This window comes from Canis lupus, chromosome 32 (genome assembly GCF_011100685.1).
Source record: "Canis lupus familiaris isolate Mischka breed German Shepherd chromosome 32, alternate assembly UU_Cfam_GSD_1.0, whole genome shotgun sequence".
Lineage (NCBI taxonomy): Eukaryota > Metazoa > Chordata > Mammalia > Carnivora > Canidae > Canis > Canis lupus.
In genome coordinates this window covers 1,024,907-1,096,995 of record NC_049253.1, presented here as the reverse complement: position 1 = coordinate 1,096,995, position 72,089 = coordinate 1,024,907, and the positions used below count along the sequence as shown (strand labels likewise).

At 43.1% G+C, this 72,089-nt stretch overlaps 2 long non-coding RNA genes across 2 annotated transcripts; both read left to right on the top strand.

Annotated features, from left to right (window-relative positions):
* Positions 1 to 326: 326 nt before the first annotated feature.
* On the top strand, positions 327 to 2,611 carry LOC111093598. Its single transcript, XR_005382509.1, has 2 exons — positions 327 to 388; positions 2,269 to 2,611. It is a non-coding gene; the product is annotated as an uncharacterized LOC111093598 (long non-coding RNA).
* Positions 2,612 to 23,774: 21,163 nt separating this feature from the next.
* LOC111093663 lies at positions 23,775 to 50,601 on the top strand. Its single transcript, XR_005382508.1, has 4 exons — positions 23,775 to 23,882; positions 48,238 to 48,327; positions 48,803 to 49,119; positions 49,547 to 50,601. It is a non-coding gene; the product is annotated as an uncharacterized LOC111093663 (long non-coding RNA).
* The last annotated feature ends 21,488 nt before the right edge of the window (positions 50,602 to 72,089 follow it).

The following is a 72,089-nucleotide window of genomic DNA, read 5'->3' as shown; positions in this document are numbered from 1 at the left end:
CATTTATTCATTCAATGCTCAACAAACACATATGTGATGTTCTGTTGATTCTTCCTCCTCTTCAGGAGGAAGGAGAAAAAGAGGCACAGTGATGAGGGTCATGAACTCTGTTTTAAGTATCCAGGATATGAATTGAAGCTTGTGGTTCCAAAGCTCATATTCTAATTAGAGAACTAAACTGCAGTGATTAATCAGGCATGGGATCTTTGCTTACTATGCAAAGGAGATTTAGCATTTGAGTCTATGTCAGGAACCACCTGTACCAAGGGAAATCCCAACACTGTCATTATGACATCATCTCAGTGGTTACAAAGCACAGGGGAGCTCTTGAGCTGTAGTAGTACAGATCCTGTCATAGTCACTAATAGGAAAAGGACACAGAAACCTGGTAAGTTCTACATTATAGCACTGGTCAGTCAAAACATGACTATGGTCAGCTTAAAGCTAAGATAGTGGTCAATTCAAATCCATGGTTGTGTCATTTTGAAGATTCTGAGTGCTTGGAGGCACGATTAGATACACAGTTGATGTCTGTCAGTGCTGAGCTGTTCTTCAGCAAGTGACCTTGATCTGCTCAGAATAAAGGAGTTTCTTTCATGGTATTTGATAGTATCGTATGTATGGGGAGCACTAGTAATGCTGAAATCCTGTGACTCTACCCCTGGGACAAGGAAAGATTAGACTCAATGGCCAGTTTGTTAGCTTGTTATCCACCAACCTCATTGATTTCTCTTGTACAGCTGAGATACAGAGCTAATCAATGCCTGTTCAATCAGTGTCATGGCATCATCTGACTTCAGGACATATCACAAAAATACTCAGAATTTTCAGCAGAATGGCAAGTGCCTGGCTGGATCATTGGTGGAGGATGTGACACCTGATCTAGAGTCATGTGTCTAGTTTCTATGTTGGACATGGAGCCTCTATAAGGAAAAAAAATTATGAGACACATGTGGTAGTATGTCTGATAACATCATCACTCTGAGGCCTAAAACATGCTTGAATGTCATGAATTCAGAATAACTGTTCATCATGTTTGGTCAGTTGAAGGAAAGCTAGTTCTTGGAATAGCCCTCATTGGACAGCATTCTTGGAACGTCCTGGGTTCTACGTCAGCTTGGGAGCAGTCCACTTGTAATTGAGGGTTGTCCACTGGTGCCCAGGATGACTCCGTGTGAGAAAGCTGGCAGTGTTTACACTGGGGAAGGTTGACCACAATTGGGTGACTGTCGCCATACCACATCTTTACTTTGGGTCAACTGCTTTGTGTTTTGGGTCAGGGATTGAAACCAGGAGTTAGATGACTGAGTTAGGATATGGACCTTACTCTTGGCTCAGGCAGTCCCCCAGTTTGTGAAATGTCTTCCATAGAGAATCAAGGGCAGGAAGATTTGAGACATAGGCAGAGGCAGCTTTTGGACCAGGAGTGCAGAGCATGATCTCCATGACACTTGGAAGGTCTCAGGTATTCAGGTACTCTCTACACACATATTCAACCCCACTCCTCTCCTGGACCCCTTACTCATCATATTGTAACTCTTGGCAAGTCATCAACACAATGATTTCAGATTTCAATTAATATGTTGTTCTGTATTTCCATATTGTCTCATCTAAAGAAAGATATATGCCCACACAGTGTCTGCTAGCGATTTTCCTTTCCATTTGACAGTAAGTGCATTTGATATCATCTCATCTCTTCATGATTTTCAAGCCTATAATACAGTGTTGTTAATTACAGGCCCTTGATTGCAGATAGAAATCCAGAACATTCTGAATTTGCATCATTGAAGTTTGTACCCTACCTGCATCATTTCCCACTTTTCCTCCTTCTAGCTCCTATACTATTCTCTGATGCTGTGTATTGACTATTCTAGGTTCCCCATATATGTCCCAACATGCAGTATCTGTCTTACACTGCCTGCTTATTTCTCTTACATAATGGCCTCCATAGGCATGCATGTCATTCAATTATTGAGATTTCCTTTCTCATAACATGGATTAATATTTCATTAGAGATGAATAATATTTCATTATTTTATTAGAGATAAATTAATTTTTATCCTTTTGTTCATCAATGAACATGATGTTGTTTCTTTTTTCTCCAACGTTGTAAATGCTATTGCACTACATGTGCAGAAACCTTTGTAAAAATCAGATTTCAACACTTTGAAGTCTATTTGCCAAACCTAAGACTTCTAGATTAATGTGACAGATCTTTTTAAATATTGTGAGGGCACTCAATGTTGTTTTTCATTCTGACTTTATCAGTTTATATTCTTGTTTGGCTACCTTAAGAATACTGCAACTCCGAAGCCTTTGTACAGCCTACTGAGCCAGGTGGCTCTGCAAGACAATGATGTGTAATGGGATCAATAGTTTGAACTCTGATAATGTTACCAATCATTTTGGATTGTCTTCTAACATGAAGATGTCAACAGCTCTTTCTATGCTCATCCATTTCCTAGGATGTACAATTAAAAGCCCAAAACAAAAACTATTTATGAAATCAACTGGATACAATTAGCCTGAAAAGTGGGTGAAAATATTTCAAGTTTGCAGAAAAAGAAAAATACACCCATCCAATGAGTCAATGGAAGGTACAATAAAAAAATCATTCATTAAATTGACTCAAGAAACATTGTTCTAGGGCTACTGCATGTTTCTGCCAGCTAAGTTTCTGCCTCCTGGTTTTCAGCTGTGGTCATGATCTCAAAGTCATCAGATTCACCAATATTCAATATGAAGCCTGCTTAGTATTCTCTCTTCCTTTCCCTCTGACCCTCTGCTCCTTACACTAACTCTTTGCCTCTCTCTGAAAAAAAATCATTATTACATTTTGCTTAGGCTGCCAAGTAAAGAAAAATATACTAAACCATATATACTAAGCCATATTCCTTATGTTTCATGTGTAAACATCTTAATTTAAATTTAAATGGTCTGGCATAGTAAAACATATTGAGAAATCTAATTACATCAGATTAAATGGTAGCTGTTGAGAAGATAGCATTTGGATATATTAGTCCATGTTAAATATTAACACATAAAACTATTATTGTGGTTTAATAAATAGACCTCACTACTGACATTAGAGTTAGTCTGATGTCACAATGCAGCATATAATATAAACATTTTTCCTATCACCAAATCCTTTGGCACATAATTTCCACAATTATTCATACCTACACTATTGGGCAACATTCACCACAAAGTACAAAGTGATTTGGTCATATTATTATCATTGCTGTTGACCACTAATATTAAGGACTGCTCTGTGCTATGCATTAGTGTGCATTTTGATGTATGCATAATATAATGTATCTCAGGAGCTTGAAAACATGACCCAAGACAAAGGGAGGTGCTTTGCAAAGGAACCACTATGGTGCCCACGTTACTACTGCTTTTACTTTTGGGTCAAGATGACCCCCAAGGATACATTTGTTTAAGGTATACCACACATGGACACAGCTCAGCTGGTGGCTCAGGCAAAAGCTCCATGCAGAAGAGCTGCACAGCTCCTGGAACAGTTTGTCCAGCATCTCAGGTAGCGGCCCCACGGGGATGGAGCTGGGCAGACTTAGAAATGCATTTCAGGACCGCAGGCCCCAGAGACCAAAAACCGCTCAGTACCCCATCATTTAATAGTGAAATTTGCAAATTCCAAAAATAAAGAAAAGACCCTTAAATCAGCAAAAGACAAAAAATCCCTAACTTTTATGGAGAAAAGCCTTAAGATAACAGCAGACTTCTCCACAGAGACCTGGCAGGCTGGAAAGGACTGACAAGATATATATAGTGTCCTAAATGAGAAGAATATCCAACCAAGAACATTTTATCCACAAGACTCTCATTCAGAATAGGAGAAGAGATAAAGAGCTTCCAAGATAGGCAGAAACTGAAAGAATATGTGACCATCAACCTGACTCTGCAAGAAATACTAAGGGGGACTCTGTACTACAAAGAGGAATGGCAAGGAAAGAATCCACAAAAACAGGGACTTAATAGGTATCACGATGACACTAAACTCATATCTTTCAATAGTAACTCTGAATGTGAATGGGCTTAATGACCCCATTAAAAGGCGCAGGGTGTCAGACTGGATAAAAAAGCAAGACCCATCTATTTGCTGTCATCAAGAGACTCATTTTAGACATAAGGACACCTACAGCCTGAAAATAAAAGGTTGGAGAACCATTTACCAATCAAATGGTCCTCAAAAGAAAGCAGGGGCAGGTATCCTTATATCAGATGAATTAAAGTTTATCCAAATGACTATAATAACATATGAAGAGGGACACTATATTATATTTAAAGGATCTATCCAACAAGAGGACCTAACAATCATCAATATTTATAGCCCTAAAAAAATATTTATACCCCAAATGTGGGAGCTGCAAAGTATATCAATCAATTAATAACCAAAGTTAAGACATATTTAGATAATAATACACTTATAGTTGGCGACTTGAATACGGTGCTTTCTACAATCGACAGATCTTCTAAGCACAACATTTCCAAAGAAACAAGAGCTTTAAATGATACACTGGACCAGATGGAATTCAAAGATACTTACAAAACGTTATATCCAAACGCAACTGATTACTTACTCTTCTCAAGCGCACATGGAACTCTTTCCAGAGTAGACCACATGCTGGGTCACAAATCAGGTCTTAACCGATACCAAAAGATTGGGATCATCCCCTGCATATTTTCAGACTATACTCCTTTGAAACTAGAACTAAATCACAAGAAGAAGTTTGGAAGGATTTCAAACACATGGAGAGTAAGGACCATCCTGCTAATACATGAAAGGGTCAATCAGGAAATTAGAGAAGATTTAAAAAGATTCATGGAAACTAATGAGAATGAAGATACGACTATTCAAAATCTTTAGGATACATCAAAAGCAGTCCTGAGGGGGATATATATCGCAATACAACCATCCATCCAAAAAGTGGAAAGAACTCAAAAACAAAAGCTAACTCTGTACCCAAAGGAGCTGGAGAAAAAAAAGCAAATAGATCCTACACCCAGCAGAAGGAGAGAGTTAATAAAGATTCGAGCAGAACTCAATGAAATAGAGATCACAAAATCTGTGGAACAGGTCAACAAAACCAGGATTTGGTTCTTTGAAAGAATTAGTGATATAGATAAACCATTCCCAGCCTTATTAAAAAGAAGAGTGAAAAGATTCAAATTAATGAAATCATAAATGATAAAGGAGAGATCACCACCAATACCAAGGTAATAAATATGATTTTAAAAGCTTATTAGCAGCTATACGCCAATAAAATAGGCAATCTAGAAGAAATGGACACATTTCTGGACAACCACAAACTACCAAACCAGGAACAGGAATAGAAAACCTGAATGGACCAAATGCCAGGGAGGAAATAGAAGCAGTCATCAAAATCTTCCAAGACACAATACTCCAGGGCCAGATGGCTTCCAACGGGAATTATATCAAACATTTTAAAATAAACCATATCTATAATACTAGAGCTGTTCAGAAAGATAGAAATATTTGGAATACTTCCAAACTCCATTCGAATCCATCATCACCTTAATTCAAAAACAAAGACTCCACCAAAAAAGGAGAATTACATACCAATATCCCTGAAGAAGATGGATGCAAAAATTTTCAAAAACATAGTAGTCAATAGGATCCAACTATACTTTAAGAAGATCATTCACAATGACCAAATGGGATTATTCCTTGGATTCAAGGCTGACTCAATACACGTAAAGCAATCAATGTGATTGATTATATAAGCAAGAGAAAAAACAAGAACCATATTATCCTCCAACTGGATGAAGACAAAGCATTTGACAAAATACAGCATCCATTCCTGATCAAAACTCTTCAGAGTGAAGGAATAGAGGGAATATTCATCAGCATCTTAAAAGCCATCTAAGAAAAGCACACAGTGAATATCATTCTCAATGGGGAAACACTAGGAGCCTTTCCCCTAGGATCATAAACAAGAGAGGGATGTCCACTCTCACCACTGCTATTCAACATAGTACAAGATGTCCTAGCCGCAGCAATTAAGCAACAACAACAACAACCAAAAAAGGCATTCAAATCGGCAAAGAAGCTAAACTCTCCCTCTTCACAGATGACATGATACTGTACGTAGAAAACCCAAATGACTCCACCCCAAGATTGCTAGAACTCATACAGCAATTCGGCAGTGTGGCAAGATACAAAGTCAATGCCCAGAAATCAGTGGCATGTCTATACACTAACAATGAGACTGAGGAAATAAAAATTAAGGAGTCAACCTCACTTACAATTGTACCCAAAAGCATAAGATGCCTAGGAATAAACCTAACCAAAGAATTAAAGGATCTATACCCTAAAAACTACACTTCTGAAAGAAATTGAGGAAGACACAAAGAGATGGAAAACTATTCCATGCTCATGGATTGGAAGAATTAATATTGTGAAAATGTCAATATTACCCAGGGCAATTTACATATTTAATGCAATTCCTATCAAAATACCATGGACTTTCTTCAGAGAGGTGGAACAAATCATCTTAAGATTTGTGTGGAATCAGTAAAGACTGCAAAGAGCAAGTGGAATATTGAAAAAGAAAACGAGAGCTCGGGGCATCACAATGTCAGATTTCAGGTTGTACTGCAAAGCTGTGGTCATCAAGGCAGTGTGATACTGGCACAAAAATAGTTGCATAGATCAATGCAACAGAATAGAGAATCCGGAAGTGGACCCTCAACTTTATGGGCAACTAATATTCGACAAAGCAGGAAAGGCTTTCCTTTGGAAAAAGACAGTCTCTTCAATAAGTGGTGCTGGGAAAATTGGACATCCACATGCATAAGAATGAAACTGGACCATTCTCTTACACATACACAAAGATAAACTCAAAATGGATGAAAAATCTAAAAGTGAGACAAGATTCCATCAGAATCCTAGAGCAGAATACATGCAACAGGCTTTTTGAACTTGACCACCATAACTTCTTGCAAGACACATCCATGAACGCAAGAGAAACAAAAGCAAAAGAGAACTATTGGGACTTCATAGAGATAAGAACCTTTTGCACTGTGAAACAGTCAAAAAATGTAAAAGACAAGATACAAAATGGTAAGATATTTACCAGTGATCTATCAGACAAAGGGCTAGTATCCAAGATATAGAAAGAACATGGCCAACAAACAGATAGAAAATGCACACCATCACTTGACATCAGGGAAAAACAAATCAAAACCACAATGAGATACCACCTCACACCGGTGAGAATGGGGGAAATTAACAAGACAGGAAACAACAAATGTTGAGTAGGATGTGGAGAAGGGGAACCTTCTTGCACTGTTGGTGGGAATGTGAACTGATACAGTCACTCTGGAAAACTGTGGAGGTTCCTCAAAGAGTTAAAAATAGATCTGCCCTATGACCTCGCAATTGCACTGCTGGCGATTTACCCCAAAGATACAGATGTAATGAAACACTGGGTAAACTGCACCCCAATGTTTCTAGCAGCAAAGTCCACAATAGGCAAACTGTGGAAGGAACCTCTTTGTCCTTCAAAAGATGAATGGATAAAGAAGATATGGTATATGTATACAATGGAATATTACTCAGCCATTAGAAATGACAAATACCCACTATTTGCTTTGACATGGAGGGACCTGGAGGGTATTATGGTGAGTGAAGTAAGTCAATCGGAAAAAGACAAACATCATATGCTCTTATTCATTTGGGGGATGTAAAATATAGTGAAAGGGAATAAAGGGAAAGGATAGAAAATAAGTGAAAATATCAGTGGTGGTGACAAAACATGACAGATAACTCTGAGAAATTAACTTGGGGTAGTGGAAGAGAAGTGGGTGGGGTGTCTAGGTGATTGGGTCATGGGTAGTGACACCTCCTTCAGGAAAAGCAACTTCCTCCATTTGTCCTGTCATTTATTTGGGCACCAATATCTCAAACATGATGTTCCATCTGGCTTCTTTATGTCATCGGGAGCTTTAAAATCAGTTCAGACAGACAGTATAATGGGAGCTGAGCCTCATGGTGTCCTCTTTTGTACCTGCAGGTGGCCTCACGAACTTGTGAAAGCAGTATGTATTCTGCAACTGGGCTCTTCCTGTATTTTGTCAGGAGCAACAATCTGATTCTGGGTTCTCACTGGAATGAGGATCACAGGTGTAGAGGGAAAAACAAAAAAAATGAGTAGGAGACATCAGTGAGGGTGACAAACATGAGAGATTCCTATCCTGGAAAACAAATGGGGGTATTGGAAGGGGAATTGGTGGTAGGATGGGGTTACTGGGTGATAGGCAGTGTGGGGTGCCCTTGATGGGATAAGCACTGTGTGCTACACCATATGTTGGCAAATCAAACTCCAATATAAATATACACAAAACAGTGACCACCAGAAAAGCAGTCTTCCAGGTGGAAACCCATGGTCATTTATTTTCAAGCAAAGATGTATCATTCATGTAACAAATTTGTGTCCATGGAGGTAAGAGGAAGTGGAAGGACATGGACTCCAGTGCTCACTGAGCCCAGCCAAGGGATGGAGGCTGATTCCAGAGTCAAAGTACTCTGTGCAGTTCCATTTTATGGTCTACGGGACATCAGTTTGAGTGTTTCCCTGAAATGCTCTTAGATTCCTCAGGTCCAAACTTTGTGTCCTCATACTCAAGATGACAAAAGCACTGATTACAATTTGTCCCTGCAAAGTCATCAGCAAAACGTCCCTCATTTCTTGTCCCTACACTACTTAGCCCTGAGAAGTCCCTGATCTAAAATCCCTGGACAGAGATCCAGTTCCAGGTTGCAAAGTATGTGCACAGCTTTTCTGGGGTGTTGGGCCCCACACTAAACTAGGTACCTACCCAGGCTCTAGCCTGTATAAGGAAGGAAAGTGTGAGGTCCTGAAAAGGGTGATGTGTCCCCTTTCTGCCTCATTCATCTGAATATGACCAGCACAGATGTGTGGGGTCATAGTCTTGTCCTTGCCCACCATCAGCACGTTCTGGGATTCCTCTGGGTCATGAGAGTGGACATTCTTTTCTGAGTGTTGCCAGGACCTCACGTAGTGATTAGGCACCTGATGGATAAGAGCCCAGAGACCAACGGAAATGAACCATCATGTCAGGGCAGCAAATTCCACTCATGAATCCGGGGTCAGGGATGGCATAGCTGCTTCATTTTTGGATAGACCTGAGCTATCTAAGGAGGCGGCCAATAGCCAGACATGTCTACATATGTTGAAATTACTTAAAGTCATTGAAGTTACATGTTCCATCCTTCATCATACAACCACATTTCTGGTGTCCAGTAGAGTATTTTTAAACACAGATGATTTTGATCATCACAGATGGCTCTCCTTGGCAGCTGCTCTGAGTCTGACACAGCAGCTGCTCACAAAACCTTCTAACCCAGTGTGTGTCCATCATCAATCACAGGTGGAACTCAGGGGGATCCATGCCCAAGTGAGAGCTATCATGATCCTATGGAAATGGGGAAATGACAGGTGGAGGGGGTCCTTTCTCTCAAGGAATATTTGCAACTGTGTCCAATGTCTTGTTGAATGGCTATAACTCGCAAAGCCCAGAGAAGGTCGGAGGATCTGGAGGAAGAGCATGTGTTGACAGCTGTTCCCAAGCTGGCCTTAGCTGGAGTAGCAGGAATACAGGGCCCCACTCTCGAATCACCTTCTCATGCTATGTCTCTAAAGATTGGGCGGTGGAGACTATTGAGGATGCAATTACTGAAGAAAAAGAATCCTTAGGTAGGGTGTTACAATGAGGCAGGAAAATATGGAGAGCATCCCTGGGAGGAGGTGGATTATACATGCTATTTTTATTTTTATTTTTTATTTTTTTTCTATACATGCTATTTTTAGACTGAGGGTGGGCTGGATGATATCAGAAAGATTAATATAGGAATGCAATTGTATTTATCTATCTATATCATTTATTTATATATTTATGTATTTATATGAGAGAGATGAAGGGCAGAGGGAGATGGAAATTCAGACTCCACACTGAACAGAGTCTGACACAGTTCTGCCCTTAAGATCTTTGGATAATGTTCTAAGCTGCAGTCAGAAAATTTACTTACTGAGACACAAAGGTGCTCTTCTTTAGTCTATTGTATCATAAATAACAAGGTTACTTTGGTAAAATAGTAAGAAACATTCTGACCTGGGTTATGGAGTTGGTCATATTCTTCTGATTCTTATTTAATTATCATTCCTGAAGACCAGATCCCGCTCCCTTTGTCACTGGGAAGCACTAAAGTCCTAACTTATGTTTGGTTAGAATTTCTTAGGAATAGAGCAGGAGAGCTTTTGTTCCAGGTGATTGCCTTTGGTCTTGGATGGATCCAATCTCTTGAGATACACACTGCCATACCATTCTGAACTTGCACAAAGGGTGTTTCTGTTGCTGCCAGGTACTGGTAGAGCTAGAGACCCACTCCCTCTGCACCTATATGTCACACCGTAGCAGTGTCGGGCTACGCTCAGTTCTGGCCAGGGGTGTAAGGGCACTCTAGGGATGGACATCATAGAAATGTTCCCTCCCAGCACATGCCTCAGGTTCCAGCAGAAGTGAGTTGGGAGGTACGGTCAGTAGCTCAGTTCCCTCCTCCTTTCCTTGCACAATCCTCAGTCCTGGGACAAAAATAAAATCTGTACTTGCCTGTCTGTGAGAGAGGCTCAAGTGCAGCCACCTTAGGCCATCGCTGGGTGGACAGAATCTGGAGGAAAATTTGAAAGCTCCTGGTCGGGTGGTACACACTTGTGCTCAAGGTTCTGCAGAGTGAGTCTCCTGGTCTGACCAGGCCTAGGACAGGCTCTAGGCAGGGCGGCCAGGGTTTCTGTTCCTGTCTGATTTCACTACTATAACCACACAGTACAGGGCCTGCTCCCCATACCAGGGTCTTGGACCAGCCTCAGACTTTCCCTCATGCCTGCCTGGAGCCCATGGCCCAGTCTTTCAGAAGCAGGGCAAATGCTGGCTCGAGCTGGTATTGATGCGGCCTCATCTGCTTTGGAAAACCCATAATCCCAGATTTAAACTAAAGGATATTGGGAAGATATTTTACCTCTACCATCACATTCACCTCCTCTGTGGGCTACAATATGTATGGGCTGTTCTAAAGATTCAGTGTCTCCCAGATTTAGGAGTCTCTCATGGTTTGTGTCACTCTCTAATTTTTCCCACTCAATTCCACTCCTTTCCCTCATAATGCCTTTCCCTATTTCTTAAATGCCAAGAGGAGGGCATTTGATAAGATGAGCACTGGATGTTGCCAAATTGAATTTACATAAAACTAAATAAATAAGCATTTAAAATATATATAAATGTTAAGCTTGTCTCAAGTATCTAAGAGCACCCCAAGCACAAAGCAGTCAACATAGCCCAGTGAGATGGCACCCTCATGACCACATGCAACCCCAGCCCATAGGCCCGCAGCCCATTGCAACTACTCCAGCGTTTCCTGTATTGGATCTTTGATCAACTGATTAAGGAGGGTCGCATAAGAAGCTGATCAATCTCAAGCATTCCCTCACCATAGAATATAATGGCTTTTGGAGGTGAAGGAGAAGAGAAATGAGCAATTAATGCTTGGGAGAAACAAGAGAGTGAAGCAGGAGTGAGCAGAAAGAGGGATCATAACGTGGGATGAGAAAGTCATAGAAAATTTGCTGGCTTCTTTGAAGAATGGGATGACAGGCCTTGTTTCCTGGTTCAGGATATTGAATATGAGACCAGGGAAAGCACAGAGACTCAAGGCCATTCCCATCATAGATTTGAAAGGATGTTGTTTCTAGGTATGTGTGGATGAGAAGACTAGAGCAGAAGGCAAAACTGAGTTCTGGGGTTCAGGACATAGATCCTAGGAGCTGTGACTCATCCTCCTGTACCCTTAACTGTCCTCTATTCTTTCATCAGACCATCCATCCCCGTTCGTATGCTGCTGCACAAGGAATATTATTTTGGTGACTGTGGAGACTCAGTATTAAATCAACTTCATATGTAACTTATTTCCTGTCATTCATTTTATACTATTTTGTTTTGTAAGTAGTCATTTGTTACATTTTGAGATAGAGAGACTCTGTTTTTTGCGGGGTGGGGCAGAAGGTGTGAGAGAACCCCATGAAGATAGGCTGCAAATCCTGCTATTGAGCTCAAACCAGCACCCTGAGTTCAGGACATGAGCTAATTCCTTGATAAGAACCTGATCTATTAAGTCACCAGGCACCACCATCGTCTCTCTTAATGATATGCTCCTATGGAGGATTCTCATCTTGCAGCATTTGCGGTCATCCAGCACTTGACAACTTGGGATCTTTAAATGTATAATCTCTCTCTTCTTCCTAGCCCAAAAACTTCCCTAGCCTTCTCCTAGTAGAAGGTCCCCAGGGAACTTGGAAAATTGAAAGTATAAATAATAGCCAGATAGTTCATTCAGAGAGATTTCTGACCCACAGCCAATCATGGAACCAGCTCATTATCTTGCAGTTATTCAAGGGAGAAGGCCTTGTTTATATCAGATAGAGCGTAGAATGTTTGGCGGCTGTACCCAGCACCTGGTGTTTGTTTACATCAGAATATTTGGTCCACCTGATTCAAGATTCTACCGAATAACCTTATACCACTCTAGCCACAGGCTCAGGATTCCACACCATAACCACTGTCACACTGAGAACTATGAATAACTGAGAGCTTTCCTAACACTTGTCCCAAGTTCCTACCTAGTACCACCGATCAGTAAGAATCATCATTCACAATTACATATGGTGCCTCACTTCTGGACAGCTCTCTATACCCTCTGCATACAATAGCTTCTCATCAAGGCATAACTGAAGCCTTCCATTTAAACCCTACAGTGAGTTTGCACCCTTCAGTCTGATGCTGGGGCTCTGCTCAACACAAATAATAGTGGCTGACTCCCTTGCTCTAACATGATCTGAGTCAATATTCTTTAATTACTTTCATTTAGTTGGCCATCGTTCATCATAAGGGATCCATGGGACATGTTCAGAGCATCCTATTGCTTTGAGCAAGGGCACTCAAAGAGGCCCTCTGTGCCTTGCTCTTGGCAGCTATCGAGTCCATGGGAGGAGCCCTCCCATGAAGAGGGAGCCCTCAATCTGAAATGTGTTCTCTGAGGCAGTTCCTAGACAGCTTGTACTCAGTATGGCACCTGGATACCATTTTTGTTCCCACTTCTTTGGACTCTTATGGAATCAGACTATTCCTTTAGGTCCCCTTATGCTGTTTTTGGTTACCATTTTGTGCATCGCTGTGCTGTGTAAAACTGGTGTGTGTCATAAGAAGAAGCATCTGAGCATAGAAGCAGGAATAGTGCCCTATGAGTCTTCACTGAGCCAGCATCACAGAGCAGTGAGTGTGAGGATCTCACAGGACTGGCATCCACCCTGAAAAAGAACTTTTCTGAGGCTCAGAAATCCCATCAGTTGAGTTTCTCTGACTATCTCAGTTTTGTGTCCTGAAAGTATTCACTCTGAGGTTGTGCCTGCTGGGGTGGACACATCATTAGCTGTTTGTTCCGTGCTGACCAGTTGTAATTTTAGGGGACTCATGGAATGAGGTACACAAATTCCATCAAATGTTACTAGCTGTCTTGGGACCAACTAACCTGAATCCTCCCCTCTACCTGAAATCATGTTTGTTTCTCCTATGTCTGGTTCTCACGATTTTAATTCTTGATCCACACCACTTCACCAATGTGTTTTGGGACTTCAAGGCCAACTCTGGATTAATAGAACTGAACAAATTAATTCCCTAGAGAAATCTCTTAAAAAAGAAGGAGGATGAAAGGGCAGCACCGTTGGTTGATACACTGAGGCCTCACAAAGGAAATAGGCATCAAATTTGTTTCATTAACCATTTTTTTTTTGGCCAAAGCTAAAGAACAATTTGACAATGCTAGGGAAGAATAAACTAGAGGCACCTCTTTAGTAAATGCTCCTACTCGCCTTCCTCTAGCTGTTTTTCTCCACTTCTATCTTATTATCCTGTTTTGTTTCCTCTTGCACCTCCTACCCACTCCTCCCCTTCTCCAGATACCTAACTTTCTGCAACAATTCATCTGAAGCATCAAAGTGCCACGTGCTTCTAAAAATAGACCCCTCCCATAGCCAGGTGTGAGGAAAGAGTAAACAGTTGAAACATTGAACTGAGCTTAATGAAGACATACACTGGAATTTTTTCTAACCCCCTAACCCCCCAAAAAAGCCAAGGTGTATTCATATGCTAATAGAATTCTTTTAGATGCAGGTATGACCTGGTGTTACCTGTCCATTATCAGCTTATACACACTCATGGTTTGATATTCAGATGACCCATTTTGAATAGCAAAGCTGTTTGGACTGACCTGGAAAGTTACCTACAAGATCCCCTTTTCAATGGAAAATTAATGGTCAACAACATATACATAGAATGGGAGTGGGCAGACTCTTGATTTTTCCTTGGTTCATGATCTCAGGCTTCTGAGATCAAGCCCCTAATCAGGCTCCATGCTGAGCAAGGATCCTGCTAAGAGATTCCCTTCATCCTCATCTATCCGTAACCCTAACTAGAAACACTCTTTCCCTCTTTCAAGAAGAAAATAATAAAACAAGAATGAAATAAAAAATAATGGAGCTTTCAAGCCATCCAAAAGATCTCAATGAATGCTATGTGTATTCATCAAAATGAAGGAGATGAGTCTGAGAAAGTAATATGGTTCATGATTCAAAGTATATGACATATTCAAAAAAAGAAAACTGTAGAATATGAAATGTATTCATGTATTTGCTCTCAATCTTCACAAGAAGTAATATAGAGTTCAAAGAAATTACAATTTTGCTGGAACACAGTTCATTATTTAGGATATAACCTATTTAAAGAGAGGAAAATATTTTCAGTTGTCCATTTAAATAGGAAAAGCTTTCAGAATCCTGTGAGTTCCCTTGGTGCAAGTACACAGTAGCAAAGATGGTTACCCAGTCCATTCCCTTCAGTAATCCTGGTTCTTTCACTGTAAATTAGGAGCTGGAATATCCATAAATCTAGGAATTTCAGCACCCAGACTAGAAGGCACTACTTTACTACATGCAGAGATGGCAACATCTTAAAGAACAGTTAGGATATTACCCAAGTTTTTCACCACCAAGTTAAGGCAAATGTTCCTCAAATGTTCCTAGAAGCCTTGTCTGTTCTTCAACTGGAGATGTTTCTAAAGGAAGAGAGAAATATGAAAAACTACCCTGACACCTCACTAAAAGGGACCTTATGATGTCTATGTAAAAAGAGCAATGGAACTCTAGGATTTTCCAACTTTAACAAAATTTTAAAAAATTCAGAATTGGTTGTAATAAAAAGCTACTCAAAGAGACATCTCTTTTTTTTCCAGGAAAATAGTTTATTTTGGTCCTTTAACATCCAGGTTGAGTATCTCATAGTGTAGCATTTATTTCGTTCTTGTTGTTTCAGTTCAATTTGCCAATGTATAGCATAACACCCACTGCTCAGCCTGCCAGCTGTCCCCCTCAGTGACCATCAGCCAGTCACCCCAATCCCTTGCTCAACTCCCTTTCCAGTTCCCCTAGTTTGTTTCTCAGAGTGAGTTGTCTCTCATGTTTTTTCAAGAGGGAGAATCTTAAGCAGGATCCAGGCACAGCAAGTGGCTGTCACATGGCTTCATCTCAAGAACCTGAGGTCATGACCTGTACAAAAATCCAGAGTCACAATCTTAACCAACTGAGACATAGAGGCTTTCCAAGGCTCAATCTCTTTTTATTACAGAATAACAATTCCTCGTAGGAATTACATTGAAGATTCTTTTTCATTCAATTAAAGAGGGACAGCTTCGTAGTCTCTAGTTTGGATGATACTAAATAAAGGTGAATTTATTTGCAAAAGAAACTTGAATTTCTTGGGAAATGACAGTTTCATGGACTAACCATCTGAATAACTTTGGGTGAAGCCCTTAAAATTGTTTTTTCAGATGGATGGAAGATGGTGGGGTAGAGGTACTAATGTCAGCTAGTCCCCTAAAATTAGCTATATAACTATCAAGCCATCCTGAACACCAGAGAATTCAAGCTGAAATCTAATCAAGAATGGCTGATACTACTAAATAGAAAAGTTAAAAAAAATTGTCTGGTGGAATGGAAAAGCAAAATGGAAGGGATTAATCAGAAGATAATGAGCGGCTTGGAGGTAGCATGTGTAAGCCAGTTGCTTGAAAATGAAAGAGCCCTGATGTTCAAAATCTGGACCTTTAGAAATGTGTTTCTCCAGAGAATTTCCTGCCCTGCCATAAGTGAAAGGGCCCAGACCACAGGTAAGTGAGTGGAGTCTCAATATTCCTGGAAGCCAGAAAGTACCCAAGCACCTGAGCAAGCACAGACCCCATGTATTGGTTCAGGGAAATGGGTTTGGATCAGCAAGCATGGGAGAATGTTCAACTTGAGGTGCCATTATCCACGGTCTCATGCTTGGCCAGGAGACCATGGTCCATGCTGGGTCCATACAAGGGACTGGAACACATCTTCCCCCTTCCTCTGGGAGGCAGATTGTGTGACCATTGGACAGGTTGATCGTTCCTTATGGGGGACCAGTGACCACACAAAAAGGGACAAACTTCCCTTTCCTCCAGGAAGAGGGGGTAAGAGCAAGAGCTGCAAAGCCTCTCCCTGAGGAAATGTAAACATTGCACATTTCAGTGTCCCCCCATGTCTGCTAGGAGAGAATTGTAGGAGGCATCACTGGAGTCTGCAGATTTGTCAATCACCACTTCACTCATCTCCAGGGCTGGAGATCGATTGTGGTCTTTTTTCCTCTCACCCCGAAAATATATGAAAGGATTCAGGGAACAAATCACCCACAGAGCAAACAGCTTACAATGAGCCTAACACCCTGACAAGTTCGCTGCAATAGCACCCAGGCACAGACCCCTGAGAATATGTGCAGCAGGCCCTTCCTAGGAGGATCACCTGGAAGAACAGGTGACCAGCACATTTCCTGACCAAACAGAACTGGAACTTCCAGCACCAGGGGAACATAGCAAAGCAGCTCAAGGTTTTCCTTTTATGATATGATATTATTTCAAGATAAAATTATCCAATTTTTAAAATTCTTGTCTAACCTATATTATTGATTTATCACATCTTTTTAAAATCTTTCATTTTAACTACTATATTTTAAAGCCATATTCTAATAGCTCATGAAAATTCCCACAATATTGGAGCAAACATTTCAATAAAGAGGACCTACACGTGGCCAAAGGCACAAGGCACATGAAAGAATGCTCCACATCACTTGTGAACAGAAAAATATAAATCAAAACCACAATGAGATACCAAATTACATTGGTGCAATTGCTAGATTTTAAAACCTTCGTAGATGAGGATGTGGAGAAAAAGGGGAACCCTCTGACACTGGATGGTGGGAATGAAACTTACAACAGCCACTATGGAAAATGGTGTGGAGTGTCCTCAGGAAGCTCATAATAGAGTTTCTGATCCAAAGTGTTTCTCTCAGATCCAGGGGCGATATGGCAGAAGAGTAGGATCCCCAAGTCACCTGACGCCACCAAATTACCTACATAACTTTCAAATCATCCTGAAAACCTATGAATTAGGGTTGAGATTTAAAGAGAGAACAGCTGAAATGCTACAGTGAGAAGAGTGCACGCTTCTATCAAGGAGGAAGATGGGCAGAAAAAGAAATAAAGAGACAAAAGGCATCCAAGGGGGTGGAGCTCCATAAGGAGCCAGGCTAAGGTCTGGGACAGTGCCGCCAGTACAGGAGAGCCCCGTGTCTGAGAAGCAGTAGTTTCACCAATCTTCCCAGATGGAAAGGCACTAGCAGGGAGTTAGAGAGAGATCCCAGAAGGGGCAGGGATGCCCTCAGGCTCCCAGGGATACTAACAGAGGACCTCAGCCCCTAGGAGAACACCCCAAACCTCACAGCCAAACTCCCTAAAGGACTGCAGCACATGCCTGGCTGGACCTGGGAATAGCTTGGAGGTGGTCCAGCAGAGGCTTCCTGTGGAGGTGGCTGCCCAGCCCTGGGAGCAGCTCCGGGGCAGCTTGGGCAGATGCTCCACCCAGAGAGAGCTGCATGAATGGGAGCGTGATTCCAACAGCACAGGCCAGGGAGCACAGAGCACATGAGACACATCCCAAGATCTGGCGCTCCCCACCGGGACAAGCAGAGGGTGCGAGGGCACAGAACAGCAAGGACGCTCCAGCCTCCAGGATGGCCAGAGCTGAGCAGATTGGCAGCCCCCAACCCTAGAGCATCCAGGCCCCTGCAGACTGAGACCTCCATAGTTACTGCTGGAGTTGAATCCAGGGCACAGCAGACCCATCCCCTGAAGACCAGATAGACCCACAAGAGATAAACAAATTATTGACCAAGCAGCACTGAAAAGTCCCAGGGGAAATCACGAGAATTACAGAATGAAGAATGAGAGTATACTCCCCCTTGTTTTTTGTTTTTTGATTTCTGTTTGCTTCCCGCCCTATTTTTTCTTCTCTTCTCTTTTTTCCTTCTTTTTTTTTCATTTCTCTTTTCTTTTTCTTTTCATCTTTCTCTTCTCTCTTTTTCTCCTTTTCCCAATACAACATGTTTTTTGGCACTCTGCACTGAGCAAAATGACTAGAAGGAAAGACTCACCTCAAAAGTAAGAAGCAGAAACAGTCCTTTCTCCCACAGAGTTACAAAATTTGGTTTACAATTCAATGTCAGAAAGCCAATTCAGAAGCACTATTATAAAGCTACTGATGGCTCTAGAAAAAAGCATAAAGGACTCAAGAGACTTCATGACTGCAGAATTTAGATCTAATCAGGCAGAAATTAAAAATCAATTAAATGAGACGGAATCCAAAATAGACGTCCTAACGACAAGGTTTCAAGAGGTGGAGGAATGAGTGAGTGACATAGAAGACAAGTTAATGGCAAAGAAGGAAACTGAGGATAAAAGAGAAAAACAATTAAAAGATAATGAACATAGATTAAGGGAAATATGTGACAGCCTGAGGAAGGAAAATCTACATTTAATTGGGGTTCTCCAGGGCGGCAAAATGAACAGAGGTCAAGAATATGTATTTGAACAAATCACAGCTGAAAACTTTCCTAATCTGGGAAGGGAAACAGGCATCAGATCCAGGAAATAGAGAGAACCCACCCTAAAATCAATAAAAACCATTCAACACCTCGACATTTAATAGTGAAGCTTGCAAATTCCAAAGGTAAAGAGAATATCCTTGAAGCAGCAAGAGGCAAGAAATCTCTAAATTTTATGGGGAGAAATATTAGATTAACAGCAGACCCCTCCACAGAGATCTGGCAGGCCAGAAAGGGTTGGCAAGATATATTCAGGGGCCTAAATGAAAAGAACATGCAGCCAAGAATACTATATCCAGGAAGGCTCTTCTTCAGAATGGAAGGAGAGATAAAGAACTTCCAAGACAGGCAGGAACTCAAAGAATATGTGACCACCAACCCAGCTCTGCAAGAAATTTTAAGAGGGAGTCTTAAAATTCCTCTTTCAGAGGAAGTCCAATGGAATAATCAACAAAAGCAGGTACTGAATAGCTATCATGATGACACTAAACTCATGTCTTTCAATAGTAACTCTGAACATCAATGGGCTCAATGACCCTATCAAAAGGCGCTATTGCAGACTGGATAAAAAAGCAGGACCCATCTATTTGCTGTCTACAAGAGACTCACTTTAGACAGAAGGACACCTACAGCCTGAAAATAAAAGGTTGGAGAACCATTTACCATTCAAATGGTCCTCAAAAGAAAGCAGGGGTGGCCATCCTTATGTCATGTCAGATAAACTAAATTTTATCCCAAAGATTGTAGTGAGAGGTGAATAGGGACACTATATCATACTTAAAGGATCTATCCAAGAAGAAGACTTAGCAATCCTCAATATATATGCCCGAATGTGGGAGCTGCCAAATATATCAATCAATTAATTACCAAAGTTCAGACATACGTAGATAATAATACACTTATACTTGGTGACTTCAATGTAGCACTTCTAAACTCGATGGGTATTCTAAGGACAACAACCCCAAAGAAACAAGAGCTTTATTTTATTTTATTTTTTGAAACAAGAGCTTTAAATGATACACTGGACAACATGGATTTCACATATATCTACAGAAGTTTACATCCCAACTCAACTGAATACACATTCTTCTCAAGTGCACATGGAACTTTCTCCAGAAATGACCACATACAGGGTCACAAATCAGGTCCTACCAATATCAAAAGATCTGGATTGTCCCCTGCATATTCTCAGACAATAATGCCTTGAAATTAGAACTAAATCACAACAGGAAATTTGGAAGTCTTTCCAACACATGGAGGTTAAGAACATCCTGCTAAAAGATGAAAGATTCAACCAGGAAATTAAGGAAGAATTAAAACAATTCATGGAAACTAATGAGAATGAAGATACAACCATTCAAAATCTTTGGGATACTGCAGAAGAACTCCTGAGGGGGAAATACATCGCAATACAAGCATTCCTTCAAAAAGAGGAAAGAATTCAAATACAAAAACTAACCTTGCACCTAAAGGAGCTAGACAAAAAACAGCAATTATACCCTACACTGAGCAGAAGAAGAGAGTTAATACAGATTTGAGCAGAACTCAATGAAACAGAGACCAGAAGACTGTGGAACAGATCAACAAAACCAGGTGTTTATTCTTTGAAAGTATTAATAAGATAGATAAACCATTAGCCAGCCTTATTGAAAAGAAGAGATAGAAGACTCAATTCAATAAAATCATAAATGAAAAGGAGAGATTACTACCAACACCAAGGAAATACAAAGGATTTAAAAACATATTATGAACAGCTATACACCAATAAATTAGGCAATCTAGAAGAAATGGATGCATTTCTGGAAATCCACAAACTACCAAAACTGGAAATGGAAGAAATAGAAAACCTGAGCAGGCCAATAACCAGGGAGGAAATTGAAGCAGTCATCAAAAACCTCTCAGGACACAAAAGTCCAGGGTCAGGTGGCTTCCCTGGGGAATTCTATCAAACTTTTAAAGAAGAAACCATACCTATTCTAATAAATCTGTGCAGGAAGATAGAAAGAGTTGGAGTACTTCCAAATTCGTTCTATGAGGCTAGCATCACCTTAATTGCAAAACCAAAACTCCACCAAAAAGAGAATTCTAGACTAGTATCCCTGATGAACATGGATGCAAAAATTCACAAGATTGTAGCCAATAGGATCCAACAATACATTAATATTATTCACGATGACCAAGTAGGATTTATCCGCGGGACACAAGCCTGGTTCAACACTCATTAAGCAATCAATGTGACTGATCATATAAGCAAGAGAAAAAAGAAGAACCATATGACCCTCCAATAGATTCAGAGAAAGCATTTGACTAAATACAGCATCCTTTCCTGATCAAAACTCTTCAGAGTGTAGGCATAGAGGGAACATTCCTCAACATCTTAAAAGCCATCTATGAAGTGCTCACAGCAAATATCATTCTCACTAGAGAATCACTAGAAGCCTTTCCCCAAGGATCAGGAACAAGACAGGGATATCCACTCTCACCACTGATATTCAACATAGTACTAGAAGTCCTAGCCTCAGCAATCCAACAACAAAAAGACATTAAAGGCATTCGAATTGGCAAAGAAGAAGTCAAATTCTCCGTCTTCGCAGATGGCATGATTCTCTACATAGAAAAACCAGACTCCACCCCAAGATTGCTAGAAGTCATACAGTAGTTTGGCAGTGTGGCAGGATACAGAATCAATGTCCAGAAGTCAGTGGCATTTCTATACACTAACAATGAGACTAAAGGAAGAATCAATCCCATTTACAATTGCACCCCAAAGCGTAAGATACCTAGTAATAAACCTAACCAAAGAGGTAAAGGATCTATACCCTCAAAACTATAGAACACTTCTGAAAGAAATTGAGGAAGACACAAAGAGATGGAAAAATATTCCATGCTCATGGATTGGCAGAATTAAGATTGTGAAAATGTCAATGTTACCCAGGGCAATTTACACGTTTAATGCAATCCCTATCAAAACATCATGGACTTCCTTCAGAGAGTTAGGACAAATTATTTTAAGATTTGTGTGGAATCAGAAAAGACCCCAAATAGCCAGGCGATTATTAAAAAGGAAAACCATAGCTGGGGGCATCACAATGCCAGATTTCAGGTTGTACTACAAAGCTGTGGTCATCAAGACAGTGTGGTACTGGCACAAAAACAGACAAATCAATGGAATAGAATAGAGAATTCAGAAGTGGACCCTCAACTTTATGGTCAACTAATATTCAACAAAGGAGAAAAGGCTATCCATTGGAAAAAAAAAAACAGTCTCTTCAATAAATGATGCTGGGAAAATTGGACATCCACATGCAGAAGAATGAAACTAGACCACTCTATTTCACCATACACAAAGATAAGTTCCAAATGGATGAAAGATCTAAATGTGAGAGAAGATTCCATCAAAATCCTAAAGGAGAACACATGCAAAACCCTTTTTGAACTTGGCCAGAGTAACTTCTTGCAAGATACATCCATGAAGTCAAGAGAAACAAAAGCAAAAATGGACTATTGGGACTTCATCAAGATAAGAAGCTTTTTCACAGCAAAATAAAGAGTCAACAAACTAAAAGACAACCTACAGAATGGGAGAAGATATTTGCAAATGACGTATCAGATAAAGGGCTAATATCCAAGATCTTTAAAGAACTTATTAAACTCAACAATAAGTAGTAAACAATCCTATAATGAAATGGGCAAAAAATAAATAAACAGAAATCTCACAGAGGAAGACATAGACATGGCCAAAAAGCACATGAGGAAATACTTTGCATCACTTGCCATCAGGGGAATATAAATCAAAACCACAATGAGATACCACCTCACACCAGTGAGAATTGGTAAAATTAACAAGGCATGAAACCACAAATTTTGGAGAGGATGTGGAGAAAAGGGAACCCTCCTGCACTGTTGGTGGGAATATGAACTGGTTCAGCCACTCTGGAAAACTGTGTGGAGGTTCCTCAAGTTAAAAATAGATCTTCCCTATGACCCAGCAATTGCACTGCTGGGGAGTTACCCCAAAGATACAGATGCAATGAAATGCCGGGACACCTGCACCCCATGTTTATAGCAGCAATGTCCACAATAGCCAAACTGTGGAAAGAACCTCGGTGTCCATCAAAAGATGAATGCATAAAGAAGTTGTGGTCTATGTATACAATGGAATATTACTCAGCCATTAGAAATGACAAATACCCACCATTTGCTTCGACATGGTTGGAAATGGAGGGTACTGCTGAGTGAAATAACTCAATCAGAGGACAAACATTATATGGTCTCATTCACTTGGGGAATGTAAAAAATAGTGACAGGGAATAAAGGACAAGGAGGAAAAATGAGTGGGAAGTTCAGAAAGGGAGACAGTATATGAGAGATTCCTAACTCTGGGAGACGGGCTAGGGGTGGGGGTGACTGGGTGATGGGCACTGAGGGGCCACTTGATGGGTGTTATTCTACATGTTGGCAAGTTGAACACCAATAAAAAATGAAGTTACAAAAAAACCCACAAAGTGTTTACTCTCAAATATTAAACTTGCCTCCCTGGATACATCCCCTTCTAGACAGCAGAAGTTGGCTGCTGTGCATCTGAATTCACTTTGAAGAGCATTATGACGTCACACGTTGCCATGGTGCCGAGAAATATACCTCTGCCTCTCTTCCCAACTGTCACTCTGAGCTGAGCATTTCAAAGTTGATTTTGAGGCAATTCTCAGCTCTCTACCTAGCGTCTTTGAAGATGGGCAATTGATGCTGCTGCGATGGTATGTTCCTAAGATCTACTGAATGCTCTTTGCTACCAACTGGATACTTAACTCGTTCTCAAACTATTTTTCCCATTGTTTAAAATTTCCTGTACCAACATTGTCTTGCGGAGTTATACCTACATGTGTTCTTTGTTCTAGACTTCTATTTTATTTTTGATTATTCTACCAAAAGAGCTGCATTGAATATTGCACATCTATTTTTTTAAAAATGTGTTACTTCCTATTATATCCTGCACCTATCATTTGTCAACACAAAGGTCCTCACAGAGGTAAGTATGGCCACGTGTGTTTTCAGGTTTTGCTAGGGTCTAAAATTTATATTGAAATAATTCATTTCAGAAATTAAGTGTGAATCTGGAAAGGTCGATATGGAGAATAATTGTCATTGTTTTAGCAATGCTTAAAATGACTTCCTCAATATTTTTCCCACAATGGGTATCAAGTTCCGTATTTGTGGGGGACTTGTTGCTACCCTCATCTTAATGTTGGCCCAAACTCACCCTGTGAATATGAGTGTCTATGTTTCAATTTATGTCCCAAACACACATTTCCTTTCACACTTCAGGCGTTTTCCAAAACTACTGTTTAGAGAGATATCGATTTTATACCATCCTTCATCCGACCTAACAATGATTATAATTAGTGTAAAAAGTATAGAAGAAGAAAAGAGGTAAAGGGGGTAATTCTGGGTGAAGACCTACAAGAGGTTTGTGGAAAGTAAGAAAATTATTTTAACTGAGTGGATAGAAAATGGAGAAAGATTTAGATGAGAATCTTGGGTGGAAGTTGCCCACTATCTATAATCATTTGCCTGTTGTGAAAGAATTGATCAACTGTCTTTTCCTTTTTTTTAATAATAAATTTATTTTTATTGGTGTTCAATTTGCCAACATACAGAATAACACCCAGTGCTCATCCCGTCAAGTGCCACCCTTACTGCCCGTCACCCATTCACCCCAACCCCCCACCCTCCTCCCCTTCCACCACCCCTAGTTCGTTTCCCAGAGTTAGGAGTCTTCACATTCTGTCTCCCTTTATGATATTTCCTACCCATTTCTTCTCCCTTACCTTCTATTCCCTTTCACTATTATTTATATTCCCCAAATGAATGAAACCATATAATGTTTGTCCTCCTCCGATTGACTTATTTCACTCAGCATAATACCCTCCAGTTCCATCCACATTGAAGCAAATGATGGGTATATGTCATTTCTAAGGTTGAGTTATATTCCATTGTATATATAAACGACATCTTCTTTATCCATTCATCTTTTGATGGACACCGAGGCTCCTTCCACAGTTTGGCTATTGTGGACATTGCACTATAAACATTGGGGTGCAGGTGTCCCAGCATTTCATTGCATCTGTATCTTTGGGGTAACTCCTAAGCAGGGCAATTGCTGGGTCAAAGGGCAGGTCTATTTTTAACTCTGATCCTCCCAATAGATGCAGAGAAAGCATTTGACAAAATACAGCATCCTTTCCTAATCTAAACTCTTCAGAGTGTAGGGATAGAGGTAATAGTCCTCAACATCTTAAAAGCCATCCACGAAAACCCCACAGCAAATATAATTCTCAATGGGGAAGCACTAGTAGCCTTTCCCCTAAGATCAGGAACAAGACAGGGCTATCCACTCTCACCACTGCTATTCAACATAGTACTAGAAGTCCTAGCCTCTGCAATAAGACAACAGAAAGACATTAAAGGCATTCAAATTGGAAAAGAAGTCAAACTCTCCCTCTTTGCCGATGACATGATACTCTACATAGAAAACCCAAAAGACTCCACCCCAAGATTGCTAGAACTCAGGGATCCCTGGGTGCCGCAGTGGTTTGGCGCCTGCCTTTGGCCCAGGGCGCGATCCCGGAGATCCGGGATCGAATCCCACACGTCGGGCTCCCGGTGCATGGAGCCTGCTTCTCCCTCTGCCTGTGTCTCTGCCTCTCTCTCTCTCACTGTGTGCTTATCATGAATAAAAAAAAAAAAAAGATTGCTAGAACTCATAGAGCAATTTGGCAGTGTGGCAGGATACAAAATCAATGCCCAGAAGTCAGTGTCATTTCTATACACTAACAATGAGACTGAAGAAAGAGAAAGTAAGGAGTCAATCCCATTTACAATTGCACCCAAAAGAATAAGATACCTAGGAATAAAGCTAACTAAAGAGGTAAAGGATCTATACCATAAAAACCATAGAACACTTCTGAAAGAAATTGAGGAAGACACAAAGAGATGGAAAAATATTCTATGCTCATGGATTGGAAGAATTAATATTGTGAAAATGTCAATGTCCCCAGAGTAATTTACACGTTTAATGCAACCCCTATCAAAATACCACAGACTTTCTTCAGAGAGAACAAATTATTTTAAGATTTGTATGGAATCGGAAAAGACCCCGAATAGCCAGGGGGATTTTAAAAAAGAAAACCAGAGCTGGGGGCATCACAATGCCAGATTTCAGGTTATACTACAAAGCTGTAGTCATCAAGACAATGTGGTACTGGCACAAAAACAGACACATAGATCAATGTAACAGAATAGAGAATCCAGAAGTGGACCCTCAACTTTATGGTCAACTGCCTTTTCCTAAGACTGATTGCTTGCATAAGATCTCTGCGGAAACTATTTAAGAAGCTTATAATTTTGCTGAATTCAGAATTTTTTTAAAAATGTAATTAAAGAATGATCTTCCTAGATATTCATTGCTTTGTTTTTAAATAGATCAATAAGTTCCCTTTCAGTGATGTGTCAGGGCAGTTTTCCATATTTGGTACTTCCTTCAGAAATATCTCCTATTAAAAACAAACAAAAAAACAAAAAAAAAACAAAAAAAAAACAAAAAAAACAAAAAAAGAAATATCTCCTATTGAAGAGCAGGAAAAGGCTGTTAGGAAAATTTGAGGAACATTTGCCTTAACTTGTTGAAAAATTTGGGTAATAACATAAGCGTTCTTTAAGATCCTACCATATCTGCATTAGTATGGTAGTGCCCTCTAGGGGTGGTGAAATTCCTAGACTTGTGAATCTTGCAGCTCCTAATTTACATGAAAGAATCATTATGTACCAAAGGGAAGGGACTGGATAGCTCTCCTTGCTATAGTGTCTATTTGCACCAAGGGAACTCACAGGATTTTGAGTGTTTTCTCTATCTTAATGGATGGATGAAAATAATTTCCCTTCTTTAAATAGGTTATGTCTAGAATAATGAAATTATTTAGCAAAACTGTAATTTCCTTTGAATCTGTATAATTCTTTCTCATAAGTTTTGGAGCAAATATGTGGATCCTTTTTGTTGTGTGTGTGTGTGTGTGTGTGTGTTCTCTGTACAAAGTGGAAGACCATCCACTTATTGTTATTGTATATGAAAGGAATTACAAGAACACCTGTGTGGCTCAGTGGTTGAGTATCTGCCTTTGGTTCAGTTCATGATCAAGGTGACATCAGGCTCTCTACAGGGACCTGGCCCCTCCTTTTGCCAATGTTTCTTCCTCTCTCCCTCTCTCTCTAAAGGATAAATAAAAAATCTTTAAAAATTAAAAAGAACCAAATGACTTTAGATTATTTAAGTCTTGATTAGGCACAGGGGAAAACCGAAGGGGTCTTCAGTGAACTCCTATGTCATGATTGTCCAAGAATACCATTGTAATCTTCTGGAGAGAGGGAAATGGATTGACCCTCTGATCCAGAGGCACACTGAGAAAGGAGACCAACTATTCGGTAGAGCACAGTGGGTAGCTTTGGAAGAATTGATAATAGTTCAGCTTTTGGGCGAGGTCCTAGCAAAAAGAAAAAAAATCAATTTTGTTGATGACCCTGAAGTCCTGAATAAATCAGTATATTTCTTCATTTGGTGCCTTTCCTGGCAGTACAAGGATGGTACTAGCACAAATGGAGGGTATATGAAGACTTATTTAAAAGGCTTTTAATTAGAAGATTGATCCTTGGTGATCCCTGGGTGGCTCAGTGGTTTAGTGCCTTCCTTTTGCCTGGGGTATGATGCTGGAATCCCGGGATCGAGTCCTGTGTTGGGCTCCTGGCATGGGGCCTTCTTCTTCCTCTGCCTGCTTCTCCCTCTACCTCTGTCTCTGCTTCTTTCTCTCTCTCTCATGAATATATGAATAAAAAATCTTAAAAAAGAACTACATATTTAAAAAAAAAACTTTGATCCTTACTTTCCACCTCCTAAATTATTAAATTTTAGGTTACAGTTTGTTGGTTCCCTCTCCTCATTTCTAGGTTGTGCTCTATTTCTTTTACCTATGTCAATGGGATTTGTAGCCTGTGAATGTCAAGTACACAAAATTCTTGTGGAAGGTATGTTTACCTCCAATGGAGTAGGCAAAATTATATCCAGAGCAGATATATCTCAGTTATGAATAGACCCATGGGTCTTCAAGTCATTGTCATTGTGTATACATTAAATATTACAATTAAAATTTCAAAGTCTCTCCCAAGTAAATCTGCAGGGCTGGAATCATATAGAAGCAAATATTAGTGTTTTCACTTAAGGGGCCACAGGTTGTGATGACCTTAAGTGGGGAGTCAAGGAAACTTTGTGTGATACTTGATACCTACAGCATACAAGATATATCTCCTCCAAGGATGAGCAGGAGCACGGGTAGCATTTAAGAAACAAGTAGGAGGGGATCCCTGGGTGGCGCAGCGGTTTGGCGCCTGCCTTTGGCCCAGGGCGCGATCCTGGAGACCCGGGATCGAATCCCACATCGGGCTCCTGGTACATGGAGCCTGCTTCTCCCTCTGCCTGTGTCTCTGCCTCTCTCTCTCTCTCTCTGTATGACTATCATAAATAAATAATAATTAAAAAAAAAAGAATAAGTGGTAATGTTAGAGGCCTAGCAGGTGAGCTAGTTCTTTAAAAAAAAAAAAAAGAAAGAAACAAGTAGGAGCACCAGGGTGTACCAGGAATTAATGAGAATGTTCGTTTATATTTCTAGATAATTCATCTTAAATCCATAAGCCTACAGAGGTACCTGAGTGCTTCCTCTTTCCTTGCAACATCTTCAGTTATTTTAACTGGAGAGCTTTACTAGGTCTTTGTCTTTTTTTGTCCTGAAGACATATTTTTTCCACCATGTTGATTTGTTTACACTGTTTACAGATGACTTGGGTACTTCATTAAGGTATGTTACACCAAGGTGTGTCTCTACAGGCCCTTCCACTGCTCCTCTTATCTCCTTTTTGTAATAAAGCCCTTTGCAAAAGACCTACCAGTGTGTTGTGGTACACTTAAGGACTTCATGTCCCTTTTCATGTATGTTTTTGAGTGAGGTCTCCAATTTTGAGTTTAGCTTGTTTGACAGCAGGAGATGAAAGAGTTACTATTTCAACAGCATCTCTTTCAACTAATGAATGAAATGGAAAGTTATTTCCTACTCTGGATGGAACTTTTAATTGCCTGATTATTTAATTAGTTTGCTTTGTATTTATTTCATTAATGGTAGTGTCTTTTCAGAATATCTCCATCTGTAGGGAAAAAAAGGTGGTTTTAGAATATAATGGTGGAGGTTATAACAAATTCTGACCCCTTCCTCTATGTCTTCTTCCTTCTTTATATAAGAACCTAATTTTGTTTTAAGAAAGCGATGTGGTCACCTAAAATATCGACCGACACATGAGTACATTTTCTAAGGACCATGGTTAATTTAGTCTTTTGATGATGCCAAGAGTGAATACTTTGCTTGGGTTTGCTCTCTGCATAAACATGTCCCTATATGATGGGCACATCTATTCCTAATTGTTTGTGGGCCCAACACAGGACTCGATCCCAGAACCTGAGTTTATGTACTGAGACAGAGACAGATGCTTAATTTCCTGAAACAGCCAAGCTTCCAGGAAGGGTCCTGCACAAAGGACTTAGTCCCCCTCTAGTGTGGGGCCTACAGAAGGATGAGTAGTCTGTAGAGAGTGGATCTGAGGGAGCATGGAGGGAGCAGGAAAGGGGACCACTCAGAGCTAGTGCAACCAAAGCCTACTGCCTGTCAGGCCTTATCCCCAGGTACTCACACTGTTACTGAGACCCACAGTCAGTGAACTTTGTGTGGCTTAGATGTCATCCATTAAGCCCCCCGTCAAAAGCCTAAATAACCACTTTCTTTGTGAATTCATAATATGTGCTCATCAAGGTTTGGTCGATTGACAGAAATACAACTTAATATCAGTAAGGTCTGCTATTTGACAGTGGTTTGGAATGTCATGGATTCTGAGTCAATTTGGGAGATGGGCAGACCACTCACTGGTCACTGAGGGTGGTCAGCTGGTCCCTGGGAGAACTCTAAGTGACACAGCTGGTAGTGTGAAATCTAGGTTAGAAAGCCACAGTTGGGCTTCTCTGGCCTTTCTTTTTTTTAATTTCTTTGAGTTTTTTTATTTATGTTTATTTATTTATGATAGTCACACACACACAGAGAGAGATAGAGAGAGAGAGGCAGAGACATAGGCAGAGAGAGAAGCAGGTCCCATGCACTGGGAGCCTGACGTGGGATTTGATCCCGGGTCTCCAGGATCGTGTCCTGGGCCAAAGGCAGGTGCTAAACCACTGCGCCACCCAGGGATCCCTTCTCTGGCCTTTCTAAGAGGCTTTACTTGAGGAAGTGCACTGTGATTGGGGTCAAGGTGGGAGGTGAGAGGCTGTTAGGATTTGCTCTTTTTTTTCTCAGGGACTTCCTCTAGGTTATGGAATATCTCCCACAGTGAACCTAGTGCAGGAGGATTTGAGTAACAGACTGACAGAGATCCAGGTTCAGGGGTATTTGTTCTGAACTCGGGTGCCTAAAGGACATCTCAGGTATTATGAGAACCTTCTCCAAACTGAGACAACTCCATTCTTTTCTGGACCCGTCACTCTCACCAGTTTGATAACTCTTGGTAAGTCACCAACCATATGATATAAATGAATGTGTTGTTCCATCATTCTCTGTTGTGTCATCTACATCTGTGTAGGATTTGTCCACACAGTTATCTGCTAGAGCTCGACTTCTTCTTGACTCTAGGCTCCGTCTTTGGAAATATCACCCCAGTGACTTTCAGAAATATAATACAATTTGTTTAATCAAGGCCTCTATGTTGTCTAGAGGCCTTCCAGAACATATTTAATGTCCTATCATCCACATTTCCTCATTTGTCTGTTCCCCCAGCGACTGTTTGACTTTTTTCTTCTTTGTCTTTGGCTATTTGAGTTTCAAATGTATATTTCATCATGCAATATTTGTCTTACAGCTCCTGGCGAATTTAGCTTAACATAATGTCTTCTAGGGCCATCCATGTTGTCAACAATGTTAATATTAATATTTCCTTCCTTTGAAGGAGGGATAAGATGCCATTTCCTGGATAGACTCAATTTTCTTTATTCATCTGATCAGTGTAGACATGAATTTTTTCTATAATCTTGCCTGTTGTGATTAGTGCAGAACATGCATAGATATCTCTCTGAAGTTCAGATTTCAATCTTTGAGATATGTTTCCAAAAATTCATTATGCTGCTCTATATTGTATTTTTTAAATTTTTATTGAGGAACTTCCGTATTTGTTATAGTGAGTGCATCATTTTACATTCTCTCTTGAGACATTTAAGTGTAGAGCAATTCATGTCCTATTTAAAGCCCCAGTGAATCAGAACCTCTGAACCAGGTTGCTCTTCTAGACAAAGGATTAGGAATGCAATCAAAATTTTGAACTCTGAAAAAGTTATCAGTCATTCTGTATGGTCTTCTGACCATAGGATATTAACATGTCAGTGTACTTCATTACATTTTGCAGTCTATATTCAAGAACTCCAAAACTGATACATAGCAAGGATTGTAACTGTGTGCTTCCTCAAGTGAGCCATAACTTTCCACCGAGTGAAAGAACAAAAGACATCATAAATGGCTCAATTGAAGGTATCATGGAAATTCATTCATGGATTTAAATATAACTATTCTATGGACACCTGGTTGACTCAGTCATGTAAGTGTCCAATTCTTGATTTTCCCCTAGATCATATTCTCATGTTCATGAAAGGTAGCTTTGAGAGTAGCTGTGTGCTGCATATGGAATCTGTTTAGATTATCTTCAGATTTTCATCTCCCCCTCCAGTATTTACACTCTATCTCTCTGTAGCTCAAAAAACGGGTCAGTGTTCAGGTTTGTTCAATGTCTCAATCTTAGGAGAAATGTAATAAGCCATATTCTTTTTATTTTGCTTGTGAACATTTCAAATTAGCTAGTGAGACATTATTCTATAAGCAGAATAGTCAATTTACATTTTCTTTTTTTTTTTTTCAATTTACATTTTCTTTTTTTTTTTTTTTTTTTAAATTTTTATTTATTTATGATAGTCACAGAGAGAGAGAGAGAGAGGCAGAGACACAGGCAGAGGGAGAAGCAGGATCCATGCACCGGGAGCCCGATGTGGGATTCGATCCCGGGTCTCCAGGATCGCGCCCTGGGCCAAAGGCAGGCGCCAAACCGCTGCGCCACCCAGGGATCCCTCAATTTACATTTTCAAATCAAGTTCAGTCATTTAGACAGGATATTTTTATTTATTTATTTATTTATTTATTCATTCATTCATTCATTCATTCATTAGTTCTTTCATTCATTCTTTCATTTATTTATTATTTATGGGAGTATAAGAAAAAGGGATGGAAATAGAGAGAGAACATGAGCAGAGGGAGGGGCAGAAGGAGAAGTAGGATACCCATTAGGAGGGAGCACAACATGGATTGAATCCTGAACATGGATCATGCCCTGTCCCCCAGGCATACAATTAAGTGACTGTTTCCACTAGCACCCTATAATGGAAATGTGATTATCAATGTAATTATTTTGAATCTAATATTTGGATATTAATCTAGTATAAAACATTAGAAAATGTAAGTCTCTTATTGTTTTTAATCAATAGATGGTATTACCTAGATTAAAACTGATCTTTACTACTCTGAAAGACTTTAGGAAGCCAGAAGAAACATACTGCTTGAGATAGTGGCGCCCAAAGTAAGTGAAAGGATACCTGGAGGAAGGTTTTTTCCTGAAGGATGTGTCTCTTCAGTCCACTCAGGATGGTGACTACAACATTCCTCAACCAAGTAGGGGAAAGTGTTGTTGAGGGAAAGTATCCCATCACACACTTTATAACCAGCTTCGTGGTCACCAATGGCAAACATCCTCTCAAATAAGGTAATGGTTGGCAAGAAGCAACCACTCAGCACTCTTCCCAGGAGGCAGATGGTGTATTTTATCTCACATGGAAAATGTCTGATTTTTATCAGAATTTGTGTGAAAAGAAATCAAGAAAGTGACATTCGATCTTTGGTCAAAGATAGTCAAGCTCACTTTGATAATACTTATTTGATCTTCTGCGATGTTCTTGAAGAACTCTCTCATTAAAAGGGATCATTTGGGTGCTTCTAGAAGGACAGAGAGTACCCCTCAGCATGTTGGTCGTACCGCTCAAGTATAACTCAGGTAGGGGTGCCTGAGTTGGTAAGTCAGTTAAGTTTCTGCTTTGGTCAGGTCAGGGATTCTGGGACCTGAATCAAGCCTAGCATGGTTCTCCTTTACAAGTGAGGGGTTTGTTTTTCTATGTCCAACTACCTCTCACTTCTCATGCTCACTTCAACACCACATGGGCAGTGATATTAAAATGGATGGCCTTCAAAGAAAGAACAGGTTGCAGCCATGAAAAAGCATGAGCTATTCTTGGGAGATAGATCTTTCCAGTTCAGTGAAGGAACAACATGAAATTCTTAACTCAGGAAGGAAAAACCTCACGTGAGATAAAGGTCTCCAACAACACTGTTTATAATCTCCTCTTCCAACACCCCATGAAAATGGCCCGTACACCTAAAAAACACACTGTTCCTTGTCATATTTGAATTCACTCCAAAGAGGAAAAAAGTCCCATTTGTACTTCAGAATAGCCAAGCATTCCATAGAAGAAATTGGAGATTCCTTCACTGACTTCTTGTGGAAAACCTCCTGCATCACACCCTTGGTAAGATTTAGGAGGACACAGAGTAACTGTCAATGCATTGGGTGTGGAGCTCAGGAATTGCTGAGAGATTACTGTTTATATGGATACAGGGCAAGACTGTAGTGTAGTCAGTGATTAATAAGCATCATATGAGGGTCTGGGGGGGCCATCCTCCTTGGTGGATGAGGAAAAGCCCTTAGCTCAGGCCAAGGTCCAGTGTCCTGGAATCCATCCCCTATTTGGGGCCTTGTTCAGCTTTAAATATGCTTCTCCCTTTGCCTCTTCTCTTTTCTTGTGTTCTCTCAAATAAATAAACAAAATCTTCAAAAAAAGTCAAAGACAACTTCAAGTAGCCTGACATACTCAATGCATGAATGGAACTGATCTGCACATCGATTCCAATGAGAAGTTCCCATCACTCATGCAGCTAGTTGTGAAACCCAACTAAAAGCTCCTACCTTCTGGACATCTGGCAAAATCAATTCTGACATTGTAGATCCACATATACTCTTCGGTATTTTGTAAGTTTTTTCACTTGATTTTACCCATAATCTTCATAGGTGTGTTTCAGTGCTAGCAATTACTCTCTTTTTTCTATTTAATCTAGTCTATTATATTTAGTTGCTAATCAGGTTTTTAAAAAATATTTTATTTATTTATTCACAAGAGAAACAGAGGCTGAGACATAGGCAGAGGGAGAAGCAGGCTCCACACAGTGAGCCCAATGCAGGACTCGATCCCAGGACCCTGGGGGTCACAACCTGGGCTGAAGGCAGACGCTCAACCACTGAGCCACCCAGGCATCCAGGTGCTCAATATTGTTTTTCTTTTTGTACCAGTTCACCTACTGATGGATATAAGAGTTTCAGCCATTTTTCCCTGCAGGGAGCCTGATGTGGGACTCCATTGTAGGCCCACGAGACCATGACCTGGGCCAAAGGCAGATGCTCAAACACTGAGCCACCCAGATGACACCACTATTAAGTTTTGATGAAAATATTCCATCCAGGAGAGATTTAAATATGGGAAGTATACCATTTGCCAATAGCAATAGCTGTGAAACAGAGTGGGAGGGACAGGTTTCCCATTTTCCATGAAGAAGTCACAGAGTTCAAAATACTGCATAGGGAATATGATCAGTGGAATTGTAATAGTGCTCTATGCGGATACATGGTATCTACACTAGTTGTGACACTGTATTAACTATATAAGTATCGAAATCCTATATGGTATACCTGAAACTAATGTGACCTTGTGTGCCATCTCTATTTCAATTAAAAAACAGTAATAATTTGGCCACCAGACTGGTTCCTTTGGTTGGGCATCTACTTTGGGCTCATATCATGATCATTGGATACATAATATGCATTTTTAAGAACATGCACAAATGCATAACATGAAGCAGACACTATTCAAGACATTTCATAATCTGGAGGGCTGCCTGAGCCAACAGTAAGGTTCACATCCTAACTCAGTCATCAACCTCCTGGTGTCAATCTCCAATCCAAAACACAAAGGAGTTGCCCCCAAGTCAAAATCTGGAATACGGTCTGTAGCCCAACTCTGGTTATCCTCCCCCAGCATTCATAACACCAGCTGTCTCACATGGAGCCTTCCTGGGCACCAGTTGGCCATCCTCATTTACAAGTGAACACTGGGGCAGCCCTTGGTTCAGGGTGCACAGCATGATATCCGGGACCTTTGGAATACCTCAGGTGTTCAGGGACCTCTCTCAACAGGGATCCAACTCAGACCCTGTCCTAGACCCCTTGCTCATTATATTGTAACTCTTGGCAATTCATCAACACCATGCTTTCAGCTCTCAATGAATGTGTTGTTCTGTATTTGTATATTGTCTCACCTAAAGGAAGGTATCTCCCCACACATACTGGTGCTAGCGATTTTCTTGTCCTTTTTTGACAGTAAGTGCATTTGATATAATCTCATCTCTTCATGATTTTCAAGCATATAATGCAGTGTTGTTTATCACAGGCCCTTGATTGCAGATAGAATTCCAGAACATACCGAATTCTTTTTTTTATTTTTTTAAATAATAAATTTATTTTTAATTGGTGTTCAATTTGCCAACATACAGAATAACACCCAGTGCTCATCCCATCAAGTGCCCACCTCAGTGCCCAAATTCGTATCATTGAAGCTTGGAACACTACTTGCAACATTTCCCTTTGTCTTTCCTTCTAGCTCCTACTCTGTTCTCTGATGCTGTTTATTGACTTTGAGGTTCCCCATGTAAGTGCCATCATGCATTATTTGTGTTACACTGCCTGCTAATTTCTCTTAACATAATGGCCTCCATATGCATGCATGTCATCACAATTGTTGAAATTTCCTTCCTCTCAATGTGGGATAATATTTCATTGTAGGGATACACTAATTTTTTATCCTTTTGTTCCTCGATGGACATGAAGTCATTTCTTTTTTCTTGGGTGTTGTAAGTGGTGTTGCAGAACATGTGCAGATACCTCTGTGAAATGCATATTTAATTTCTTTGTGACCCATTTGTCAAAACTCAGATGGCTAGATTATATGACACATCTTTTTAAATACTGGGGGAGGGGCTCTCAGTGTTGTTTTTCATTGTAACTTTATCACTTTATATTTGTGGTTGGCTACTTTAAGAATACTGCAACTCCAAGGACTTTGTACAGACCACTCTGAGTCAGGTGGTTCTGCAAGAGAATGATGTGTAATGGGATCAAAAGTTTGAACTCTGATAATGTTATCATTTTGGATTGTCCTCTAATATAAAGATGTCAACAGCTCTTTCTTTACTTATCCATTTCCCAAGATGTACAATTAAAAACCCAAAACAAAAACTATTTGTGAAATCAACTGGGTACAACTGGCCTGAAAAGTGGGGAAAAAATTTCATGTTTGCAGAAAGTGAAAAATTCACTCATCAAAGTAGTCAATGGAAGGTACAATAAAAATTCTTTCATTAAAGTGACTCAAGAAATATTGTTCTAGGGGCTGCTGGGTGTTTCTGTCAGCTAAGTTTCTGCCTCCTGGTTTCAGCTCTGATCATGACCTCAAGGTCATCAGATTCACCCATTTTCAGTATGGAACCTATTTAGTATTCTTTCTTGCATTCCCTCTGCCCTTCTGCACCTTAGACTTTCTCTTTTGCTCTCTCTGAAAAAAAAATAAGTATTCAATTTTGCTCAGGGTGCGATACTAAAGACAAATATACTAAGCCATATTCTTTATGTTTCATGTATGAAAATCTTAATTTAAATGGTCATGCATTAGTTTATTGCCAAAATAGTAAAACCCATTGAGAAATCTAATTTGACTAGATTAAATTGCAGCTTTTGAGAAGCTAACATTTGTATATATTAGTTCATGTTAAATATTAGCAAATAAAACTTTATTATGTTTTAATAAATAGACCTTACATTAGAATTAGTCTGATGTCACAATGCAGCATATAATATGAAATTTTTCCTATCACCATATCCTTTGACACACTAGTCCTACAAACATTCACACCTACATCAGTGTGGAACATTCATCACAAAGCACAATTCGATGTAGGCATACTATTATCATTGCTGTTCATCACAGATATTAAAAACTGCTCTGTGTTATGCTTTAGTGTGTATTTTGACATATGCATAATATTTTGTATCCCAGGATACTGGGATCATGACCTGAGCCAAATGGAGATACTCAACCCATGGAACCACTATTGTGATAACATTATTACTGCTTTTACATTTGGGTCAAGATAACCCTCATGGTTATACTAGTTTAAGGTGTACCACACATGACTGACACATGTTTATTGAAACTACACTCACCTCAAGCATATATACCATGTGTCCCCATGGAACACTATTACCATTCCGATAGTCATATTCTCTATGCTGTACCTTTCATCCTGTGATTTTTTAAATGCATGTCGAAGCCTGTCCCCTCCTCTCCTTTTCACAATTATGGCTATTTGTAAAGGGTATATATTCTGTATTTAAATCTTTTCCATAGTGGATGATTTTTTCAACATCAGATTTGTGAATAAATACAATAGAGTACTAGACTCACTAGAACAAAAGACCACAATTGCCTAATATTGAAAAAGTACACCAAAATATGGTTGAAATTAATTGAAAACCATACAAATAAGATGAATGCATGGATCTACAGAGGCAGAAATGATTTTGGAAGACGTCAATAAATTATGAATATTTAGCTGGGCTTCACCACAAGTGCTATGAATGAAGGGAACCTATCTTTGAATTCGATGTGTACATCAGTTCTATTTTACATTGTTTATTTCATGTTACTTAAAGTTGTCCTTGTCTTTTTTAAAGTTTTTATTTATTTGAGAGAGACAGACAATAAGAGAGAGCATATGCAAGGGGAGGGTAGAGGGAGAGAGAGAAGCACAACCCCGCTGAGTGGGGTGCCCAAAGAGGAGAGGGATCCCAGGCCCTGGGTCCTTGGCCTGAGCTGAAGGTTTTTCCCCATCCACCAATGAGGATGGCCTAGCAGTAGCTTTATGCTTATTACCCAGTCATTACCATCTAGTCATCCCCTGGATCCATATAAACATTGATCTTACAAATATCTGAGGACCACCACCAATGCACTGACAGTTATTCTGTGTTCTCCTGAATGTTGCCAAGGCTGTGGTGCTGCATTTTGTCCACCAAAACTCAGTGAATGACTCTCTACCCTCTTGTATGATAAGCCTGCCCCATTTGGTGTGAATTAAAAATGCTGGTCTCTTGGTTTTCCTCTTTTCAACGTGAATACACATGTAATAAGAAAAAGTGAAAAAAAGGTGTATTTTTCGGGGTAAGGGCCATTTTGATGGGGTGTTGTAAGGAGAGGAGGTTAAATGTGCAGTAGGGGGACATTTTCACAGAAGCACTTTCTCTGCCTTGAATTCTGTAGTTGGAATTGCTGTTTCAGTCAACTTGAGATATCTATCCCCTGGAAAATATCATGCTTTCTCCATAGGTGCAATGTGTGATTCCTTTGGGGGCCTTTGACACTACTATATTTGCTCATTTTGTGTTCACTACTTATCAGGATAACCAATGACAAAGTACACACATAAACCGACAGCCATCTTATCCTCTTTTGTGTAAATGCAGGACATCTCAGAAACCACCCAAACTGGTATGTATTCTGGAACCAGTCTCTTGCTTGGGAAAGTCTCTAAGTAGTAAGGCAGATGTTTGTTGTACTCATTCTGGGAAGATGCCCAGCTTCCATGGTCCTGAGGCTTGGGAGTGTGTGAGATAGGCAGCTTTTCCAGGTGAGAAAATAGGTCCATGTTTCTACACTCCTAGGAAGCCAATGTATTCTCTGTGTAGAGTGGTTATGAGTGCAACAGGCTTGTCGGTGGTGACTTGTTGACTCTATGTAGTGTGTGAGAGTGTGACTGTGAGTTTGTGTATGTGACAGAGAGAGAGACGCAGAGAAAGACAGAGGAGATTGAGAGAGAGAGATAGAGAGAGAAAAGAAAGATAGATAAAGACAGGGAAATACAGGGAAAGGGAAAAGAAGAGGTAAAGAGTGAGGTAGATTCTCCAGCAGATATGTCTTAATGAATCCACACGAGGGACACAGTAAACATTTTCAAAAAAACCAAACCAAAACAAAACAAAACAAAAAATGCCATTACACAGAACCTTTTAGAGTCCTAAGATCATGGGTGACCCAACAGTGCAGATCATCCCATGCTTCATCACCAAATGCCTTCGTATTCACTAGGTCTCCATTGATATGAGTAGTATTCCCAAATCACTATTTCTCTTTCTTCAAGCTCTAATTTATGTATTTGATATAAAGAGACCAGAAGAGAGTGAGAGGTGCAGAGGGGGAGAGAAACATGCCCTTTACTGAGCAGGGAGCCCCACACTAGTCTTGATTTCAGGACACAGAGAGCCTCACCTGAACTGAAGGTACACTCAGGCACCTGTACCTGAGTTATTCTTGAGTGGCAATGAAATGTCCTGACAGGTACTCTGTGTCCTTCTAGATGCACCCTATGATCCTTTGGTTATTACACTCTTCCAGGTGATCAGAGCGAAAGTGAAAATTAATGATGTCAAGGCGAGCTTGAGTATCTTTCACTGAGGAACAAATGTCACTTTCATGGTTGATTATCACAAAAATTCCAATGAGAATCAGACAGTGTTCATTTGAGGTGAAATAAACAATCTTCCTGCTGGTAAGAGAGTTGAGTGGTTGCCTCTTGCAAAACATTACCTTATTTGAGAGTATGTTTAATGCTGGCAACATCAAAGCTGGAAATAAACAGCACGATAGGGTACTTTGCCTCAAAAACAGTTTCTCCTGCTTGATTCAGATTTGTTGGAATCGCCATCCTGAATGGACTGGAGAGACACATCCTTCAGGAAAAGAAGCATCTTCTTCCAGGCATCCTGTCATTTATTTGGGCACCAATATCTCAAACATGATGTTCCTTCTGGTTTTCTTAAGTCATTGAGACCTTTATAATCAGTGCAGACAGACACCATAATGGGATCTGAGCTTCATGGTGTCCTCTCTTCTGTACATGCAGGTAGACTCACAAACTTGTGAAAGTGGTACATATTCTGGAACCAGGTTCTTCCTGTCTTTAGTCAGGAGCAACAGTCTGATTCTTGGTTCTCACTGGAATGAGGATCACAGGTGTAGAGACCAAACAATACAAAAAAATGAGTAGGAGACATCACAGTGGGTGACAAAGCATGAGAGACTCCTACGCTGGGAAATGAAGGGGGGGTGGTAGAAGGGGAGTTGGATGGTAAAATTTGGTGACTGGGCAATAGGCACAGAGGGGGGCACTTGACAGTATGAGCACTGGGGGCTATACTATATGTGAATATTACAAAATCAAAAAAATTTTCAAAAAATTAACCACCAGAAAACCAGTCTTCCAGGTGGAGACCCATGTTCATGTTTTATTGTTAATTTATTTTTAATGGTGTTTAATTTGCCAACATATAAAATAACACCCAGTGCTCATCCCATCAAGGGCCACTCTCAGTTCCTGTCACTCAGTCACCCTACCCCACACAAACCTCCCTTTCTACGACCCCTTGATCATTCCCAGAGTTAGGAGTTTCATGTTCTGTCTCACTTGCTGATACTTCCCACTCATTTCTTGTCCACTATTCAACATAGTACTACAAGTCCCAGTAATCAGACAACAAAAAAGGGATACCTGGGTAGTGCAGTGGTTTAGCATCTACCTTTGGCCCAGGGCGTGATCCTGGAGACCCGGGATTGAATCCCATGTCAGGCTCCTGGTGCATGGAGCCTGCTTCTCCCACTGCCTGTGTCTCTGCCTCTCTCTCTCTCTCTCTTTCTCTGTGACTATCATAAATAAATAAAAAATTAAAAAATAAAAGGCATTCAAATTGGCAAAAAAGAAGTCAAACTCTCCCTCTTTGCAGATGACATTATACTCTACATAGAAAACCCAACAGACTCCACCCCAAGATTTTGAGAACTCATAGAACAATTTGGCAATGTGGCAGGATTCAAAATCAATGCCCAGAAGTCAGGGGCATTTCTATACACTAACAATGAGGCTGAAAAGAGAAATTAAGGAGTCAATGCGATTTACAATTGCACCCAAAAGCTTAAGATACCTGGGAATCAACCTAACCAAAGAGGTACAGGATCTCTACCCTAAAAACTACAGAATACTTCTGAAAGAAATTGAGGAAGACACAAAGAGATGGAAAAGTATTCCATGCTCATGGATTGGAAGAAGTAATATGTGAAAATGTCAATGTTACACAGGGCAATTTACACGTTTAATGCAATCCCTATCAAAATACCATGGACTTTCTTCAGAGAGTTGGAAAAAAATTATCTTCACATTTGTGTGGAATTAGAAAAGACCCCAAATAGCCACAGGAATATTAAAAAGGAAAACCAGAGCTGGGGCATCACAATTCCAGATTTCTGGTTGTACTACAAAGCTATGGTCATCAAGACAGTGTGATACTGACACAAAAACAGACACATAGATCAATGGAACAGAATAGAGAATTCAGAAGTGGACCCTCAACTTTATGGTCAACTAATATTAGACAAAGGAGGAACCCTATTCACTGGAAAAAAGTCTCTTCAGTAAATGGTGCTGGCATAATTGGACATCCACATGTAGAAGAATGAAACTAGAACATTCTCTTACACCATACACAAAGATAAACTCAAAATGGATGAGAGATCTAAATGTGAGACAAGATTCCATCAAAATCCTAGAGGAGAACACAGGCAACACCCTTTTTGAACTTGGCCACAGTAACTTCTTGCAAGTTACATCCATGAAGGCAGGAGAAACAAAATAAAAAATGAACTTTTGGGACTTCATCAAAATAAGAAGCATTTGCACAGAAAAAAAAAAAAAGTCCACAACACTAAAAGACAACCTACAGAATGGGAGAATATATTTGTCGATGACATGTCAGATAAAGGGCTAGTATCCAAGATCTATAAAGAACTTATTAAACTCAACAGCAAAGAAACAATCCAATCATGAAATGGGCAAAAGACATGAACAGAAATCTCACAGAGGAAGACATAGACATGGCTAACAAGCATATGAGAAAATGCTCCAAATCACTTGCCATCAGGGAAATACAAATCAAAAGCACAATGAGATACCACCTTACACCTTAAGAATGGGGAAAATAAGGTAGGAAACAACAAACGTTGACGAGGATGTGGAGAAAGGGGACATCCCTGTCTTGTTCCTGATCTTAGGGAAAGTCTCCCTGTGTTTCCCCATTGAGAATGATGTTTCCTGTGGGCTTTTTGTGGATTCCTTTTAAGATGCTAAGGAATGTTCCCTCTATCCCTACCCTCTGAAGAGTTTTGATCAGGAATGACTGCTGTATTTTGTCAAATGCTTTCTCTGCATCTATTGAGAGGATCCTACGGTTCTTGTTTTTTTCTCTCGCTGATATGATGAATCACATTGATTATTTTACAAGGGTTGGACCAGCCTTGCATCCCGGGGATAAATCCCACTTGGTCATGGTGAATAATCTTCTTAATGTATTGTTGGATCCTATGGGCTAGTATCTTGTTGAGAATTTTTGCATCCATGTTCATCAGAGATATTGGTCTATAATTCTCTTTTTTGGTGGGGTCTTTGTCTGATTTTTGGAATTAAGGTGATGCTGGCCTCAGAATGTGTTTGGAAGTATTCAATTTCTTTCTATTTTTCCCAAGAGCTTTAATAGAATAGGTATGGTTTCTTCTTTAAACGTTTGATAGAATTACCCAGGGAAGCCATCGGGCCCAGGAATTTTGTGTCTTGGAAGGTTTTTGATGACTGCTTCAATTTCTTCCCTGGTTATTGGCCTGTTCAGGTTTTCTATTTCTTCTTGTTCCAGTTTTAGTAGTTTGCGGTTTTCCAGAAATGCGTCCATTTCTTCTAGATTACCTAATTTATTGGCGTATAGCTGCTCATAATATGTTTTTTAGAATAGTTTGTATTATCTTCGTTTTGGTAGGGTTCTCTCCTTTATCTTTCATGATTTTATTAATTTGAGTCTTTTCTCTCTTCTTTTTAATAAGGCTGGCTAATGGTTTATCTATCTTATTAATTCTTTCAAAGAACCAAGCCCTGGTTTTGTTGATCTGTTCCACAGTTATTCTGGTCATAATTTCATTGAATTCTGCTCAAATCTTTATTAAGTATCTTCTGTTTGGTGTAGAATCTATTTGCTGTTTTTGCTACAGCTCTTTGGGGCATGTTAGCTTTTGTATTTGAGTCCTTTCCGGTTTTTGGATGGATGCTAGTATTGCAATGTATTATCCCTTCAGGACTGCTTTCACTGTATCCCCAAGAGTTTGAATGGTTGTATCGTCATTCTCATTAGTTTCCATGAATCTTTTATTTATATTTTATTTAATTATTTTTTTGTTTTTAGTTTTTTTGTAAAATTATTTTTATTGGTGTTCAATTGGACAACATATAGAATAACACCCCGCGCTCATCCCATCAAGTGCCTCTCTAAGTGCCCATCACCCAGTCAGCCCCACGCCCCACCCACCACCTCTTCCCCCACCCCTAGTTTGTTTCCTAGTCAGGAGTCTCTCATGTTCTGCATCCCTGTCTGATATTTCCTACTCATTTTTTTCTCCTTTCCCCTTTATTCCCTGTCACTATTTTTATATTCCCCAAATGAATGAGACCATATAATGTTTGTCCTTCTCTGATTGACTTATTTCATTCAGCATAATACCCTCCAGTTCCATCCACTTCGAAGCAAGTCGTGGGTATTTGTCATTTCTAGTGGCTGAGTAATATTCCATTGTATACATAAACCACATCTTTTTTTTTTTTTTATCCATTCACCTTTTGGTGGACATCAAGGCTCCTTCCACAATTTGGCTACAGTGGACATTGCTGCTATGAACATAGGGGTGCAGGTGTCCCAGGGTTTCACTTCATCTGGATCTTTGGGGTAACTCCCAGAAGTGCAATTGCTGGGTCATAGGGAAGATCTATTTTTAACTAATTGAGGAACCTCCACACAGTTTTCCAGAGTTGCTACACCAGTTTACATTCCCAGCAAAAGTTCAAGGAGTTTTCCTTTCTCCACATCATCTCCAACATTTTTTGTTTCCTGCCTTATTTTCCCCATTCTTATGGTGTTAGTTTGTATCTCTTGTGGTTTTGATTTGTATTTTCCTGATGGCAAGGGATGCATAAAATCCTGATGTTTATAGCAGCAATATGCACAGTAGCTAAACTAATGGAAGGAGCCATGAATCTTTTTAATTTTTCCCTAATTTCCTGGTTGACCTTTTCTTCATTTAGTAGGATGGTCCTTAACCTCCACATGTTTGAAATCCTTCCAACTTCTTCTGTGACTTAGTTCTAATTTCAAAGCATTATGTTCTGAAAATAAGCAGGGGACAATCGCATTCTTTTGGTATCCGTTCAGACCTGATTTGTGACCCAATATGTGGTCTGTTCTGGAGAAAGTTCCTTGTACACTTGAGAAGAAGTTCTATTCAATTGCCTTTGGATGTAAGGTTCTGTAAATATCTGTGAAATCCAGCTGGTACAGTGTATCAGTTAAGGCTCTTGTTTCTTTGGAGATGTTGTGCTTAGAAAACCTCTCAATTGTAGAAAGTGCTACATCGAAGTCACCAAGTAGAAGTGTATTATTATCTAAGTATGTTTTAACGTTGGTTATTAATTGATTGATATACTTGACAGCTCCCACATTCAGGGCATATATATTGATGATTGTTAAGTTCTCTTCTGGGATAGATCCTTTAAGTATGGCATAGTGTCCCTCTTCAACTCTCAATACAGACTTTGGGATAAACTTTAGCTTATTTGATATAAGGATGTCTACCCCTGCTTTATTTAGAGGATCATTTGAATGGTAAATGGTTCTCCAACCCTTAATTTTCAATCTGTAGGTGTCCTTATGTCTAAAATGAGTCTCTTGTAGATAGAAAATAGATGGGTCCTGCTTTTTTATCCAGTCTGAAACCCTGCACCTTTTGATGCTTTCATTAAGCCCATTCATGTTCAGAGTTACTATTGAAAGATATGAGTTTAGTGTCATCATGATACCTATTTAGCCCCTGTTTTTGTGGATTGTTCCATTGGAGTTCCTCTTAAAGAGGAATTTTAAGAGTCCCCCTTAAAATTTCTTGCAGAGCTGGTTGGGAGGTCACATATTCTTTCAGTTCCTGCTTATCCTGGAAGCTCTTTATCTCTCCCCTATTCTGAATGAGAGCCTTGCTGGTAAAGTACTCTTGGCTGCATGCTCTTCTCATTGAGGATTCTCAATATATCCTGCCAGCCATTTCTGGCATTCCAGATCTCTGTGGAGAGATCGGCTGTTAATCTAATATTTCTCCCCGTAAAAGTTAGATGTTTCTCATCTCTTGCTCCTTTAAGGATCTTCTCTTTATCTTTGAATTTGCAAGCTTCACTACTAAATGTCAAGGTGTTAAGTGGTTTATATTGATTTTAGGAGGGGATCTCTCTATTTCCTGGATCTGAATGGCTGTTTTCCTTCCCAGATTAGGAAAGTTTTCAGCTGTGATTTGTTCAAATATATATATTCTGGACCTCTGTCCCTTGGGAACCCCAATTATAGGTAGATTTTTCTTCCTCAGGCTGTCATTTATTTCCCTTAATCTATCCTCATGATCTTTTAATTGTTTGTCTCTTTCTTACTCAGTTTCCCTCTTTGCCATCAACTTGTCTTCTATGTCACTCATTCCTTCTTCCACCTCGTTAATTCTGGTCATTAGGACCTCTAGTTTGGATTGCATCTCATTTAATTGATTTTTAACTTCTGCCTGATTAGATCTAAATTCTGCAGTCATGATTCTCTTGAGTCCTTTATGCTTTTTTTAGAGCCACCAGTAGCTTTATAATTGTGCTTCTGAATTGGCTTTCTGACATTCAATTGTAATCCAAATTTTGTAATTCTGTGGGAGAAAGAACTGTTTCTGATTCTTTCTTTTGAGGTGGTTTTTTCCTTCTAGTATTTTGCTCAGTGCAGAGTGGCCAAAAACAGGTTGTATTGGGAAAAGGAGAAATAGAGAGAAGAGAAACAAAAGAAAAAGAAAAAAAAGAAGAAGGAAAAAAGAGAAGTAAAGAAAAAAATGGCTGCTCTGGTGGCTCAGTGGTTTAGTGCCTGCCTTTGGCCCAGGGTGTGATCCTGGAGACCTGGGATCGTGTCCCACATTAGCCTCCCTGCATGGAGCCTGTTGCTCCCTCTGCCTGTATCTCTGCCTCTCTCTCTCTCTCTCTCTCTCTCTCTATTTCTCTCTCCCTCTCTGTATGTCTCATAAATAAATACCTTAAAAAAAGAAAAGTAAAAAAGGGGGGAAGCAAACAGAAATCAGTAAACAAGGGGGAATATCCTCTGATTCTATATACTGTAAATCCCTCGACATACCCTGGAACTTTCCATGTTGCTTAGTCAATAATTTGTTTTTCTCCTGTCGTCTAGCTGGTCTTCTGGGGGAGTGTCCTGATGTGGACATCCTCAGGTGTGAGCACTTGGGGAGTTACTCAGCCTCTTCCTGGTGCAAGGCTCAGTGAATGTTGTTTAATCTGTTTATCCTGTGAGGCCATGGTGATGCACAGTGGGGGTTGATTATCCTGTGAGACCCCAACAGGATCAACAAGAGTGGCAGCCAGTTTTTTAGCCCTGGAGTCAGCTCCTGCTGTAACTATCAGAGCTCTCAGTCTCTAGGGGCCTGGATGCTATGAGTGTGGGGCCGCTGATCTGCACACCTCAGCACTGCACAGTGGCAGGAAGGTCCTTGCTGTCCTGTGCCCTCCCAGCCTCTGCCTGTCCCAGGGGGAGCACCGGATCTTGGGCTGTGTCCCCCAGGCCCTGGGCTCCTGGACTTGCATTCCCAGTCACGCAGTTCTGCCTGTGCAGAGCTTCTGCCAGAGCTGCCCCTGAGCTCTTCAGGGGCCCAGCAAGGTGCAGGCTGCAGCCCTTTAGGGAGCTTAGCCCCAGGGTTGGCGGGCTCTCCCCCAGGTGCAGTTGCTCTGTTAGTGTCCCTGGGAGCCTGATGGCATCCCCACCCCTCCTGGGATTCTGCTCCAACTTCCTGTGAGCTCCTTTCTGTCCCGGAAGTTTGGTGAAGCTCCTGCTCCTCTTGGATGGGGCTTTCCTGTCCTGGGGGCACTGGCCATGTGGCCTTAGCCCAGTTCCTTATGGGACCCCTCCCCTTGGATACCTTTAGTTTTTTTATTTCTTTTTTCCTCTCATCTTCCTACCTTGATAGAAGCGTAAACTCTTCTCACTGTAGCAATCCAGCTGTTCTCTCTTTAAATCTCAGGCCGAATTTATAGGTTTTCAGGATGATTTGAAATTTATCTAGATAATTTGGTGGGACAGCTGACTTGGCAACTGTACTCTTCTGCCATCTTGCCCCACCTCCCCATGTTCATGTTTTAAAAAAAAATCATATAGCATTCAGGTAAGGAGTTTGTGTCCATGGAGGTAAGAGGAAGTGGAGGGTTAAGGACTCCAGTGCTGAGTGAGATCAGCCGAGGGATGGAGGCCAATTCCAGAGTCAAGGTGCTCTGTGCCACTCCCCTTTATGGTCCACAGGACAGCATTTGATGGTTTCCCTGAAATGGTCACAGATTACTCAGGTCCAAACTCTATCTGTATTCTCATACTCAAGGTGACAGGAACACTGATTCTGAGACTCACTGCAAAGTCATCAGCAAAACTTCCTCATTTCTTGTCCTCACACTTTTTAGCTCTGAGCAGCCCTTTTTTCAAACCCTAGGCAGGGATCCAGGTGTAGGTTGGAAAAATTCCCTGCTCAGCTTCTCTGGGGTGTTGGGTCCCACACTAAACTATGTTTCTACCCAGGCTGTAGCCTACATCCGAAGGAAAGGGAGACCTCCTGAAGAGGAAATGTGTCCACTCTCTGCCTCATTTATCTGAATACAACCAGCACAGGTAGGATCATAGTCTTCTCCTCTGCCTAGAAGTAGCCCCAGTTGGGATTCCTCTAGTATGCAAATGTGAACCTTCCTTTCTGAGTGTTGCCAGGACCTCACATAGTGCATCCCTCTGGATAGGAACCCACAGACAAATGGAAATGAACACTCATATCAGGCCAGCAAAATCCACTGCAGAAATCCCCAGGGAAGGCTGGTAACAGCTTCCTCATTTTTGATCCTAGACCTGAGCTTTCCAAGGAGGTAGGTAATAGCCAGACGTGCCTGCATATGTTCACATTACTTTAAGTCAGTGAAGTTACACATTCGATCCTTCATCATACATCCACATTCCTGGTACCCAGTAGATTATATTTAAATCACAGATCATGTCCATCATCATCGATGGCTCTCCTGGGCAGCTGTTCTGAGTCTGACACAGGGGCTGCTCACAGACACCCTCTAACCTAGTGTGTGTCCATCACCCATCACAGGCGAATCCCAGGTGGATCAGTGTCCAAGTGACAGCCTTCGTGATCTTTTGGAAATGAAATGCCAGGAGAAGGGGGTATTTTCTCTTAAGGAAGGTTTGCAACTGTGGTCAATGTCTAGTTGAAGGACTCTAACTCCCAAAGCCCAGGTAAGGTCTGAGGATCTCAAGGAAGAACAGGTGTTGACAGTGATTCACAACGTGGCCTCAGCTGGAGTAGCAGGAACATGGGGCCCCACTCTATAATCATCTCCTCTCCAAGCTTGTGTCTCTAAGGATTGGATATCGAGAACACAATTACTGAAGATGAAGAATACTTAGGTAAAGAACTACAATGAGGTGGGAATCAATGGAGAGGGTCTTGGGAGCAGATGGATTACACATGTTATTTTTAGACTGAGGGTGGGCGGGATTATGTCAAAAAGATTAAGGAATGGAATTGTTCATTATTTAGACTATAACCTATTTAAAGAGGGGAAATATTTTCATCTCTCCATTTAAAGAGGAAAAACATTCAGAATCCTGTGAGTTCCCTGGATGTAAGTAGACACTAGCAAGGATGGTTATCCATTCCATTTCCTTCAGTAATACAGGTTCTTTCACTGTAAATTAGGAGCTGGAGGATCCATGAGTCTAGGAATTTCAGCACCCAGATTAGAGCTCACTACTTTACTACATGGAGAGATGGTAACATCCCTAAGTAATCACCACCAATGTAAGGCAATGTTTCCTCAAATTTTCCTATTAGCCTTGTCCTGCTCTTCAACTGGAGATTTTTATGAAGGAAGACAAATGTGAAAAAATGCCGTGAAGCACCGCTGAAACGGACCTTATCAGGTCTATGTAAAAAGAGCAAATTAAACTCTAGGAGGTTCAAACTTTAACCAACTTAAAAAAATTCAGAATTGGACAGAATAAGAAAGCTACTTAAACTGACTCCTCAGACATCTCCTGGAAGAAGTCAGTTATTGGAAAAAGGTATGGACCCAAGACTTTCACCACAGGCAAACGATGATAGATAATGGGCAGCTTCCACCCAAGATAATGGGACAAGATTATCATCTAATTCATTTCTATTTTATATTAGCTCAGTTAAAATAATTCTTCTCACTTTCCACAGACCCCTTGTGGCCTTACAGCCAGAATGACCCTTTTCTTCTTTTCATACTTGCTATACTATTTATAATCATTGTTAGGTCAGAACATAGCCATGCAGGTGCCATGACTACCTGTTTTTCTGCCTATGCCATGCATCACGGAAGTTCATGGTAAATCCCTCTGGAAAATGTGGATTTCATCCAATGAAATGAATCACCAAGGCTGGAATTTCCAACTTATTAGTGAATTTCCATATGAGACCACTTTTGTTTGTTCAGACACAGGACTCAGAGAAATTACTATTCATGCGAAAGATTAGGAAATTGTTCCCATGGGTGGAAATTGCAGAAATCAGGATGCCGAGAAAAACAGCAACCTGTCATTTTGGCAAATGTTACTGGTCACGTCCCAGATGGAATACCAATCAGTCAAATCCTATTAGGATGAAGAGTGGTGGATGGTCACATACCCTAGATTTCCTGTTGGCTGGATGTGGGGACATCAGTGTCATTGTTAACAACTTCTGTACTTGGACCAATAAAGTCAAGAAGGCTGAACAAGCTGTGAAGTGCATAATGGAAGAATCTGTCTAGCTTTCAGTTTGATTCTTATGGCTTCCAGGATTTGTTCTTTTTATCTGGCTTGGGCAAATGGGGTTCCTCAATTGAGGTACTTTTTTTTAGGTACCTTAACTTGTTCTTTGTTTGTTTGTTTGTTTTCATAGTAGTCATAGCCCTGGTCCAATGCATTCTATCTGGAGCCTTAACGGGTTCTATAGAGATAATCTAGTGTGACATGAATGTCAACAAAATCTTCCAATTCAGCTGAATATGAAGATGACTAGAGCATATGCAGCAGCACATGTGGGATCTGTTTTCTGAGTGGTTCAACCTCTCCCAGGTGAGACAAGGACCATAATGGGGACTGCGAATAGAAGACACAAATGGGCAGTCTGGACACAGCCTGGACACAGATAAAATTGAACACTCATCAGTAACCCACCAAGGAAACCAACTGATTCTCTAGGCTTTCTTCCTTACAGTAATTCAGAATAGTATCTCGGGTAAGCAGTCCAGAAGGTAACCAGTAAACCTTGACAAAATTGATCACATGAATTGTCCCTGAAATAGTCCCCGATTCTTCTCCCTTGGCAATAAACCACCAGCAGACAAAAGAGCCCAAACCATCACAATGGATGCCCTGCCATCGGACTCCCAACCCTGCCCTCTGCACACCACTCATGGATGATCAGTGACATTCAGTGGTCCAAACCCAGGTCAGGAGTCAGGGTGACACCAGTTGATTAAGTGACATGATCAACTTCAGGTATACTATAGAAAAGGGAGATGCAAGGGAGAAAGCATCAGGTTGGTACCGTGTTTCCAGAATGATAATCATCCATAAGAGACACACAGAGAGAGGCAGAGATACAGGCAGATGGAGAAGTATGCTCCATGCAAGGTGCCCAATGTTGGACTGGATCACAGCTCCTAAGATCACACCCTGAGATGAAGGAAGATGCTCTACTGCTGAGCCACTCAGGTGTCCCCAGAATGATAATCATCCAAATATAGATGGGGTAGAGGCACAGAGGTAACTTAAGGCTAAACAAGAAATAGAAAAAAGAAAAGCTAGAGGGCAGATGAAAGTGTCATGCATATGACTGAGGCCTGTGTCCTAATCCTCAGGATTTGTAAGATAGACTTCTGTGTACACTGGGGCATTGACAGAGACAGGATGGCCTTCATAAAGAGATAATGGAGTCACAGGTGATGAGAGAACTTGGATCATTGCTCCTGGGGTTGTGTCCCTGAACCTGGAGTACCACTCTGTCCTCACCACTGCATTCCTCCAGGGACCAGGATCTGTTTCCCAGGAAGGGAGGAAAGGATCCATATTTTAGGATGATTTTTCTCTCCCAGATTTCATAAGGGAGGCCAGCAAGCAGCCTCTGAACCGCCCTGTCCCTTCAAGAAGCAGTCATTGTACCCATGATATTATGTTGGGAATATTGACTTATTCCCTGTTCAACAAACCCCTCCATGAAAACACTCCTGTCACTTGATTCATGCCCATTTCACTTCTCTGAATTGGCCTACACCTTTGTGTTTCTTTCCAAAATCAAAAAAGCAGAGAGGCTTGGTCAAGGGCATGTTGACACACTCCCTTACCAAAAAAACGATCAATGAATGAATCCTGTCAAATCCAGGGGCACCTTTATGATTTGAATGCTCCTTGGAGAATGAAACCAACTCTGCACAACATATCACTAGCCTTTGCTGTTTCTGTCCTCAGCGTCGTGGGAGACAAGGAGCTTCACCCTTGTCTGTCCATGGCATCTTCACCTGCCCATGGCATCTTTGGCCATGAAGAGAGGTGAATATGATATTAGAAATAATCTATCTTGGGATCCCTGGGTGGCACAGTGGTTTAGCGCCTGCCTTTGGCCCAGGGCATGATCCTGGAGACCCAGGATCGAGTCCCACGTCGGGCTCCTGATGTGTGGAGCCTGCTTCTCCCTCTGCCTGTGTCTCTGCCTCCCTCTCTCTCTCTCTCTATCATAAATAAAAAAATAAGAAATAATCTATCTTGTTAAAAATCCCCCAGTCTGTAGGTGAAGGGTGGGAAAGGTAAAGCCTTTTCTCCTACCCATTGGGGGGGGGGCTACCAGCCTTTGATCCAAGCATTGAAAGTATTGCAGAGACCATTAGCAGGCTGGAGGGAAGACCCAACATGGGGCCATGATCCTAATGTTGGGAACAGAACTATGACTCAGTATCTAGCATAGCAAAATGACATGGGAGCACAGAACCTGACCCATAGGCCCAGAGCCTCAGTCCTCAATGTGGTCAATCCTAGGAAACCAGCTCTTTGGAAAGAGAGAGAGAGAGAGAGAGAGAAAGAGTGAGCTTGTGGCTACATGAGCAGGACCACATAGGCCTCTAGAATTCCCAGCCCAGGGAGGATCTTGAGAGGCTACACTCATGTCAGTCTAGAAAGCAAGATGTAAATCTACTGCATACATAACAGGCTACAGTGTAGTGCAAATGTAACTCTTGTATGTATTGTAAAAAAACCAAAAACAGGGATCCCTGGGTGGCGCAGCGGTTTGGCGCCTGCCTTTGGCCCAGGGCGCGATCCTGGAGACCCGGGATCGAATCCCACATCAGGCTCCCGGTGCATGGAGTCTGCTTCTCCCTCTGCCTGTGTCTCTGCCTCTCTCTCTCTCTCTGTGACTATCATAAAAAAAAATTTAAAAACCAAAAACATATTTGACCCACTGTATGGGGATATTTGATTTATTATGTTAGTCTCAACAGAACCCACCCGGTCTCAGACCTGCATCTCTATCATTGTACACACAACCATGGTGGACCTTGAGTGAGGATGCTGCCCTCTTGAACTTAAAACCTTGGAATTGTTCACCTGCTACCCTCATGTGGCCTGCTTAGTCTCTTTGCTGTCCTTTTACCCCTCTGTTTCTTTTTCCTCTTAAGTTTAGCCCACAGCCCTGAACTCCTTGGTCACACATGGAAACAATGGGGTAACTGTCTCTGGATCCCTAGAAACCTCGTTCTTGGTATCACTCATTTTAAAAATCACATGCAGCCTAGGTCCCCGAAGGCACCACTGGGAACCTAAGATGTAGATATTAAGGATCTCTGGTAACAAGAAGTATGATTCTGAGGAAAATAATTGCTGTTTTCAATGAAGTAGCCCATCTCTCTCTCCATGGGTGAAATATCAACATCTGTAGAACAATCCAGTTCAATTTTAAGAGTATGTATTTAATGCAGAAGTCATATTGCAAAAGGATCCTCAAATTATGATTGAGATAATTATTCAATTTTATTATTAATTCAACTAAAAAAATTACCCTGAATTGTTTCCTTCTACGATAAGTCAATAATCCGATTCAAATATAGGGCTTCCAGAACATGAACGACTATCCTGCTATCACGTACTGAGTGTCTCTGGGCCTTGCAACATACCTCCTTCCATCTGTTCTCCTAGGTGGGAACCCAACTGCCAACCCTGACACTCAGACCAAAGACAAACCTTGTGCTTCTCTTCATCTAACAGAGTGTTTCTTGTCCCATAACCATGACTGGCTTGGTGATAGCAGGCAGTCTTTCCTCAAGGGAAGCCATTTCTGACTTTTGGCAGCATTTTCTGAAGCAAAATATTAGACTGTAGTGGGTGAAACCTGGATGAAGATTGCTCCAACTCTGTCAAGATAGCCTTCCTCCTCTTTGGATCCCTCCAGAGATGGGCATATAATGTAGCACCTGGGGCTGCACATGACAGCCCTCTAGATAATGTAGAGGATTCTTTCTCAGGATCCTTTAATCAAAAGGGTTTGGGAACAAAAGGAGGGTCAGGAAGGAAGTATCAGTGGGGAAATATCCCTTTCATCCTGAAAGAACTGATGAAACAATGATCCTGGTATCAGTGTAGTTTCCAGTGTGCAGAGAGTCCCACATGTGGAGGAACAGGAACAAGGCTTAAAAGTATTACTGATGCCAAACATAGGTATAAGTTTAGAGTCTCCCCCACAGAACATAGAGATGTGGAAAAGGTGTACTGGATTGTGTTTAAATGGCCTTGTCCCAGAGACTGACTCCCCATCTGCTGGCACATAGTTGTGAAATTTTCAGCATCCTTGTGTATGTAGGCCAGCAAAACCAGTATTTTGGAGATAACCATGTATATACTATACAAATGATTCCATTGAAGATACCATGGAGATTCTTTCACTGAGTTGATTCAACATTAATTATTCTAGTGGCACCTGGGTAGTTTTGTCAGTTAAGTGTTTATTTCTTGATTTTTACTCAGGTCATGATCTTCAGGTCCTGAAATTGAGCCTCACAATGGGCTCAATGTTGGCCATGGAGCCTGCTCAATATCTTTTTCCCTCTGCCCCTCCTCCCCTCATATTTTCTCTTTCTGCTTTAAAAAATAATAAAATTAATCATTATGATAGTTTAGTCAGTGTGACGTACTTCAGAAAAACATATTAAGGCATGTTATTTTTGTTTCACATGTACATTTTAATTTTCTGGCGAGTTTTCAGCTTATTACAACAGTAGAAAGAAAATAATTTGCAACTCAAATTTGATCTCATTCCATGAGATATTATGAAGCTAGCATTTGAGTATTAGTTTGTTGTTAAACATTATCAAAATTGATATCATTACTGTTTAATATACTTTATTACTTAGATTAAGTTGGAATAATTCAGCAAGTAATATAAACCATTTCCCTATATCCTTATTCCCTGGCACATTATTTCAACAATAATTAAAACTGGAATATTTGTCATGAAGACACCAGTGGAGTGATACTTTTATTCGTTGAAGTCTACCATTTCTATGAAGGTCAGCTCTAAGTTGTGCTACTGCACAGGTTTCGACAAATGAATAATATCATGCATGCACTATGTACAGTGTATTTCAATGTATTTTTAAAAATCTTTTATTTATTTATTTGAGAGAGAGAGAGTTAGAGACACAGGCAGAGGGAGAAGCAGGCCCCATGCAGGGGGCCCAAAGTGGGACTCGATCCCAGGTCTCCAGGATCATGTCCTGCATTGAAGGGGCACTAAGCCACCTAGGATTCCCTAGGTTCACTGCTTTTAATTCCCTTGTTCAACTATTAATGCTTCTGGACATTCTATAGAAATATTAGCAACAATTGAGATATGTAATCTGTATAGGTTAGCTTTTTTCAAAATTAAAGCATAAAACATATCACTGTTTGGGACAACCTTACATTTTCATGTATAACTTTTCAGTTAATGTTCATCCATGTCTTTTGGGGGGCTTGAAAAATCAATTATTTTTGTTGCTTATATTTCTGGCTCCTGTTTGACAACATTGGGAGGATTCCGACTTTTGTTGGTTTTGAGCTGCGTGTGTGTCTATCACATGCAGCTATCCCGTGCAGCCATCAGATCCTCTGTCTGGGTCACCCAAAACCCCGAAATGGTTGGCAGAACATCATTTCTGGTGCTGGCGCTGGGCGGCTAGCTGGGCTCTCCTGGCCACGTCGGGGCTCACTCGTGCAGGAACTTTCAGCTGGAGGGTCACCTGAGCTGGAAGTTCTGGCTCGGCCACATTCCCATGTCCAGCAGGGGGTCTGGCTGCCCTGGAAGGCATGTGGGGACGTCAGCTGTGTGTGCCTGGTGGCGCCCCTGCAGGGGCTGGTTGGGGCCTAGGCGGTGCCCCCTCCTCCTCTGTAGGGGTCTCTCCACAACCCAAGCACATAGTTCTGGGAGACACAAAAATGGGCTGGCTCTGCATTTTCACACCACAACAGTTTATTGACTTTCTACAGCAAAGGGCTCAGAGCCATGAGTTCGTGCCTTCCCCTGGAGAAGGAGACCTTTCTGTCCTTTAAGGGGGGGCAAGAATCACATGGGTTGGGGGGGCGGGTACTGGAGTCCCCCACCTGGGAGCATGTGTGGACTCCAGTTGGGGGTGAGTGTCCTGAGGTTTCAGCCTGATTGACGGTTCTGAGGACAGCAGAGCTGACCTGGACCTGCAGCTCATGGGCTACTGCTCTGGGTCCCCGCAGGGCAGCTGGACCCTGGCCTGGGCTCTCTGGGGCCACAGAACCTGGAGGAGCCTGCCTCCTGGTGTGGGTGCGGGTGTGGCCCACGGGCTTACCCCTCCTCTCCCCACACTGGTGTGTCCTGGGATCCCCAGGGCTGCCCTAGATCAGCGACCTGGATTTGTGGGGCATGCCCAGGGCCCAGGAGGCCACATCAAGCTGTGAGAGGGCTCGCTCAGCCCGGGGCCAGAATCCAGGGTTGGCCAGGGCCATGGGGGCCTGATTCCATTAGTCTTTGAGTTGGGACTGGTGGGGGCTCAAATCAACCCAGCCCCCAAAGAGCCTGGGCCCAAGTCAGCCCAGGTCCCTCTGGGTTAGGGGCTGGTGTCCTGTGCAGGATGTGCCACCCTCCAGGAGGAAGAGTGGGAGGAGGCAGGGCACAGTGCTTCCTCTGCTCTACCCACCTGCACCCACCCTGTCGGGGGGTCCCTGTCTTTCCTCCTCCCTGCAACCCCTGGACACTCTATGGGACACTGGGCTTCTGATGGTAGCAGGCTGTCCAGAGAACACCGGGGAGGCTGAGCATGTCCCACAGGGTGCAGCTGCACTGGGTCCTTGCTGGGGGGTGATGGTGTGTGAGTGGATGATGTGGGGGCAGGGGTATGATGGTGGTGGATTGAGGGGGATGGTGTGGGGGGATGGTGTTGGGGTATAGTGTGGGTGGGGTTTGTGTGGGGGTGTGTGGGTGTGAGGGGGATGGTGTAGGGGGGATGCCATGAGGGATAATGATGTAGGGGGATAGTGTATGGGTAGGGAATGAGGGGGATGGCGTGGAGGGCCTGTGGACACAGGGCATCCCCTTTCTTTAAGATGCACACCGAGACATCTACAGATAAAGGCGACCACAGTCTGGGGTTTGTTGTGACATCTGCCCCAGAGGTCCTATGTGGTCAGTGCAGGGCTCTGGCTGGACCGGGCACATTATCTGGGGGTCATCATACTATGTATGTTTACAAATTGCAAATTTGGCCAGGGCCATGGGCCCTCAAATTAAATGCATAGAATTTAGAAATATATAAAGCACTGTGGGTGGGTGTCACTCTGACCCTTCCGACCCTCATCGGATCAATGTGTGTTCTCCTCCAGTCACAGCCATACAACCTGCCCCCAGGTCCCCTTAATGCCCCCCATGGCCCCCACCCAGGCACCTGGTTTTCAGGGTGCCGTCCGTAACCCCTTTGGGGTTCAGCTAACATGACAATCCCTGGAGGCCTTGTCCTAGTGGCCTCCTCATCCCTGAGACCCCGAGGGTGGGGGCACGGTGTTCATCCCCAACAACCTACCATGCAGCCGTGTGTTGTTGGCTGCTGTTTTTCTCCCAGGCTCTGAAGCCCCATGTTCCCTACCCAGAAGCCCCCGGTCCTCCCGGGTCCCGATGCCCCTGGCCCCTCAGCCTCAGCCTACCCCATAGTAGTCCCAAAACATGACGTGACTGCTGAACATCCTGTTGATGTCCAGGTCCCCCAGCGTGATGTCCCTAGAGGAGACCAGGGCCTCCTCATTCATTTCCTACGGGAAAACTGGGGAGGAGGAGCTGGCGTCAGGGACACAGACCCTAACCTGTCTGTCCTGGGCAGGGAGCCCTGGGGCCACCATGGGAGTGGGTACTGCCAAAACCTCCTTCCTTCCTCTGGGAGGCCAGGGACGGCGGGAGTGCCCACCGTGCCCATGGGACCTGTGTGACGGCCTGTGCCCAGCTGTTGTAGGCAGGGAGGTGACTGAGTGTCACCCTGGGTGGGAGGGGATAGCGGTTCAGCCAAGGTGGGAGGGGACATGGGGGTGTTGTGCCCAAGATTGCGAATCCGAGAAACCACTAAGGGGCTGACACCAATGCAAACACACAAGGGTTGATTTCCAAACTCGAGCTTGCGTCCCAAGTACACCCAACACTGCGGAGCAGGGACTTGGACCCTGAGGTGGGTTTTAGCTTAGTTTTAAGGGCTTGTCTCGGGGTCCTCCAGAAGGGCTGGAGCAATTCCTCAAGTTCTGTTTACATTTTGATATGGGGCCTTCAAGGGTATTGAACTCTGCTCTCATTCTAATAGGCGCTTCCAGCCCTTGGCATGGGCTCAGATTCATTCTATTGTGGGGCTTTCTAGGACATTAAGCTGTAAACTTTTGCTTTTTCCGGTAACTGAATAATGTAAATTTCAGCTCTTCTTCACAGGGACCTGGGATGGGTGGACTTGTGCTAACACTGCATTTAAATTGGAATGGCCTTAATTTTCTTGGCCTCCACGCTTCCCATCCCATCCTTTCTAGCTCCTTCCCCCTTCCCCAGAGCTCCTAAGAGAGCAATTGAAAATGACCTCAGAGTGGCAGCCTGTGTTGGGGGACAGGCCCAGGGATTTCGGATCAGGAAGACCTGGGGCACGGGCTTCCCAGCTGTGCAGCGGGATTCAATGCTGTAGACTCTTATTCCATAAGGCTATCTTGACAACAGACTTTGTACATAAAAAAGCTCTCCTTTGTCTTTAAAAGATGAAGAGCGAGTCAAAGCATTTTTTCTCTGCCCATCTGATTGCTCAGATTCCAATCTGAGACATATTTCCTGTTAATAAGGATAATTTACTATCCGTGGTACTATGGTTAAAATATTCTGACACAAGTAATTCAGAGGGATGAGGGTTTCTCATCTCTTTCTTCACAGCTCAGTCACTAATCAGGAAATGCATCTTTATGGATTTGGAAAGAACTGAGAGACATTATTACCAATGGTCCTATTATTTATGTGAAGGATCCTTCCCTGAGATTCTTCCCCTGTTTCAACTGACACTGAAACACTTTGAACTCTTTGGAAGACAAATGTCAAGGAAATAAATGTTATGCATTGCTAATTTTAAATGCACTTGCAATATGGTGTCTATTATACTAGAAGTATTTTTATCTGATTTTTGCTATTTATTATCCTTTCCTGCTTTTCAGGTTGAGGAGGCATTATACGTGTTCTTAAGTGTTGTTCTTTCCTTCTGATCTAAAATTCTTACTTTGTTTCCATCAAAGGAACTCTTTAAGAATAAGGCAAAAGTTAATTCAACAATTCTTAAAATGTCTTCACAGCTGGAGCCTGATTCATTTAAGTCAATTTTCAAAATAAATCTTATTTATTAGGAAAAAACAAAGATTTATAGGGAAATTGAGAAGATAGTACAGAGCATTCGCATACACTTGCACTCAATTTCTCCAATTATTGATATATTAGTACGGTACAAATATGAGCTAATGAATCAATATTTAAAAATTTGCATTAAACAAACACGGAAAGAAAAAAAACAAAGACCATAGTTTATTCAGATTTCCTTAGTTTTTGCTAAGTTACCAATCCTCATATCACATTCCATTTGTCCTCCTGTTTCCTTAGGCTCATCTGGATTGTGACAGTCTTTCAGCCTTTCCTTGTTGTTGAACTGGAACACTTTGAGAAGTAGAGTATTTTGTAAAATTACCCTCAGTTGGGACATGTCTGTTGTTTATCTCATGACTGAACTGTTTTTGTGGATTATATACAGAGATATACTGCCGTTTTCATTATATCATATAAAGGATAGATACTATCAACATGATTTATCAGTCTTGGTATCGATCTGATCATCTTGCTGAGGTAGTGTTTGTCAGCTTTCTCAGTAGTAAACTGATTCTTCATTATTATTATTAATTATTATTATTATATTATCATTATTATTTTAAGGTTTTCATATGATATTTTGTAGAAGGAAGTTACTATGTGTATTCCACACTTAAGAGTGGGAAGCTATGCTCATGAACTTGAGGGTGGAATATCTTCAAATTGTTTGAAATTATTCTACATGGGCAATTTCTCTTCCTTGTGGATTTGTTTGTTTCTTTTTCAAAGATGTTTTTTATTTATTTGAGAGAGAGAGTAGAGATAAAGCATGAGCGAGAGGGGAAGAGGGAGAGGGAGAAGCAGGTTCCCTGTTGAACAGGGAGCCTGCCTTGGGACCTGGATCATGATCTGAGCCTAAGGCAGAAGCTTAACTGACAGAGCCACACAGGTGCCACTCATTCTTTCCTTCTTTCTTTCTTTCTTTCTTTCTTTCTTTCTTTCTTTCTTTCTTCCTTCCTTCCTTCCTTCCTTCCCTCCTTCCTTCCTTTCTTTCTTTCTTTCTTTCTTTCTTTCTTTCTTTCTTTCTTACTTTCTTTCTTTCTGTCTTTCTTTTCAATACAGCAACTTCTGAGGAATTCCTCCCTCAGATGGGAGCTACATACTAACTTCCAAACCTGAGTACCTCCCTGAAAGCTCACTCGGGGGAACTTCCCTCTCGGAGATGAGCTGAAACGTGGTCCTTCCCAGTTCCACACTGCCTGCAGATACACTTATAAACATCCTCACTAGACATGTTTGTCAGAAGCTCATGGGACGCAAGGGGCAAGCTGCAGGCTTCAAGGTTGTGTCTCCAGGTGCAGTAAAGCGGTATTCATGGAACATCCTGAATTACAATGCTGCCACGTTCTCATGCCCATCAGAACGCAGTTAGTAGAAAGCTGGCTTCCAGGCATGCCTCCTTTGAAAGCTGAGCTCAGGGCAGGAGCCTCCCGCATCCTGCCTGCCTGTAGTCGTAGCTGCTAACATCCTTATGTTAGGTGTTCAGAGAGGTTGGAGAAATGCCAGTGGAAGTGTCAGGACTGTACTCATATGTATCTGAGTTCAATAGAGCGATTTCCAACGTCCATGTTCAATTAGAGTGTAGCTCCGGTATACCTCGTCTCGATAAGTGTCTAGCAGACTTCGGCCTGCAAAGCAAACACACTTCTGAGAGTTCAACTTATGGCCTGTACCTCCCCCATCCGGACTGCCTGTATGTTCCACGTCCACAGCATTTCGTTGTATGCGGGACAGTAGTGGAGTGAAAACCACGTGTCTCCCTTGTCAATTTTGTGCCTAGCAGACAGCTGCCTCCAAGGCATGCACGCTCCTTTGGATTGAGATTATGGCTTGTACCTCCCACATGCTGATGGCCTGTACGCTTCACTTCCAAAGGATTTCGTCCAATATGGGACGAAAGTTTTCCGAGAGGCAAGTGTCTCTTAGTTCCATCCAGCGACTTCTGAGGAATTCCTCCCTCAGAGGGGTGCTACATACTAACTTCCAAACCTGAGTACCTAGCTGAAAGCTCTCTCTCTGCGGAATTTCCTTCTTCAAGATGAGCTGACACGCGGTCCTTCCCAGTTCCACTCTGCCTGCAGATGCAGTTACGAACATCCTCACTAGACATGTTTTCAGAAGCTCATGGGACGCAAGGGCCAGCTGCAGGCTTCAAGGTTGTATCTCCAGGTGCAGTAAAGCGGTATTCATTGTAAGCGTACTGCCTTACAATGCTCTCACGTTCTCATGGCCATCAGAACGAGCTAGTAGAAAGCTGGCTTCTAGGCATGCTTCCTTTTGAGCTAAGCTCAGGTCAGGACCCTCCCTCATCCTTCCTGCCCGTAGAAGTAACTGCTAATATGCTTATGTTAGGTGTAGGGAGAGGGCGGCGAAATGCTTGTGGAAGTGTCAGGCCTGTACGCACGATTATCTGAGTTGAATACAGCGATTTCAAACGGGCTTCTTCAAAGAGTGTAGCCAGTTTCTAACTCCCATGTACAAGTGGGTTGCAGACATCTGCCTCCCAGGCGTACACACTTTTGAGGGTTGAGCTTACGGCCTGTACTTCCCACATCCTGCCTGCAGGTACACTTCGCTGCTAACAGGCCTAGGCTCGATGCGTGACGGAAGTGTTGTGAGAGGTAAGTGGAATGTCCCGGCACACAAGACTAGTGCCTCCAAGCTCAATCCAGCGATTTCCTAGTAATTCCTGTCTCAGACTGGTGCTACATACTAAGTTCCATAGGTGAGAAGCCAGCTGAACGCCTTGTCCAAAAGCGACTTACTTCTGAGAGTTGAGCTCACACTCCGTCCCTCACAGTTCCACACTGCCTGCAGAATGAGTTTCCAACATCTTCAGCATAGACGTTTGTCACAGGCTTCTGAGACGCCAGTGGAACAATGGAGACCTGGACGGTATGTCCAGGTGCAGTAGGGTGGTAATCTTGGAACCTCCTGACTCAGAATACTGCTGCGTTCTCACTGCCATAAGAACGCAGCTGGTTGAAAGCTGGCTTCTAGGCATGCTTCCTTGTGAGAGCTGAGGTCAGGGCAGAACCCTCCCGCATCCTGACTGCCTGTAGACATAGGTCCCAGCATCCTTATGTTAGGTGCTGGAAGAGGTTGTGTGAAAAGTTTGTGGAAGTGACAGGCCTGCACTCTCGTGTATCTGAGTTCAATACAGCGATTGCCAACGTCCCTGTTCAATTCGAGTGTAGCTCGGTTCTAACTCCCCTGAAAAAGTGTCTAGCACACATCGGCCTGCAAAGCATACGCACTTCTGAGGCTTGAGCTCATGGCCTTTACCTCGGCCATTCTGACTGCCTGTATGGTCTGCTTCCACAGCATTGCTTTGTATGCAGGACAGTAGCGAAGTGAGAACCAAGTGTCTGCCTCCTCAATTTCACGCCTAGCAGACGGCTGCCTCCAAGGCATGCACACTCCTTTGGCTTGAGCTTATGGCTTGTACCTCCCACATGCTGACCGCCTGTACGCTCTGCTTCCAAAGGATTTCGTTCGATCCGGGACGCAAGCTTTGTGAGCGGCCAGTGTCTCTTAGCTCAATCCAGCGACTTCGGGGGAATTCCTCCCTCAGAAGGGAGCTACATACTAACTCGCAAACCTGAGTACCTCGTTGAAAGCTGTCTCTCTGGGGAACTTCCTTCTGCGAGGTGAGCTGACACGCGGTCCTTCCCAGTTCCACACTGCCTGCACATGGAGTTATGAACATCCTCACTAGACATGTTTGTCAGAAGCTCATGGGACGCAAGGGGCAAGCTGCAGGCTTCAACGGTTGCGACTCCAGGTGCGGGAGAGCGGTATTGACGGAACGTCCTGACATACAATGCTGCTACGTTCTCACGGCCATAACAACTCAGCTAGGGGAAAGCTGGCTTGCAGGCATGCTTCCTTTTGAGAGCAGAGCTCAGGGCAGGCCCCTGCCGCATCCTGCCTGACTGGAGACGCAGCTGCTAACATCCTTATGTTAGGTGCTGGGAGAGGTTGTGAGAAAAGCATGTGGAAGCGTTGGGCCTGAATTCATGTGTATCTGAGTTCATTGCAGCGATTGCCAACGTCCTTATTTAATTAGAGTGTACCTCGGTTCTACCTCCCATCAATAAGTGTCTAGCAGACATCTGCCTGTAAAGCATACACACTTCTGAGAGTTGAACTTATGCCCTGTACCTCCCACATGCTGACTGCAGGTACACTTCGCTCCTATCAGGCTTAGGCTCGAATCGTGTTAGAAGGGTTGTGAGAGGTTAGTGGAAGGTGCCGGCCCACATGCCTAGTGTCTCCAAGCCCAATCCAGAGTTATGTGAGGAACTGCTCTCTACGATTGGTACTACATAGTAAGTTCCATACATGAGAAGCTAGTGGAACGCAGTGTCCAAAGGGTACTTTCTTCTGAGACTTGAGCTCACCCCCAGTCCCTCACAGTTCCACATGGCCTTCAGATGAAATTTCAAACATCTTCACTAGACGTGTTGGTCAGAAGCTCATAGGACAAAAGGAGCTAGCTGCAGGCTTCAATGTTTGTGTCTCTAGGTGCAGTAGAGCGGTATACATGGAACTTCCTGACTTACAATGTAGTTACATTCTCACGGCCATATGAATGCAGCTAGTGGAAAGGTGCATTTGAGGCATGCTGCTGAGGATCAGAGTCACCCGTTCCAGGTGAGGCCCAGGTGGGGCCAGAGTCACCTGGTACAGAGGAGGCCAAAGTGAGGACAAGAGTTACCAGGTCCAGGTGAGACCAACCTGCAGGCCATGCAGAGGAACCATGTCCAAAGATGCCCAGGTAGGGACCAGAGTTACCAGGTCCAGGTGAGGCCAACCTGCAGGCCATGCAGTAGAACCATGTCCCGATGATGCCCAGGTAGGGACCAGAGTCACCAGGTCCAGATGAGGCCCAGATGGGGAGCATATTCACTAGGTCCAGGTGAGGCCCAGTTGAGGACCAGAATCACCAGGTCTAGTTGAGGCCTAGAGGGGTACCAGAATCACGTGGTCCAGGTGACATCCAGATGGGGACCAGAGTCACCAGGTCAGGGTGAGGGCCAGAGAGGTTCCAGAGTCATCATGTCCAGGTGAGGCTCAGGTGTGGAACAGAGTAACCAGGTACCAATGATGCCCAGGTGAGGACCAGTCACCAGATCTGGGTAACGCACAGATAAGATCAGAGTCACCAGTTCCAGGTGAGGCCAAGAAGGAGTCCACAGCAATCAGGTCCAGGTGGGGAACAAAGTCACCAGGACTGGGTGAGGCCCAGATGGGGACTAGATTCACCAGATTCAGGTGAGGCCCAGGTGGTGACCAGAGTCCCCGGGTCTGGGTGAGGACCAGGTAAGGACCAGATTCACCAGGTCCAAGAGGCCCACGTGGGGACCTGAGTCACCAGGTATGGGTGAGGCCCAGGTGGCAACCCCACTCACCAGGTCCAGGTGAGGCCAACCTGCAGGCCAGAGTCACCAGATCCAGGTGAGGCCCTGGTGGGGACCGGAGTCACCAGGTAAATGTGAGTCTACAAGAACACCACAGTCACCAGGTCCAGGTGTGGTTCATGTGGGAATGAGAGTCACCAGGTCCAGGTGAGACCCAGGTGGGGACCACAGTCACCAGGTCCAGATTGAGGCCTAGGTGGGGGGACCAGAGTCATGAGGGCCAGGTGAGGCCAAAGTGTGGAGCAAAGTTATCATGTCCAGGTGAGGCCCAGGTGGGGAACAGAGTAACCATGTCCCACTGATGCCGAGGTGGGACCAGAATCACAAGGTCCAGATGAGGCCTAAGTGAGGAGTAGATTCACCAGGTCCTGTTGAGGCCCAGTTGAGGACCAGTGTCCCCAACTCCGGGTGGGTCCCAGAGGGGGACCAGAGTCACCCGGTTCTGGTGATATCCAGGTGGGGACCAGAGTCACCACTTCAGGGTGAGGCCCAGAGGGGGACGAGAATCACTAGGTCCAGGTGTGGCCCCAATGTGGAACTGAGAAACCAGGTCCCATGATGCCCATATGAGGACCTGAGTCACCAGGTCCAGGAGAGGTCCCTGTGGGAACCAGTCACCTCGTCCAGGTGAGGCCCAGGTGGGACCACAGTCACCAGGTCAGGGTGAGGTCCATAGGGGGACCAGAGTCACCAGGTCCAGGTGAGGCCCAAGTATATAAGAGAGTAACCAGGTCCCAATGATGCCCAGGTAAGGACCAGAGTCAACAGGTCCAGGTGAGGCCCAAATATGGATCAGAGTCATTTTGTTCCAGGTGAGGCCAGATGGAGACCACAGGAACCAGGTCCAGGAGAGCCCCATATGGGAACCAGAGCCACCAGATCCAGGTGAGGTCCAGGTGGGACCACAGTCACAAGGTCCAGGTGAGGCGCAGGTGGCAACAGGATTCACCAAGTCCAGGTGAGGCCCAGGTGGCGACCAGTCACCAGATCCAGGTGAGGACCAGCTAAGGACCAGATTCACCAGGTCCAAGTGAAGCCCAAGGGGTGACCAGAGTACCAGGTAACGGTGAGGCCCAGAGGGGGAACCAGAGTAACCATTTTAGTTTGAGGCCCAGAATGGGACCAGAGGTCCCTGGTCAAAGTGAGGCCCAGGTGTGGAATAGAGTATCCAGGTCCCAGTGATGCCTGGGTGAGGACCAGAGTCACTAGGGCCATGCAGGGCCCAGATGGGGATCAGAATCACTCGGTCCTGGTGAGGCATAGAATAAGACCACAGTCAGCAGTATCAGGTGAGCCCCTTGTGGGAACCAGAGCCACTCTATCCAGCTGAGTCCCAGGTCCATGTGAGGCCCACGTGAGGACCAGATTCATCAGGTCGAATTGAGGCATAGCTGGGGACAAGAGTCACCAGGTCTGGGTGCGGCCTAGGTGGGGCAAGATTCAGCAGTTCTGAGTTAGGTCAAAGTGGGGACAAGAGACACCAGGTCCAGGTGAGGCCAAACTGAGGACCAGAGTCACCAGATCCAGGTGAGGTCCATGTTGGAAAGAGAGTCACCAGGTCCAGGAGAGGTCCAGGTGGGGACCAGAGTCACCAAATCCAGGTGAAGTCCAGGTGGGGACCAGAGTCACCATATCCAGGTGAAGCCCAGGTGGGGACCAGAGTCACCAGGTCCAGATGAGGCCCAGGTGAGGACCAGAGTTACCAGGTACACGTGAGGCCCCGGTGGGGATCAGAGGCAACAGGTCCATGTGAGACCGGCTTGGGGACCATGGTCAACAGGTCTACTTGAGGCCCAGGTGTGGAACACAGTAAGCAGGTCCAGGTGAGTCCCCTGTGGTGACAAGAGTCACCACGTCCAGGTGAGGCCCAGGTGGGGACCAGGATCACCAGGTACAGGGGAGACCCTTGAAAGAACCAGAGTCAACAGTTCGAGGTGAGGTGCAGGTGGCAACCAGGGTCAGCAGGTCCAAGTCAGGCCAAAGTGGGGTTCACAGTCACTAGGGCACGGTGAGACCCAGAGGGGGACCAGAGTCACCTGGTCCAGGTGAGGTCCAGTTGTGGAACACAGTCACCGGGTCCCAATTATGCCCAGTTGAGGACCATAGTCAACAGGGCCAGGTGAGGCCCAGATGGGGATCGGAGTCCCCAAATCCAGGTGAATCCCAGGTGGGGACCACAGTCACCAGATCCAGGGTAGTCTTAGTTGCAGACCAGAATCACCAGGTCCAGGTGAGGTGCAGGTGGCAACCACACTCACCAGGTCCCGGTGAGGCCCTGGTGGGGACCAGAGTTACGAGGTACATGAAAAGCTAGAAACACTTCATCCACCAGGTCCACATAATGTCCATGTGGGAACGAGAATCACCAGTTACAGGTGAGGACCAGGAGGGGATCCGACTCACCAGGTCCAGGTGAGACCCAGGTGGGAACCAGTGTCACCATGTCCAGGTGTGGCCCAGGTGAAGACCAGAGTTAATAGGTCCAGCTGGGTCACTGTTAGTGAACAGTGTAACCATATCCTGATGCTACCCAGGTGGGTACCAGAGACACCAGGTCCTGGTGAGGCCCAGGTGAGACCAGAGACATGAGGTCCAGGTAAGGTCCCGATGGGAACCACAGTCACCAGGTCAGGTGAGGCCATGCTGATGATCAGAGTCATCAGTTCCAGGTGAGGCCCAGGTGGAGCCAGAGTCACCTGGTACAGAAGAGGCCAAAGTCAGGACCAGAGTTACCAGGATCAGGTCAGTCCCAGTGGGGAATAGAGTAACCATGTCCCGATGATGCCCAGGTAGAACGAGAGTCACCAGGTCCAGATGAGGCGCAGGTGGGGAGCATATTCACTAGGTCCTGGTGAGGCCCAGTTGAGGACCAGAGTCACCAGGTCTAGTTGAGGCCTAGAGGGGTACCAGATTCACCTGGTCCAGGTGACATCCAGATAGGGATCAGAGTCACCATGTCAGGGTGAGGCCCAGAGAGGATCCAGAGTCATCATGTCCAGGTGAGGCTCAGGTGTGGAACAGAGTAACCAGGTCATAGTGGTCCACAGGGGAGGACCAGAGTCACCAGATCTGGGTGAGGCCCAGTTAGGATCAGAGTCACCAGTTCCAGGTGAGGCCAAGAAGGAGTCCACAGCAATCAGGTCCAGGTGGGGAACAAAGTCACCAGGACTGGGTGAGGCCCAGATGGGGACCAGATTCACCAGGTCCAGGTGATGCCCAGGTGGTGACCAGAGTTACCAATTCAGGGTGAGGACCAGGTAAGGACCAGATTCACCAGGTCCAAGTGAGGCCCACGTGGGGACCTGAGTCACCAGGTATGGGTGAGGCCCAGGTGGCAACCCCACTCACCAGGCCCAGGTGAGGCCAACCTGCAGGCCAGAGTCACCAGATCCAGGTGAGGCCCTGGTGGGGACCGGAGTCACCAGGTAAATGTGAGTCTACAAGAACACCACAGTCACCAGGTCCAGGTGTGGTTCATGTGGGAACGAGAGTCACCAGGTCCTGGTGAGACCCAGGTGGGGACCACAGTCACCAGGTCCAGATTGAGGCCTAGGTGGGGCCCAGAGTCATCAGGGCCAGGTGAGGCCAAAGAGTGGAGCGAAGTTATCAGGTCCAGGTGAGTCCCAGGTGAGAACCAGTCACCTCGTCCAGGTGAGGCCCACAAGAGTAGTGCCTCCAAGCTCAATCCTGCGATTTCCTAGTAATTCCTGTCTTAGACTGGTGCTACATACTAAGTTCCATACTAGCTAATTGAACCCTGCATCCAACGGCAACTTACATCCGAGAGTTGGGCTCACACGCAGTCCCTCACAGCCCACACTGCCTGCAGAATGTGTTTCCAACGTCTTCACCAGAGAAGCTTGTCAGAAGCTTGTGAGACGCGAGTGGAATAATGCAGGCCTGGAAGGTGTCTCCAGGTGGAGTAGAGTGGTATTCTTGGAACCTCCTGAGTTAGAATACTGCTGCGTTCTCAGGGCCAGAAGAATGCAGCTAGTTGAAAGCTGGCTTCTAGACATGCTTCCTTGTGAGAGTTGAGGTGAGGGCGGGACCCTCCCGCTACCTGACTGCCTGTACACATAGGTCCTAACATCCTTATGTTAGGTGCTGGAAGAGGTTGTGAAAAGCATGTAGACGCTTCAGGCTTGTTGTCACGTGTAACTGAGTTCAATACAGCGATTTCCAACAGCCTTGTTCAATTAAACTGTAGCTGGGTTCTAACTCCCATAAAAGAGTGGCTAGCAGACATCTGCCTGCAAAGCATACACGCTTCTCAGAGTTGAGCTTATGGCCTGTACCTCCCACAATCTGACGGCCTGTACGTACGGATCGCTTCCACAGCATTCCCTTCTATGTGGGACAGTAGCGGAGTGAGAACCAAGTGTCTGCATTGTAATTCGCGACTACCGGACACCTGCCTCCAAGTGATGCACATTCTTTTGGATGAGCTTATGGCTTGTTCCTCCCACATGATGAACCGCTGTACGCTTCACTTCCAAAGGATTTCGTTCGATACGGGACGCAAGTTTTGTGAGAGGCAAGTTTCTCTTAGCTCCATCCAGCGACTTCGGAGGAATTCCTCCCTCAGAAGGGAGCTACATACTAACTTCCAAACCTGAGTACCTAGTTGAAAGCTGTCTCTCTGGGGAACTTCCTTCTGCGAGGTGAGCTGACACGCGGTCCTTCCCAGTTCCACTCTGCCTGCAGATGGAGTTACGAACCTCCTCACTAGACATGTTTGTCAGACGCTCATGGGACGCAAGGGGCAAGCTGCAGGCTTCAACGCTTGTGTCTCCAGGTGCAGTAGAGCTTCATTCATGGAATGACCTGACTTCCAATGCTGTAAAGTTTGGGTTAGGTTACGGGTTAGGGTTAGGGTTAGGGTCCTGTTTAAGCTTAGGGTTAGGGTTAGGGTTAGGGTTAGGGTTAGGGTTAGGGTTCAGGTTAGGGTTAGGTGTAGGTTCAGGGTTAGGGGTAGGCTTCGGGTTAGGATTAGGGTTAGGTTACGGGTTAGGTTACGGGTTAGGGTTCGGGTTAGGTTACGAATTAGGGTACGGGTAAGTGTTAGTGTTAGGGTTAGGGTACGGGTTAGGGTTCGGTTTAGGTTTACGGTTAGGGTTAGGGTTAGGGTACGGGTTAGGGTTAAAGTTAGGGTACTGTTTAGGGTTAGGGTTAGGGTTAGGTTACGAGTTAGGGTTAGGGATAGGGTAAGGGTTAAGGTTAGGATTAGGTTAGGGTTAGGATTAGGGATTGGGTTTTGTTAGGTTTAGGGTTGGGGTAAGGTTAGGGTTAGGGTATGGGTTAGAGTTTGGGTTAGGGTACGGGTGAGGGTTAGGGTAAGCATTAGGGTACGGGTTAGGTTTAGGGTATGGGTTAAGGTTAGGTTTAGGTTTAGGGTTAGGTTTAGGGTTAGGTTTAGGGTTAGTGTATGGGATAGGGTTAGGTTTAGGGTACTGTTTAGCGTTAGGGTTAGGGTTAGGTTACAGGTTAGGGTTACGGTTAGGGTTATAGTACGGGTTAGGGTTAGAATTAGAGTTCGGGTTATGTTTAGGGTTCAGGTTAGGGTTAGGCTACTAGTTAGGGTTAGTGTTAGGGTTATGATTAGGGTTCGGTTTAGGCTTAGGTTAGGGTACAGATTAGGGTTAGGGTACGGGTTAGGGTTAGGTTTAGGGTACGGTTTAGAGATATGGTATGGATTACGGTACGGGTTAAGGTATGGGTTAGTGTATTGGTAACGGTTAGGGTTTGGGTTAGGTTTAGGGTACGGGTTAGGGTTAGGTTTAGAGTTAGGGTTAGGGTACAGGATAGGGTTAGGTTTACGGTTAGAGTTAGGGTTTGAGTTAGGTTACGGGTTAGGGTTAGGGTTAGGGTATGGGATACGTTTTGGGTTAGGGTTAGGGAACGGGTTAGGGTTAGGGTTGGGGTTAGGGTTAGGCTTAGGGTACGGGTTCAGGTTAGGGTTAGGGGTAGGGTATGGGTTTGTTTATGGGTTAGGGTACAGGTACGGTTCCGGGTTAGTGTATGGGTTAGTGTTAGGGTTTGGGTTAGGGAACGGGATAGGATTAGGGTTTGGGTAGGGGTTAGGGTACAGGTTAGGGTACAGGTTACGTTATGGTTTAGGGTTAGGGTACAGGTTAGAGTTAGGGTTCAGGTTACGGTTAGGGTTAGGTTTAGGGTACAGGTTAGGTTTAGGGTCATGGTATGGGTTAGGGTACAGATTAGGGTTAGGGTTAGGGTACGGGTTAGGGTTAGGGTTCGGGAGAGTTAGTGTTAGAGTTAGGGTATGGGTTTTGGTTAGGGTTAGGTTTAGGGTACGGCTTAGGGTTAGGTTTAGGGTTAAGGTTAGGGTTAAGGTACATGTTAGGGTTAGGGTTAAGGTATTGTTTAGGGTTAGGGTTAGGTTTAGTTTACGGGTTAGGGTTAGGGTTAGTTTACATGTTAGGGATAGGGTTAAGGTGAGGTTTAGGGTTAGGTTAGGGTTAGGGTTAGGTTTAGAGATTGGGTTAGGGTTATGATTAGTGTTAGGGTTAGCTTAGGGGTAGTTTTAGTGTGACGGTACGGGTTATGGCTTAGGGTTAGGGTAGGGTACGGTTTAGGGTTAGGGTGGGTTAGGGTTAGTGTTAGGGTTAGGAGTTAGGGTTAGGGTTATGGTTAAGGGTTAGGGTTAAGCGTTTTGGTTAGGGGTTAGGGGTTTGGATTCGGGTTAGGGTTAGGGGTTAGGGGTTAGGGTTAGGGGTTAGGGGTTAGGGTTAGGGGTTAGGGGTTAGTGTTAGGGTTAGGGTTACCGTTAGGGTTAGGAGTTAGGGTTAGGGTTAGGGTACGGCTTAGGGTTAGGTTTAGTGTTAGGGTTAGGGTTAAGGTACATGTTAGGGTTAGGGTTAGGGCACTGTTTAGGGTTAGGGTTAGGTTTAGTTTATGGGTTAGGGTTAGTTTATGTGTTACGGATACGGTTAGGGTGAGGGTTACGGTTAGGTTAGGTTTAGGGTTAGGTTTAGAGATAAGGTTAGTGTTATGATTAGAGTTAGGGTTAGGTT